This window comes from Zea mays, chromosome 9 (assembly GCF_902167145.1).
Source record: "Zea mays cultivar B73 chromosome 9, Zm-B73-REFERENCE-NAM-5.0, whole genome shotgun sequence".
Lineage (NCBI taxonomy): Eukaryota > Viridiplantae > Streptophyta > Magnoliopsida > Poales > Poaceae > Zea > Zea mays.
The window spans coordinates 134,188,750-134,260,838 of NC_050104.1; the positions used below are offsets into that span (position 1 = coordinate 134,188,750).

A 72,089-nucleotide genomic window follows, 5' to 3' on the forward strand; every position below is an offset into this window, starting at 1 on the left:
AAACGAGGATGAATGGTTCCATAGAAATGAAAATGAGTTTCTCTTGATCGTGTGAAGAGGATAAGTTTCTCTTTGAAATGTCAAGCCTATCAAAAGCTAAGATGGAAATTCATGATTATAATGGAGACCATGTGGCGTAGAACAAAGGTGTGTCACTCCATGAATTATTGTATTACATTTGTGTATCTAGGCTCTTACATGCTAGTGTATGCATGTATATGCAATATCTTAAGTCGCATCATAAGGTTGCACTTGTGGTGATGATTAAAGAATCTCTAGATACTTGATTAATACCTCTTGTGGTGATGTCATAAGTTAGTCTTAAGTCATCTTAGTGAGGTATGAGTCAAACATGCTAACTTCTCAAGAATCTTGGCTTAAAATATTGCATATCATGTCTATTAGTATACCTTTTGATTATGAGTAATTCCTTCAATTGGTGCAATTTCATATTTTCATACTTTATTTGTACCAAGGTTCAAATTGTAGAACTTAATCCCCTGGCCTCATAAGTCCAAGTGCATAAGCTAAACAAGTATTCATCACTTGTATGCACACATTTAGGGGGAGAATGGTCTATAATTTGAATCTTTGAGACTAACTTCATTTCCAAGTCTATTATGTGTGTAGTCTCAAATTAGAAAGGAATTTTCGGGCAAAGACAATCGCTTCCACTGCAAATTTGATGGGTATCAAAAATTCTTTGCTCCAATAAATGTATCTTTTATACATTTCATAAGGGAATGAGTTCTCTTTTATATGATACTCCAACATAATCTAAAATTGGTAAACATGTATCACATCCTTTTGGATTGCAAATGTCTAAAGTAGCATAGCTTATAAATTCTCCTTTCTAGAACTTAATTGATTAAATAGTGCACATGTTCCTTATGGTGTATAATTATATTCAATTGATACTCTTTTTATGCCAATGGTACTTTAAATTACAAATAAGTACTCTCAATAGGTATCAATTGAATACATATATATGTGTGCAATAAAACTTGATGAGAACTTAATGTAATATGAAATTAGTGATATGCTTATCTATCAAATTGTATCAATTGGTGTTTTTCAATTGATATTTTTCATGCATGATCACTAGTTGCATAATCCATACTTGTGCAATTTTCATGTTGCCTCTTGTTATGATAAGAAAATGCTAGGTGACATCTAGACTCCAGGTATCAAGCGTCACCTTCGATTTAGTATGACAATCTTCATTTAATATCTTGGACCTATGTCACAACTATACCAACAAGATCTTGCAAATGAATTGTAAATCCAACACAAGTTTGGAACTCCCCTTGAAAAGGTAAAAATGCAAAGGTACATCACTTCATGTCACTTCTCCATTACCTTTGTGCCATCTAAGGACCCTTTTCATAATAGTGTGTTCCCATCTTGCTTAATCATAATTTCTACCCTTTATATTATTTGTATCCTTTTTGGAGATTTATGACAAAGGGGGAGAAATTTTGCATTAAAGATTACCTTTAGTCTTATGTAACTAAGTGTTAGAAGACTTTTAAGAAGGGGAGATATAATTAACAAAAAGGGGGAATCATAAGAAAAACATAAGATGTAGAAAATTGATGAGTGCATACTATGTCATGAGCATCACATTTATTTTATGACACACTGCACCGCATGAATAGTATAATATAAGTTGTCTCCATACTTTGACCCAAATATGTGCTTTTGGCATTTGAGTACAAAAGTGTTATTTTCTGAAATGCACATATTTAGGGGGAGGAAACTGTATCATAGGATTCAAAATCTTATTTATCAAATCTTATGTAAGCTTTAAATGTGTTGTCATCAATCACCAAAAAGGGGGATATTGAAAGTGCATTCATCCCTTTTGTGAGTTCTGGTGATTTGGATAACAACACATTTAAAGGTCTAACGAGTTTGCTAAGTGTTGAACAGGAAATTCAGTATGATGAACATACTTGAATAGTGTATAATGATCAGTGAACAAAGGTTCAACACGAGGTTAAATAACCAATGAGACAATGCAAATGGATATAATATGTTCTCTATATTGGTTTGAATATATGGACAAGACATGAGAAATCACTACATACATATGACCAGAATAAAGGACAAAGTGATTCAGAGGATTGGTCAAGCCAAAGAGAATAAGATATGAGGAATCGTGAATTGACTTGACCATATTACTGTCAGTCCATATATGCTTCTATGAGAATCAAACTAGAGCTTGATTGATCTTGACAGTTATATCTAGAAGACATTCAAGCAAGGTTCACAATATTGAAGAAATGATTTTCTCAATGGATGCGCAATATGATGTGACTCAAGAATGGCTTGATAGGGTGAAGATAGCAAGGAAAGGGCTTCGAGGAACTAAGCGAAGGTGAAGGCCAAGCGACGGCTTGTAGACCGAGGTACCATGGCTAAGGTGAAGAAGAGAGAACTTGCACTAAGTCGATGAACTAATCAGCTATGAAAATTTATAACATGTTGATGCATCAGTAAGGTGACTTGAAGCCATGATTTGAACTCATATAAGGTGATATGGTACAAGTCACAGGGTTTGATTTAAGTTTGCTTCAAAAGGTGAGACAAAGATGTTTGTGATCCTTATGAAGCAATGCCATGGAGAAATCACACATGAGACACCAATGACTCAAGGAGTTTACTTCATTATATTTTATTTAACGTGAGTATAGGAATCGTCGTACTATAAAGGGGGATCCAAAAAGAAGGTTGGTGATTGCCAAAGCTCAAACCTCTCTATTCAAAAGCTATTTTTGAAAAGCAAAAATCTCTTTAACGTTCTATGGTTGATCGTGGTTAGGTTTGAGAAACCTAGAGTGTTCTTGTTGAAAAGCAGCTGAACTTCTTAAACTGCAGCTGAGCTGAGCTTCTTCAGCTGCAGCTGAGCTGAACTTCAGCTGAGTTGAGCTTTCTCAACTCCAGCTGAACTTCAACTTCAACCGGGGTCCAGAGAGGTTCAACCGGGGTCCAGGGCAAGTTCAACCGGGGTCCAGAGAGGTTCAACCGGTGTCCAGGGAAAGTTCAACCGGGGTATTTTCCCCGGACCTCACTGGTCAAAACCGGTTGAACCGGTCCTAGGGGAGGTTCAACTGGTGTCAGGGTCACCTGACCGGTCTGACCTCCTGACTGGCAGATTGACTGCCAGTGTGACCCCCAGGCGGTTGAACCGGCCCTAGGGGCGGTTCAACCGGTGTCAGGACCTGTTTTTGCAGTCTGACCTGCAGTCTGCCAGTCTGACTGGCAGACTGTCTGTCAGCCTGCCCCAGGCGGTTGAACCGGTCTTAGGGGCGGTTCAACCGGTCTTGGTCAACTTGACCAGTCTGCAGGTCAGTCTGTCAGTCAGTCTGACAGTCTGCCTGACCTGCCAGGGGCGGTTCAACCGCCCTAGGGGGCGGTTCAACCGGTCTCAGACAGAAAAATCTTCCCAACGACTAGTTTTGAGCTCCACCTATATATACTCACTCCTCCCTCTCTCCCCATACACAAGAGCACGACCCAAACTCCATTTCTAACTTGAAGAACACCTCCCACTCTCTCTCACACATCTCTTGCCTCTCCCATTTCAAATCTTTGAAGAGAAATCTTTGAGTGAGTTTGAGAGCTGTGGTTTTTGTGCTTCATCTCCAAATCTCTCTTGCTCTTCTTCATTCGAGCTTTGGTACTACATCGAGTTCTTTGTGGATTCATTACTCTTGGAGCTTCTAGCTCCTAGACGACTAGGTGTCTCTTGTGAGTCTCCAAATCTTGTGGAAGACCACAAGAAAGTTTGTATTACCCGCTCGTTTGAGCAAAGATTAATGTGTGAGCTTGACCTTTGTGGTCGGCAAAGAGATGATTAGGGTTGAAAGAGACCCGGCTCTTTGTGGGCGCCTCAACGAGGAAGTAGGGCACCTTGGTGGTGTGACCGAACATCGGGATAAATCTTGTGTATTTTGTGTTCTTGTTCATTGTGCTTATTCGTGTTCTTCCTTTTCTCACCATTGCGTGGAAGATTTGTTTATATATTTTTGGTGTGTGGATTTTGAGAAGTGTCCTTCTCAGATCTACTACTTTGAACCATGTGGATCAACTATAACATCTCATTTCCAAAGTTATCTGGGTGAATTTCGAGATCAATTCAGTTTTACCCAGTTTGCTTCTAGTTTTTGTTGAAAAAGTTTTAACTTGCCTATTCACCCCCCTCTAGGCAACTTTCAACTACAAATCCTGTCTTTCTCAAAATGACATTGGTTAGTCCTAAAATGTGCTCCCCTTTAGAAGCTTCTGAAGATTCTTCATTCCAACATGAGCAAATCAGCGATGCCATAGCCAGCCCATGTTAGTTTTAGCAATCAAGCAAGTGTCTAGTTCAGCATTGTTATCATTGAAATCAACTAAATATAGCTGGCCATCTAACACTCCCTTGAAAGCTATTGAATCATCACTTCTTCTAAAGATGGTAACACCAACATCAGTGAATAGACAATTGTAGCCCATTTTACATAATTGAGAAATAGAAAGCAAGTTGTAATCTAAAGAATCTACAAGAAAAACATTAGAAATAGAATGGTCAGGAGATATACCAGTTTTACCCAATCCTTTGACCAAACCTTGATTTCCATCATCGAATGTGATTGCTCTTTGTGGATCATCGTTTTTCTCATATGAGTAGAACATCCTTTTCTCTCTTGTCATGTGGTTTGTGCACCCGCTATCAATTATCCAACTTGTCCCGCCGGATGCATAAACCTACAAAACAAATTTATGCCTTGTTCTTAGGTACCCAAACGACCTTGGGTCCTTTCACATTAGAAACAAGCACCTTGGGTACCAAAACACAAGTCTTGGGACTCTTGTGTTTGCCCCCAACATATGTGGCAACTATCTTGCCTGATTTGTTAGTAAGCACAAAAGATGCATCAAAAGTTTTACATGGAATGCTATGTTCATTGGATGCATCAACAATCTTTTTCTTAGGCATTTTGATATGAGTTGTATGTCTAGAGCTAGAAGCCTCATTACTGTACATATAAGCATGATGAGAAACAGAATGAGATTTTCTAGCATGAATTCTTCTAATTTTGTGCTCATAATAGTTTTCAAGATATAAAATGTAGCCTTCCTTATCCAGAACCATGGGAGCCTTGTCCTTAACGAAGTTAGAAAGCTTGTTCTTAGGGGCATTAGTTTTGACGTTGCTTTGGCTTCCTTGTTGGAAACCAATGCTAGGGTGTCTCCCATTATAAATGTACTACGAGCAAATTTAAAATTTTCATTTTCTAGTTCATGCTCGGTAATTTTAGCATTTAATTTAGCTATGTGATCATTTTGTTCTTTAATCATAGCAAGGTGATCATTCATAGCATCAATATTAACATATTTACATCTAGTTCAAATAGTGACATGCTCAACAGTAGATGTAGAGGGTTTGCAAGCATTCAATTCTTCAATCTTAGCAATTATACTAACATTTTCAGTTCTAAGACAAGAAATTGAATCATTTCAAATACTAAGCTCTTTAGACAAGTTATCACATTTTTCTACTTCAAGAGCATAAGCATCTTTTAGCTTAACAAACTTTTTATTTTCCTTAACGAGCAAGTCCTCTTGGCATTCAAAGATATCATCCTTCTCGATAATGGTTTCTATCAATTCATTAATTTTCTTCTTTTGATCTTTGGTAAGGTTTGCAAAAAGAGAGGTCAAATTATCATCATTATCACTAGAGCTACCCTCATCGTCGAAAATAGTGTATTTGGGGGTATCTCTAGAATGTATCTTCTTCTTTTTGCTATCCTTAGCCATGAGGCACTTGTGGCTAACATTTGGGAAGAGAAGGCCTTTATTGACGGCGATGTTGGCGGCGTCCTCATCGGTGGAGCTCTCATCGGAGTCCCATTCCCGCGCCATGTGCGCCTCACCACCTTTCTTCTTGTTGTGGTATCTTTTCTTTTCAATCTTCTTCTTCCGTTTCTTGTCGTCGTCCCTATCACTATCACATGTATATGGACATTTAGCGATAAATGATTGGACTTACCACACTTGTAGCAAACCCTCTTTGAGCTGGGTTTGTAGTCCTTCCCCTTCCTTTGTTTGAGGATTTGCTGGAAGCTCTTGATGGTAAGAGCCATCTCCTCATTGTCGATCTTGGAGGCGTCGATTGAGAGTCTACTTGTCGGTGTAGACTCTTCCTTCTTTTCTTCCATTACTTTGAACGCAACGGGTTGCACCTCGGGTGTGGAGGTGGTGCCTTGCTCCAAGTTGACAATATGTTTGGAGTCTTTGATCATAGGTTCAAAGCTCACAAACTTGCCAATTACCTCCTCAGGCGACATCTGTTTATATCTAGGATCTCCACAGATTAGTTGCAGTTTAGTGGGAATACAAAAAAACAAGAGATCTTAGAATAACCTTGACCCTTGACCATTTCATGGTCATTCCTCTTGGTGCTCCAAAGGTTGCGGACTTGGTTGACCATCGTTTTGAGGTGGCTGTACATTGCTTGTGGCTCCTCTCCTTTGTTGAGGACGAATCGACCGAGTTTCCCCGCGATCATTTCGTGCTTGGTGATTTTGGTCACCTCGTCCCCTTCATGCGTTGTTTCGAAGACGTCCCAAATTTCTTTGGCACTCTTCAACCCTTGCATCTTGTTGTACTCCTCTCAACACAAGGAAGCGAGGAGTATAGATGTGGCTTGGGAGTTGAAGTGCCTTATTTGGGCGGCCTCATCCGAGTCGTAGTCCTTGTCACCTACTTGTGGTGCCTGTGCTCCAAACTCAATAATATCTCATATGCTTTCGTGGAGTGAGGTTAGATGGTGCCTAATTTTATCACTCCACATACAATAATCTTCACCATCAAAATATGGTGGTTTGTGAAAGGGAATTAGGCTTACACCTATTTCCCAAATAATTTTGGTGGTTGAATTGCCCAACACAAATAATTGGACTAACTAGTTTGCTCTAGTGTACAAGTTATACAGGTGCCAAAGGTTCACACTTAGCCAATAAAAAGACCAAGTGTGGGGTTCAACAAAGAGAGCAAGGGATAACCGAAGGCACCCCTGGTTTGGCGCACCGGACAGTGTCCGATGCACCACCGGACAGTGTCCGGTGCACCAGGGGACTTCACGCTGAACTCCTCACCTTCAGGAAAATCCAGAGGCGCTCCGCTATAATTCACCGGACTGTCCGGTGTACACCGGACAGTGTCCGGTGCCCCAGGGAAGAGCGGCTCTAGAACTCTCCAGCTTCGGGAATTTGCTCCGCTATAATTCACCGGACATGTCCAGTGTACACCGGACTGTCCGGTGAACCAGCAGAGCAATGGCTACTTCGCGCCAACGGTCACCTGCAGGCGCATTTAATGCGCGCCAGAAGCGCACGGAAGTCAGGCACGCGCGAGACGGTGCACCAGACAATCTACAATACTTGTCCGGTGTACACCGGACAGCCAGGCGGGCCCAGAAGTCAGAAGCTCCAACGGTCGGAACCCAACGGCCTGGTGACGTGGCTGGCGCACCGGACATGTCCGATGTGCACCGGACTGTCCGGTGCACCATACGACAGTCAGCCACCACCAAACGGCTAGTTTGGTGGTTGGGGCTATAAATACCCCCAACCACTCCACATTCAAGTCATCCAAGTTTTCCTATTTCAACTACTTACAAGAGCTCTAGCATTCAATTCTAGACACACCCAAGTGATCAAATCCTCTCCAAACTCTACACAACGCCCTAGTGATTAGTGAGAGAGATTTGCTTGTGTTCTTTCGAGCTCTTGCGCTTGGATTGCTTTCTTCTTTCTTTGATTCTTCATTGCGATCAAACTCACTTGTAATTGAGGCAAGAGACACCAATCTTGTGGTGATCCTTGTGGGAACTTTGTGTTCCAAGTGATTGAGAAGAGAAAGCTCACTCGGTCCGAGGGACCGTTTGAGAGAGGGAAAGGGTTGAAAGAGACCCGGTCTTTGTGACCACCTCAACGGGGAGTAGGTTTGCGAGAACCGAACCTCAGTAAAACAAATCCACGTGTCTCACTCCTTATTCGCTTGCGATTTGTTTTGCACCCTCTCTCGCGGACTCGATTATATTTCTAACGCTAACACGGCTTGTAGTTGTGATTATTTTTGAGAATTTCAGTTTCGCCCTATTCACCCCCCCCCCTCTAGGCGACTTTCAATTGGTATCAGAGCCCGGTGCTTCATTAGAGCCTAACCGCTCGAAGTGATGTCGAGAGAACTCGCCAAGAAGGAGATGGAGACCGCTACAAGCCACGGGAAGGCTTCATCGGAAGAATCCCGCAACAAGGAGAAGAAGACTTCTTCTCACAAATCGCATCGGAGTGGCGACAAAATAAAGAAGATGAGGAAGGTGGTCTACTACGAGACCGACACTTCATCACCTTCTACCTCCGGCTCCGACGCGCCCTCCATAACTTCTAAGCGCCATGAGCGCAAGAAGTTTAGTAAGATCCCCTTACATTATCCTCGTACTTCTAGACATACTCCATTACTTTCCATTCCATTAGGCAAACCGCCAACCTTTGACGGTGAAGATTATGCTAGGTGGAGTGATTTAATTAAATTTCATCTAACCTCACTCCACAAAAGTATATGGAATGTTGTTGAGTTTGGAGCATAGGTACCATCCGTAGGGGATGAGGATTATAATGAGGACGAGGTGGCCCAAATCGAGCACTTCAACTCCCAAGCCACAACCATACTCCTCGCCTCCCTAAGTAGAGAGGAGTACAACAAGGTGCAAGGACTAAAAAGCGCCAAGGAAGTTTGGGACGTGCTCAAGACGGCGCACGAGGGTGATGAACTCACCAAGATCACCAAGCGGGAAATGATCGAGGGGGAGCTCGGTCGCTTCCGTCTTCGCCAAGGAGAGGAGCCACAAGATATGTACAACCGACTCAAGACCTTGGTGAATCAAGTGCGCAACCTTGGGAGCAAAAAGTGGGATGACCATGAGGTGGTTAAGGTTATTCTAAGATCTCTTATTTTCCTTAACCCTACTCAAGTACAATTAATTCGTGGCAATCCAAGATATACACTAATGACTCCCGAGGAAGTAATCGGGAATTTTGTGAGCTTTGAATTTATGATTAAGGGCTCACGGAAGATCAACGAGCTTGACGGTCCCTCCACGTCCGAAGCTCAACCGGTTGCATTTAAGGCGACGGAGGAGAAGAAGGAGGAGTCTACACCAAGTAGACAACCAATCGACACCTCCAAGCTCGACAATGAGGAAATGGCGCTCGTCATCAAGAGCTTCCGCCAAATCCTCAAACAAAGGAGGGGGAAAGACTACAAACCTCGCTCCAAGAAAGTGTGTTACAAATGTGGTAAGCCCGGTCATTTTATTGCAAAATGTCCTATATATAGTGACAGTGACAGGGGCGACGACAAGAAGGGGAGAAGAAAGGAGAAGAAGAGATACTACAAGAAGAAGGGCGGTGATGCCCATGTTTGTCGGGAGTGGGACTCCGACGAAAGCTCTAGCGACTCCTCCGACGATGAGGACGCCGCCAACATCGTCGTCACTAAGGGACTTCTCTTCCCCAATGTCGGCCACAAGTGCCTCATGGCAAAGGACGGCAAAAAGAAGAAGGTTAAATCTAAATCCTCCACTAGATATGAGTCCTCTAGTGATGAAAATGCTAGTGATGAGGAAGATAATTTGCGTACTCTTTTTGCCAACTTAAACATGCAACAAAAAGAGAAATTAAACGAATTAATTAGTGCCATCCATGAGAAGGATGATCTCTTGGATTCCCAAGAGGACTTCCTAATCAAGGAAAACAAAAAGCATGTTAAAGTTAAAAATGCCTATTCTCTAGAAGTTGAAAATGTGAAAAATTATCTAGTGAACTAAACACTTGCCATGAGACAATCGACAACCTTAGAAATGAAAATGCTAATTTATTAGCTAAGGTTGATTCAAATGTTTGTGATATTTCAATTTCCAATCTTAAGAATGATAATGATGATTTGCTTGCTAAGATTGAAGAATTGAACATATCTCTTGCTAGCCTTAGGATTGAGAATGAAAAATTGCTTGCTAAGGCTAAGGATTTTGATGTTTGCAATGCTACTATTTCCGACCTTAGAACTAAAAATGATATATTGCATGCTAAGGTTGTAGAATTAAAATCTTGCAAAACCCTCTACATCTACCGTTGAGCACACTTCTATTTGTACTATATGTAGAGATGTTGATGTTAATGCTATTCATGATCACATGGCTTTAATTAAACAACAAAATGATCATATAGCAAAACTAGATGCTAAGATTGTCGAGCATGACTTAGAAAATGAAAAATTTAAATTTGCTAGAAGCATGCTCTATAGAGGGAGACGCCCTGGCATTAAGGATGGCATTGGCTTCCAACAGGGAGGCAATGTCAAAATTAATGCCCCTCCTAAGAAGTTGTCTAATTTTGTTAAGGGCAAGGCTCCCATGCCTCAGGATAACGAGGGATACATTTTGTACCCTGCCGGTTATCCTGAGAGCAAAATTAGGAGAATTCACTCTAGGAAGTCTCACTCTGGTCCTAATCATGCTTTTATGTATAAGAGTGAGACATCTAGTTCTAGGCAACAATCCCATGTTAAGTTGCCTAAGAAGAAAACTCCTAGTGCATCAAATGAACATGACTTTTCATTTAAAACTTTTGATGCATCTTATGTTTTAACTAACAAATCCGGCAAAGTAGTTGCCAAATATGTTGGGGGCAAGCACAAGGGGTCAAAGACTTGTGTTTGGGTACCCAAAGTTCTTGTATCTAATGCCAAATGATCCAAAACCATTTGGGTACCTAAAGTCAAGAACTAAACATGTTTTGTAGGTTTATGCATCCGGGGGCTCAAGCTGGGTAATCGACAGCGGGTGCACAAACCACATGACAGGGGAGAAGAAGATGTTCTCCTCCTACGAGAAAAACCAGGATCCCCAACGAGCTATCACATTCGGGGATGGAAACCAAGGTTTGGTCAAGGGTTTGGGTAAAATTGCTATATCTCCTGACCATTCTATTTCCAATGTTTTTCTTGTAGATTCATTAGATTACAATTTGCTTTCTGTATCTCATTTATGCAAAATGGGCTACAACCGTTTATTCACTGATGTAGGTGTCACTGTCTTTAGAAGAAGTGATGATTCAATAGCATTTAAGGGAGTGTTAGAGGGTCAGCTATACTTAGTGAATTTTGATAGAGCTGAACTCGACACTTGCTTAATTGCTAAGACTAACATGGGCTGGCTCTGGCATCGCCGACTAGCACATGTTGGGATGAAGAATCTTCATAAGCTTCTAAAGGGAGAGCACATTTTAGGACTAACCAATGTTCATTTTGAGAAAGACAGGGTTTGTAGCGCATGCCAAGCAGGAAAGCAAGTTGGTGCCCATCATCCACACAAGAACATCATGACGACCGACAGGCCACTGGAGCTCCTACACATGGACCTATTCGGCCCGATCGCTTACATAAGCATCGGCGGGAGTAAGTACTGTCTAGTTATTGTGGATGATTATTCTCGCGTCACTTGGGTGTTCTTTTTGCAGGAAAAATCTCACACCCAAGAGACCTTAAAGGGATTCTTAAGACGAGCTCAAAATGAGTTCGGCTTGAGGATCAAGAAAATTAGAAGCGACAATGGGACGGAGTTCAAGAACTCACAAATTGGAGGCTTCCTTGAGGAGGAGGGCATCAAGCATGAGTTCTCTTCTTCCTACACCCCACAACAAAATGGTGTAGTGGAGAGGAAGAATCAAACTCTATTGGACATGGCAAGAACCATGCTTGATGAGTATAAGACTTCAGATCGGTTTTGGGTCGAGGCGGTCAACACCGCCTGCTACGCCATCAACCGGTTATATCTACACCGAATCCTCAAGAAGACATCTTATGAACTCCTAACCGATAAAAAGCCCAATATTTCATATTTTAGAGTCTTTGGTAGCAAATGCTTTATTCTTGTTAAAAGAGGTAGAAAATCTAAATTTGCTCCTAAGACAGTAGAAGGCTTTTTACTAGGATATGATTCAAACACAAGGGCATATAGAGTCTTTAACAAGTCCTCCGGACAAGTTGAAGTTTCTTGTGACGTTGTGTTTGATGAGACTCACGGCTCTCAAGTAGAGCAAGTTGATCTTGATGAGATAGGTATTGAAGAGGCTCCGTGCATCGCGCTAAGGAACATGTCCATTGGGGATGTGTGTCCTAAGGAATCCGAAGAGCCTCCAAATGCACAAGATCAACCATCCTCCTCCACGCAAGCATCCCCACCAACTCAAAATGAGGATGAGGCTCAAATTGATGAAGGAGAAGATCAATCAAATGAGCCACCTCAAGATGACATCAATGATCAAGGGGGAGATGCAAATGATCAATACAAGGAGGATGAAGAACAAAGACCGCCACACCCAAGAGTCCACCAAGCAATCCAACGAGATCACCCCGTCGACACCATCCTCGGCGACATTCATAAGGGGGTAACCACTAGATCTCGTGTTGCACATTTTTGTGAACATTACTCGTTTGTTTCCTCTATTGAGCCACACAGGGTAGAGGAAGCACTTCAAGATTCGGATTGGGTGGTGGCAATGCAAGAGGAGCTCAACAACTTCACTAGGAATGAGGTATGGCATTTAGTTCCACGTCCTAATCAAAATGTTGTAGGAACCAAATGGGTCTTCCGCAACAAGCAAGATGAGCATGGTGTGGTGACAAGGAACAAAGCTCGACTTGTGGCCAAGGGATACTCCCAAGTCGAAGGTTTGGATTTCGGTGAAACCTATGCACCCGTAGCTAGGCTTGAGTCAATTCGAATATTATTAGCCTATGCTACTTACCATGGCTTTAAGCTTTACCAAATGGACGTGAAAAGTGCCTTCCTCAATGGACCAATCAAGGAAGAGGTCTATGTTGAGCAACCTCCCGGCTTTGAAGACAGTGAGTATCCTAACCATGTCTATAAGCTCTCTAAGGCGCTTTATGGGCTCAAGCAAGCCCCAAGAGCATGGTATGAATGCCTAAGACATTTTCTTATCACTAATGGCTTCAAAGTTGGAAAAGTCGATCCTACACTCTTCACTAAAACTCTTGAAAATGACTTGTTTGTATGCCAAATTTATGTTGATGATATTATATTTGGGTCTACTAACGAGTCTAAATGTGAAGAATTTAGTAGGATCATGACACAAAAATTCGAGATGTCTATGATGGGGGAGTTGAAGTATTTCTTAGGATTTCAAGTGAAGCAACTCCAAGAAGGCACCTTCCTAAGCCAAACGAAGTATACTCAAGATATTCTAAGCAAGTTTGGAATGAAGGATGCCAAACCCATCAAGACACCCATGGGAACCAATGGGCATCTCGACCTCGACGAAGGAGGTAAATCCGTCGAACAAAAGGTATACCGGTCGATGATAGGTTCTTTGCTATATTTATGTGCATCTCGACCGGATATTATGCTTTCCGTATGCATGTGTGCAAGATTCCAAGCCGACCCTAAGGAAGCTCACCTTACGTCCGTAAAACGAATCTTGAGATATTTAGTTTATACTCCTAAGTTTGGGCTTTGGTATCCTAGGGGATCCACTTTTGATTTGATTGGTTATTCGGATGCCGATTGGGCGGGTTGTAAAATTAATAGAAAGAGCACATCGGGGACTTGCCAGTTCTTGGGAAGATCCTTTGTGTCTTGGGCTTCAAAGAAGCAAAATTTCGTAGCTCTTTCAACCGCCGAAGCCGAGTACATTGCCGCAGGACATTGTTGCGCGCAACTACTTTGGATGAGGCAAACCCTTAGGGACTATGGTTACAAATTAACCAAAGTTCCTCTTCTATGTGATAATGAGAGTGCAATCAAAATGGCGGACAATCCCGTCGAGCATAGCCGCACTAAACACATAGCCATTCGGTATCACTTTTAAAGGGATCACCAACAAAAGGGAGATATCGAGATTTCATACAATAATACTAAAGATCAATTAGCCGATATCTTTACCAAGCCTCTTGATGAACAAACCTTTAACAAACTTAGGCATGAGCTAAATATTCTTGATTCTAGGAACTTCTTTTGTTGACTTGCACACATAGCTCCTTTATATATCTTTGATCATGTCTCTTTCATATGCTATGACTAATGTGTTTTCAAGTCTATTTTAAACCAAGTCATAGGTGTATTGAAAGGAAATTGGAGTCTTCGGCAAAGACAAAGGCTTCAACTCCGTAACTCATCCTTCGCCATCACTCCGAGCAACTCTCCATCTTTGGGGAGAAAAGGACTTCGTTCTTTGGTATAATCATCACTCATTTATTTATGACCAAAGGGGGAGAGAGTATTTTTAAATGGCTCTAATGACTCCGTTTTTGCGATTCATGCCAAAGGGGGAGAAAGTATTAGCCCAAAGCAAAAGGACCGCACCACCACCTAATTTTAAAAAGAGTTTTTCAATTAGTATGACTCTCAATTGATAAATTTAAAATTGGCATCTTATTGTGTTCAAAAGGGGAGAAAGTAGCTTTTCAAAAGTGATATATCAAAACCTTCTTGAACACTAAGAGGAGAATTTTATTTAGGGGGAGTTTTGTTTAGTCAAAGGAAAAGCATTTGAAACAGGGGGATAAAATTTCAAATCTTGAATATGCTTCGCAAAATCTTATTCATTTGCCTTTGACTATTTGTAAAAGAACTTTGAAAAGATTTACAAAAGAATTTGCAAAAACAAATCATGTGGTGCAAGCGTGGTCCAAAATGTCAAAAATTAAAGAAACAATCCATGCATATCTTATAATTATTTATATTGGCTCAATTCCAAGCAACCTTTGCACTTACATTATGCAAACTAGTTCAATTATGCACTTCTATATTTGCTTTGGTTTGTGTTGGCATCAATCACCAAAAAGAGGGAGATTGAAAGGGAATTAGGCTTACACCTATTTCCCAAATAATTTTGGTGGTTGAATTGCCCAACACAAATAATTGGACTAACTAGTTTGCTCTAGTGTACAAGTTATACAGGTGCCAAAGGTTCACACTTAGCCAATAAAAAGACCAAGTGTGGGGTTCAACAAAGAGAGCAAGGGATAACCGAAGGCACCCCTGGTTTGGCGCACCGGACTGTCTGGTGTGCCACCGGACAGTGTCCGGTGCACCAGAGGACTTCACGCTGAACTCCTCACCTTCGGGAAAATCCAGAGGCGCTCCGCTATAATTCACCGGACTGTCCGGTGTACACCGGACAGTGTCCGGTGCCCCAGATAAGAGCGGCTCTGGAACTCGCCAGCTTCGGGAATTTGCTCCGCTATAATTCACCGGACATGTCCGGTGTACACCGGACTGTCCGGTGAACCAGCAGAGCAACGACTACTTCGCGCCAACGGTCACCTGCAGGCACATTTAATGCGCGCCAGAAGCGCGCAGAAGTCAGGCACACGCGAGACGGTGCACCAGACAATCTATAGTACTTGTCCGGTGTACACCGGACAGCCAGGTGGGCCCAGAAGTCAGAAGCTTCAACGGTCGGAACCCAACGGCCTGGTGACGTGGCTGGCGCACCGGACATGTCCGGTGCACCATACGACAGTCAGCCACCACCAAACGGCTAGTTTGGTGGTTGGGGCTATAAATACCCCCAACCACCCCACATTCAAGTCATCCAAGTTTTCCTATTTCAACTACTTACAAGAGTTCTAGCATTCAATTCTAGACACACCCAAGTGATCAAATCCTCTCCAAACTCCACACAACGCCCTAGTGATTAGTGAGAGAGATTTGCTTGTGTTCTTTCGAGCTCTTGCGCTTGGATTGCTTTCTTCTTTCTTTGATTCTTCATCGCGATCAAACTCACTTGTAATTGAGGCAAGAGACACCAATCTTGTGGTGATCCTTGTGGGAACTTTGTGTTCCAAGTGATTGAGAAGAGAAAGCTCACTCGGTCCAAGGGACCGTTTGAGAGAGGGAAAGGGTTGAAAGAGACCCGGTCTTTGTGACCACCTCAACGGGGAGTAGGTTTGCGAGAACCGAACCTCGGTAAAACAAATCCACGTGTCTCACTCCTTATTCGCTTGCAATTTGTTTTGCACCCTCTCTTGCGGACTCGATTATATTTCTAACGCTAACCCGACTTGTAGTTGTGATTACTTTTGAGAATTTAAGTTTCGCCCTATTCACCCCCCTCTAGGCGACTTTCAGTTTGCCTAGGGGTACGGAAAGTAAAGGAACACATTTAGGAACGCGAGGATAACGAAGAGGTGTCTTACTATACTTCTTACGCTCTTGGCGCTTTGAAGATGTGGACTCGGCACCGGAGGTGAAAGGTGAGGAAGAATCGGTCTCGTAGTAGACCACCTTCTTCATTTTCCTTTTCTTCTTGTCACCCTTGCTATGTGACTTGATGGAGCCGGCAGATTCCTCCTTATGCTCCTTGTGCTTGTCACCGGCCTCCTTCGACGGAGTCCGCTCTTCATTCTTCTTTCCTGAAGATCCAGGCTTCTCCCCGGTGACTATCTCCCTTTTGGTGTGTTCTCCCGACATCACTTTGAGTTGTTAGACTCTAATGAAGTACCGAGCTTTGATACCAATTGAAAGTCGCCTAGAGGGGGGTGAGTAGGCGAAACCTGAAAATTATAAACTCTGAGCACGTACTTCACTTGGGGTTAGGGTTAGAAATAAATAATAGCGAATTAAGAGTGCAGAAGATAGTTCCTCTTGCTTTGAGTTGCTCAATCAATACGGATAACTTTGGGAGCAAACTCAAAACGATGTGAGTAAGAGAACTTTAGAGAGAGAGAGGACAGGGGAGAAACAAACCGAGTGGTGAAGATCAACACTAATGAACACAGTGATTTGTTTCCCGATGTTCGGTTCCAATGAACCTACTACCCGTTGAGGAGGCCACAAAGGCCGGGTCTATTTCAACCCTTTCCCTCTCTCAATCGGTCACTTAGACCGGTTGAGTGCTTCTCCTTAATCACTCGGGTTACTAAGACCCCGCAAGAATCACCACACAATTAGGTGCCTCTTGCTTGCTTTACAAAACACTTGAGAAGCTTAGAATGAAAAGAAGAAAGCAACCAAGCAACAAGAGCAACAAAAGAAATACAAATCACCCTCTCTCAAGTCACTAAGCACTTTTGATCACTTAACTTGATTTTGGAGCTTGGAGAGGATTTGATGTTTTGATTGTGTCTTTGGAGTATATTCTTTTGCTCTAGTATTGAATGAAGAAGTTGGAATGCTTGGATTGCTTGAATGGTGATGGTTGGGATATTTATAAACCCAACCACTATTCTAGCCGTTGGCTGACTTTCCTGTCGATGGGCACACCGGACAGTCCGGTGGTGCACCAGACACTCCACTGTTCACTGTCCAGTGAGTGCCACGTCAGCCGACCGTTGGGGTTTGGAGTGGTTGACCGTTGAAGTCTTCTATCCTTTTGCTGCACCGGACAGTCCGGTGTAGCCTGTCATTGCAGACTGACTTCTGACTTTTGCGCTGTTGACTGCCCCACGATCAGCGCAGTCGATCGTTGGGCGAATATGATCGTTGCTCTGTTGTCTCACCGGATAGTCTGGTGGTACACCATACAGTCCGATGATTTTTAGTGAACGAGTGCTGAGAAAACCCAAGAGCAGCTAGTTCACGGAGTGCTCCAGTCAGGGCACCAGACAGTGTCCGGTGCGCCACATGCTACTGCAATTCTATTTTCCTCCAATAGTGTAGAGTTCCCCCAAGGTCAATTTTTTGTATGTTTATGTGAACTTTATGCACCTGAGAAAAATATCAACTAGACAAACTAGTTAGTCCATATGATTTGTTATGGACGTCAAATACCAAAATCGATTATAGGAAATATTGAGGCCATTTCCCTTTCACCTTCTATCGCAAAAATTCTAATATGCTATACAACGTCTTGTGGCCCTCTTTAAAATCTAGGCACAACACATTTTTATAGTCCTCTAACATATACTCCGATTTTTTCTAACCTTTTCGTTCTCATAATTTTTTCTTCATCATGCAACATTTGTGATATAGCGTTGTTTTGTTTAGGCTCTTCGGTCTCACCCATTACAACAATCACATATGAAGTATACTAAGTATAGATCAGAATTGTGTTGTCATCCTCCTCTTCTTTGTCCTCTAGAACTTATGTTTCGTCGTGTTTGGTCCAGCAAGTATAGTTAGGCTTGAAACCACTTGGTAGCAAGTGAAGATAAATTGGTGGTGAAGAGTGTTTTTCTCGTTCTTACAAGTATGATTATGTGATATCTTTTGTTTGTTTGGATGGAATAGCAAAAACAAATAAAAAGGTGTCTACTGGTCACTTTGCCGAGTGTCAACGTCATAGCACTCAGCAAAAAAGATACACCTATGCACCGGTAAAGTCCCTTTGCCGAGTGTTGTGGCTTTGACACTCGGCAGAGAAGCAACCTTTACCGAGTGCCTCGTAGTACACTCGGCAAAGATACTGACAAAGTGGTATGCGGGCGATCTCTTCGCCGAGTGCTAGTTCGGCGGACACTCGGCAAAGAGGGAAACTATTTGCCGAGTGTCAGTACAGTAGACACTCGGCAAAGGAGAACTCTTTGCCGAGTATTACTCGGTGGGCACTCGACACCGGCTCCGTCGCCGTGATGACGACTTTTCTTTGCCGGATACCGGTTGACACTCGACAAAGTATTTGCCGAGTGCCTGATAAAAAGTACTCGACAAAGAAGTCGTTGCCGATGTACAGTTCACCGAGCTTTTTTTGCCGAGTGTTACATTCGACAAAGTCTTCATCGAGTGTTTTTCAGGCTTTGCCGAATGCTTCAGACACTCGGCAAAGAAACTATTTCCGGTAGTGTATGTGTGTGTATGTTTGTACAATGAGACGCACATCATGCATGGATACCTTGAGTTTGCTTTTCTATATTAACAACGACATGAGTGAGTAATTTAGAAGCACATGTAGAAATATTTTGGCTTACCTTTTGCAATAAAAATATAGGTTATTATTTACAATTAATCTAGTTATTTTAATTATAAAATATGACTAATTTAGATGAAACTTATAGGTTTGTTCCCTATATTAGTTTTTTCTTACCAATAATCATAGAAGCAAATAATTTAGAAGTATATATATATATAATTGTTTCAATATTTTTATAATAACTTGTGTATATAGTTTAGATTTGCAAGTTTTCAACCTCCATGCCCTCCCATCGGTTCTGCTTAGAGATGTCAATGGGGAATTCCTCACCGGGTTATAGCATCACGTACCCATCCCCATACCCATCCCTATACCCATCATGGGTACAAAACTCATCCCATACCCATCCCCATTCGGGTTTTGGGTCCCCAATGGGTCCTCATCCCCAATTAAGGGATAACTAGGTACTAACATGTAGCACAAACAATCTAGATTTCAGACATCACTATATCGGCAAACACTCATCCATGAACCATGATCCATTCATCCATCCATCAGAAAAGAAATAAGTACTTCGGGACCGATAGAAGAAATGGAGAAATAGAGTTTGCTCACCTTCCTTGCTCACCATCTGAGTACGTTGGCGCCTGAGAATCCATGGTCGTCACCGTCGTATGGGCATGGCGTAGCATATGGCTAGTTATTTTAGGGTTTTATTTTTTGCTAGTCTACTAGTTGCTTTGTCGTGTTGCCTTTGTTGGGCTAGGACCTGGGCCTGGTGCGCTGCCGTGCTGGGCTTGGTGTCCGGCTCGGCCTCAACTCATTCATACAGACACGACAGGTGTACACGTATGAAATACCCATGGGTAATCGGGTTCGGATTATTGCTTCCCAAACCCATACCCGTTTACCCAATGGTTGGAGATTTTGTCCCATATCCATACCCGTGGGGACAATTTTCGTCTCATACCCATACCCTAATAGGGGAATTCCCCACGGGTTGGCAGGTATCGGGTCCCCATTGACATCTTTAGTTCTGCTGCCTGCCTTACTCGATCTCGCTAGATGTGGGCAAGGTAACACTCTGCTAGTGTGTCAGAGTAAAATCAAATCTATGTGGCTTCAAAACTTAGGCTATGTTTGGTTTCAATTAGTCTTAGAACTAAACTTTAGTCCTAGGACTAAACTTTAGTCCCTACTTGTTTGGTTATAGTGACTAAATAGATTCTAAAGTCATTAAATACATTGTCCAAAGACTCAAATGCCCTTGGAATACACTCATGTGGGCTTTTAGTATCTTTTAGCACCTATATGAAGGACTAAAGACTAAATCATTTTAGTTCATATTTTAGTCCTAGTGTTTGGCAAAAAAGGGACTAAATGAGACTAAAAACTAGAGACTAATCTTTAGTCCCTCTAACCAAACACCCCTTATTCCCTTTTACTTGTTCATGGTTGGAACGAGGTCTTGTCAAAACAAGAATGTTCTTTTTTGTTCCATTTTAGTTAGAGTTTGGGGTTTTCAAATCGGGACCAGATTAGTTGGATTTAATAATATGGTTTCTGAAGTGCAATAGCCATAGGATCTCTCAACAAGGATAATCTCGCAACAACGACATTTGATCAAGAATTGGATGTTGGAAATTCTGATTTTGGCATGGTCCTGTTTGTTTCAGCTTTTTTCAGTTTTTGCCCACCAGAAGCTGCAACAGTCTGCCAAGCGCTTAGTTTTTCAACCGTCCAAAATCAACATAAACATAGAATCGGCTGAGTCGTTAAGATAATAGGAAACCATCACTTTTACATGCTAAACCAGGTTGACTCTTTTATTTTTCCTCCGCATGTAATCTCCACGGTACTTTATTCTCTCCACAACCAGATTCTCCCTACAATCAAATTATCGGATAAGCTCCTCAGAAAAAAGGTGAACCAAACATGCCCATTATTACTTCTTTTATTTTACTACCGTTTCATGTCCTAATATGAGACGATCGGTGTTGTAACCATGTAAATTTTCCTATGTTTTAGACATGACATACTATGCTGTAATATTTTAATTAGCAGCACACCACATATCTATACATATGCTATTATTGCACTATTTTTTAGTGCACGCGTGACGCGCAGCTTTAAAATCCCGCCCAATTCCCATTGCCCGGGAGTCGGGCCTCGCCGCTCCAAAACCCCGCTCAATCCCCATTCCTCCTCGGGAGTCGGGTTCGCCGCTTCGGCTTTCATTTCCCCTCCCGCCCACCTCTCCCTCTCTCCGCCGGACGATCGCCTTTCACGATGGCTCGCCGACGCCGCCGTGTCTTCCGCGGCAGGGTGCCCCCGGACCTCCACCGGGCCTACGGCGCACTTGCACGCACTCTCGGCCACGCCGTCCTCTCACTCATCCCGCCGCCGACGCAGGCGGGCACACCCTGCTCTGCCTGCCGCGGACGCGGAGGCGCCGGTTGCCTCGCGTGCCGCCGCTGGGAGTACCTCCTCCGCGATGGTGACCCGGTCGCGTACCGCAGCCTCATCACCCGCGCTGTCTGCGCCGTCGCGCCGTCCGGGTCTGCAACCCCGCCGCCGCTGTACACGCCGGGGAATGGCGGGCACTCACAGGCCAAGGTTCTGTACGATGGCGCTTTTCCACTTCCGTTCTTTCATTTCCTTTCTTGTTTTGTGCCTACACTGCATAGATCTTGTTTGTTGCCTACTCCGTATTTGAGATTCCCGCCCGGTTGTCTGCCTGCATGTTACTCGACGTTTAGCTCGTTGGGGTGGCGATCAAGTTGATGATGATGGATCGGGCGTGTACAACAACGAACGTCCTCTCCAGCGGTTGCCGTGCGGTATTAATTAATGGCTTCTAAATCGTACAGAATGACTGGCACAGTACTATTAATATCTACGTCTTCCATTCCCTTCTCCATATGTTTATCCATACACATAAATCCAAGTAAAAGTAAAGCATTTTCATAGTTTTTAGACAATACCGTATTTTGTAGGAATACCATTTCTCTACTAACTATTAAGCGCTCAACGTAGTATACCATAAGATGGTTGGTTTAATTCCTCAAAACTGTGTTTTCAAAACATTGGGGTATTTTTGTAGTGTTAGAAACTCCACTCTACCCAAAGTTTCATGGCATTACTAGTTTTTTGGGGTCTAAATACCATGTTTTACAGTGTTATCCAAACAATATCTAGTATTTTTGGAGCTAGCCAAAACTATGGTATTATCATAACAATTTCAAAGTATAATACTGTAAAACCATGGTTTTGAGAGACATTGCTATCAAACAGGCCTTACATAGCTTTGCATTTTTTCCTTACTAAATTAAGTATGTGAAGTGAAACCAAACCTGTCTCCTTGCCGAATATGGCCGAAATCTTAAAAGGGTGTCTTGGAGACAGCCTGTAAACCCTGTCAAACCATTAAATGCTAACTTACTGTCTGTATTGCTGTCTGTTGCTCCTTCTATTTACTTGAAATCCTTATTTGTATCAGGGTGGCCAAACTACTTGTGTTATTGAGCTTGTTTCTTCTTCATCTTGGGACATTCTCTTGCATAGGGTCAGTAAAGGTTTTTTTATGATGAATGATGTCTGTATTGCATTTTCTTGACATCAATTGTTGTTTTTAGATTGGGGATTTACTCATGTGCTATATTCTAAGGCATTCATCAATATTTTTGCCTGTTAAGAAGAATGTTTTTTTTCAAGTAACTGGCCTCCCGCTCAATGATTTCCTGCAAAAGCCTATGTTTGCGAGTGCGGCAAAGAATCAACAACCCCAATCCACGAAAGGAAAATACTTGGTAAGAAATTATGTTCAGCTGTTCTAAAGAGCACATTCAAATCTTTAGAACACTTTCAAAATAAATCTATGAATTTATGCCTCAATAGCTCTAACTTTGTTGTAGGAAATCCTATGTTTCTCTTGTGTAGTCCTTGGATTGTTATTGTTGTTTTAGCTGATTACTTGTCTTTGTGACCTCAGTGCTATCTGTGCCAGAACCCAGAGAGGTCACAAATCATTTATGGAGGCTATGCCAATAATTCCAAAGTTGCATGTTCAGAACTTCCTTTGACTAATGGACCAATAAAGTGTTCCAATTTAGACAATCAAAATTCTAGGAAAAGAAAAAGGCTGTACAAATGGCAACGCCTCAAAAAACAGAAGCAGATTTTTCCTAGTTCCGAGGACAAATCATTAACTAGTCAGAGTGAAATAAGCACCAATGGGTTTGGTGTCCATGATGTTTTATTGGAGGACTTATGTGCTACAGTGAAGGATAAATCACAGTTTTTGGAACCGACAGTAGATAATGATTCCTTAGCAATGAATATTAGAACTTCCCAGTGTAACAGTACATCAAGAATTCAATCTACATCCCCGCAAGTTGGACTTCCCAATTTCATGCATCTCAATGTCAGTACTTTCTCAATCATTTCATAAGTTATTATTTCATTCGACAATTAGATCTTTTACTATTGTTTCTATAACCTGGTTTGTTTATGTACAAATGACTGTTTTTAATACTAAGTATTAGCTTGATGCATCCTTGACTATATGTGGGAGTGAACAAGAGTATGCAAGAAACAGGCCCATGCCTTGTGACTAGCACATTTAAACCGTGTCCCAAAAACATATCTTGCTTAAGTTTTGAGTTACTCATCTGCAAATTGGGGATTCCTAATGTTATTTTTTCCTTTTTAGATGATTGGATCAGTTTATTTATACCTTTTACTCTAAACCTTAGGATATGGCAATACATTCTCGGAAACATTATATATTTGTTTCTGTTAGACTATGTGTGTGTGAGTGTGTGTGGGTCGGCACCACTGTTGGGCTGCCGGCCCATTAGGGTTAGGGTTTCCTGTGTCTCTATATATTGTAACCCCATCTATCATCAATACGACTTTACAATTTCACATGGTATCAGATTAGGGTTTCTTTCCTCACTCCCACCCAGCAGCCGCCGTCGGCTCTCCTCCCACGCACAGCCGCCACCCAGCCCTGGACCAGCCGCCGCCCCCCGGGAGGCTCATCCTTCCCTCCCGGGGGCGGCCTCCCTCCTCCCAGCCGCTGCAGCAGAGCCCCTCGCGCCGCCGGGCCTCGGCCAAGTCTTCTTCCACCTCTAACCTTCAAGCGGCGGCCGCTCGTCGCTCCCTGTCCGCAGCCGCCGAGCCGCCGGCGCCGCCGCGTCCCCAAGCGGGCTCGGGCGCTGCTCCTCCGGTCGGGGGCGGCCCTGGCGCGGGGCGCGTCCAGGCGGCCGTGCACGGGCGCGGCCGGCCCCGGCGGCTTGGGCTCGGGCAGCACCGGCGCGGAGGCACGGGCGCAGGCAGCCCCGACGCGGGCGCGCTGTGCCGGCTAGGCGCGGCTGCGGCCACGGCCCGCCGGCGAGCTCCTGCCCCCATGGACGCCGGCCACCTCTCCTACGCGACCGCCGCCGCCGCACCAAGGGGATCCGGAGCCGCCGCCGCCGGGGAGCGCTCCTTCTTCCACCGTCGGTCGCCGGAGCCGCCCACACCCTCCTTGGCTCGGCGCCCCCTGCTGCGCGGCCCCTGCCGCGACCCTCCCTGGCGCGGCGCCCCCAAGCCGCCGCCGTTGGTCCGCTGCCCTCTCCTTTCCCTCATGCCGGCCAGCCCCTCCCCTTTCGGCCAGCCCCTCCCCTTCCCTGGCTGCACGCATGCCGCCTCACTGGCCGTGGGCGCGGCCCTCCCCTTCCCCGGCCTCCCAAGCCGCCGCCATCGGATCCGCGCGCCCCTGTGTCTGCGTCGCTAGATTCGCGAGCCTGCCGGCGCGCGCCGGCATTCTCTCCCTAGTGTCGATCACCTCGACCAGCAGCACCAAGTAGCACCACCCTTCGAACTTCTCCCGTCGCCGGTGCTGCCAACACCCCTTGCCAGGTCCGGCGCAGGCCCCTGCCCGGCTGGACCCGCCCCGCCGCCCACCCCTTCATCACCCTCGTTGGATCCGTCGCTGCCGCGGCCTTCCCGGCCGGATCCACGTTGCTGCGACCTTTCCGGCTCGATCCGCCGTCCCTTTGGCTGGATCGCATCTTCCCGTTCGGATCCGTCGCTGCCGTGGCCTTCCCGACCGGATCCGACATTCCCCTTCTTTTCTGCCGCGGGCACGGACACCATGACCGGCGCAGACGCGTGCGCTGCCGTCGGCCTCCCTGGCGGGGCTCCTTGACGCCTGGACGATCGAAGAAGCAAGAAGGTCGACCTGCTGGTGCTCTTTTGTTGTGTCGCCCTGCCGATCGTTGACGCTCGAACGTCGACCCCTCCCGAAGATCAGGCTTTTGCTGCGCGTCTTCCGACCGCGACCACCTCGACTTCGGCTACCTCGGCATCTAGGGGCTATCGTCTTCTTGGAGCACACACCGGCCTCTACTCCAGCCGCAACATTCGCACCATCATGACGTTGCGACTGCGGGGGGATTTCAACCCGTCGGCTCCTACCTTCGGCCTCTACTCCAGTCTCATCGTGTGTGGTGCCCCCGTTGCGACTGCGGGGGGATGTTAGACTATGTGTGTGTGAGTGTGTGTGGGTCGGCACCACTGTTGGGCTGCCGGCCCATTAGGGTTAGGGTTTCCTGTGTCTCTATATATTGTAACCCCATCTATCATCAATACGACTTTACAATTTCACAGTTTCCTGGTTTTACTTCTAGCATTTACTTTACTTGAGGATATATCAGCATATTTTAGGAAGCATTACATATTTGTTTCCTGTTTTTCTGTAGCCATCTTCCTCAACACATGGTGGTTGCTACGTTTTTTTAGAATCCACAAATGAATAACCGTTACCTTTCATAACGTTAGATGTATATGTATTGTATTTTCCCTCTACTTTGATATTTTTATTTGCGTTTGTGTATACCTGTACATCTAGCCCTTTGGGCCTTGTAATACAGTTAGATTAGCCACATTCTAACACATACATTTTGGTATTTCAGTGGGTACCTTGCAGTTGAAGCGTACAAATCACCATTCAATTTTTTGGTGAATGTGATGTGTACAGTACTTATGCAACTAATTCTTTTTGCATATATTGATTGTTCATATAAGTTTTTTTTGCTGTTGCATCTTAGCTTTGAGTGTTCTTGAAATTAAGAGGTCTGAGCAATTTAATATCTTATTCATGATATCATGAATCAATAATACAATTAATGTTTGTGTTATGTCTTTGACTTACAGAATGGTCTCATCTGCTTCAATTGCTTAATGTTGAATTCCTCCAAACGTGTCTCAGTAGATTTGCTTATATCAAGACATACTATCTTCTACAATAGAAAGACTTCCTATAACGTCTTCCATGGCAACCGTATCCTTTTCTACTTTATGTGTTGGCTTACACATGTAGCGTATGTTGAATTGTTGATAGTGTCTCTTTGCTGGTAATCATTTGAATAGCTTTAAATGAAAAAAAGCCAAGTTACTCCTACCAAACGGCTGGGATGTTGGAGCACGAGGCAATGAGAATCTGTGATATGGTTCCACTACTTTCTAGGTTGCATTCTGTAATATCCCTGTTAACATTGGTGTTGTTGGCCCATGTGGGCCAGGTTGTGTACTTGTATTGGTGTCTGGTGGTTTAGTAGTTTAGTACCACCTTGGATTATAATCCTTGTAGCTCCAAACATAGTTACACATTTATTAGAGCTATTGCTTTGTACATAGACGAGACTTTCAGAAACTAGATTTTTGTGACCACATGACTATAACTTTGACCACATAGTTTTTTTATTCTGACATTCAGAGTGAAAGGCAGCTCAATAAACAGTGTAGCTTTGAATTCCTTTCCTGTTTAATATCTTTAATGCCTTCTCCACTGAAAAGAAGTCAATCCGGGTAATGGATTGAAAGAGCATTTTTTTTTGTAACTACACATATGATCAAACATCCTATAGCCAAATTTTAACGGTATCACAAACTACAAAAACTTGATGCATATCAGCAGAAGTATTTTAGTTATCACATTTTCTTGAATGCAAGCTTAATAATCAGACCCCACAATTCTAGTTTGAGCAAGCGCAAAGCACTCCTTGTCCCCTTCAATTGCTAGATAAAGAAAACACTCAAACAGTACATAGATCGAGAAAAAAAATAAAGTGACACTATTACACTAAGCACACAAGCACTCTTGCTGCAAAATAAATTTGGTGAAGGATAAAAAAATACATGGCTCATTTGCGCATTAGTCGCAACACTGCATGTAGTATTAGGACCTGTTTGAATCCATGGTGCTAAAGTTTAGCATTACACTTTTAACTAAACTTTAGTACATAGAGATCCAAACATGAACACTAAAATATGCTTAAAGTGAAGTGCTAAACTTTAACACCCAATAGCAGTTTAGCTCCTCAAGGTGTGCTAAACTTTAGCATGCTAAAGTTTATTTTTGTTGAAAAAATGGCAGGAGCTCTGCCTTTCAATTAAGATAGGGAAGAGGTTATGTACATGCTTAGAATTAAAAAGGAGCACGCTCCCAACAGGTAACCGGGCAGCACTAAGGTGCAAAAGAAACCAAGGAAAAACTCTACGGTGAGAGCTTTTTCCACTGCCATTGTCCATGCGAAAACCTTGCACTTGTTTTCAGCATGTGCTTTCTAGATTAGGCTGGACCGGAAAGGTCTGAAGGAGCCTCTAAACTGGACACGGTAAGCTGAGCGAGCGGAGTATGTTCCGTCTGCCGTCCATCTCCATAGAATGGAGTCCCTCAAGCCAGACGTAAGGTGGGTGTCCTAGGTTTTGACCCAAAGGGAGACGAACTCCTGCATCTGGGTTGCAGTGGTGATTCGTCCTCGCAGCGCGTTGATCCAGTGGTTATCCCGGAGCTCCATGAACACCGATCCGTTTTTCGTCCTGGATATCACAAATAGGCTAGGAGCTAAGTGGCATGGCGCTTCTCCATCAAGCCAAGCGTCATGCCAGAAACGACATCTATGGCCATCTCCAACGACGACCCTTGTTGAGGTAGTGAAAAGTGCTTGATCAGTGCCGTCCGTCGGGGTATCGATGCCAGCCCAAGGCTTGGTATCATCCACCCATTCCTGCCATAACCAACGTAGGTGTAAAGCCCTGCCGAATTTATCAAGGTCTGGTATCCCTAAACCGCCCAAGTCCTTCGGTCTTGTGACCGTTGCCCAATTCACTAGGCAGTGGCCCCCGTTGGCGTTTTCTTCTCCTTTCCAGAGGAAGGATCTTCTGATTCTGTCGATTCCCAAGTCCTTCGGTCTTGTGACCGTTGCCCAATTCACTAGGCAGTGGCCCCCGTTGGCGTTTTCTTCTCCTTTCCAGAGGAAGGATCTTCTGATTCTGTCGATTCTCTTACGGGCCCAGACTGCGAGCGGGAACACCGTCAGATGATAGGTTGGTATGGAAGAGAGGACCGATGAGACAAGAGTGAGACGACCGGCTCTATTCAGCCACTTCCCTTTCCAGCCAGGGAGTCTGTGAGCAATACGTTCGATGAGCGGCTGAACGTGCACTTTCTTTAGAGGGCGTGTATGGAGCTGCAGGCCAAGGTAGCGGCATGGGAAAGATTCTATGATCCCATTGAAGGGCTCAAGGACGTGGTCTAGCTCGATGTCTTCACAACGTATTGGATGAACAGAGCCTTTTTCTAGGTTTATGCGGAGACCAGAGAAATGCCCAAAAGCCTGGAGAATCTCCACGACCGCCTGCATGTCTTGTCTGACCGGGTTTAGGAGAATGGCAACATCATCTGCGTATAACAAGGTTCTCCATCTAGCCGTCTCTTCGGGCAACGAGGAAAGTGTGCCATGGTTGGTTGCAAGGTCAAGTATGCGTTGCAGAGGGTCCATAGCTAGGATGAATAGCAAAGGCGAGAGAGGGTCTCCCTGACGCACCCCCTGGCATGGAAAAGCTTTGGGCCCGGCTGGCCGTTAATGAGCTCAGGGGAGGTGGCCGTGTGCAAGAGAATGGACACCCATTCGCGCCACCGCTGACCAAAGTCCAGAACATGCAGTACTTCGATGAGGTAGCTCCAGTTGATTGTGTCAAAAGCCTTATGGATGTCGAGCTTCATGAAGAGTGCAGGCGTCTTATGTCTATGCATTTCCCTAATGGTGGATTGCACGTAGAGGAAATTATCATGGATGCTTCTCTTCTTGATGAAAGCACTTTGACAGTTGGAAACCATATCATTTAGGTGGGGGGGGGGGCGAGTTTGTTGGCCAGCAGCTTGGCGAAGATTTTAGCGATGCTGTGGCATGCTAAAGTTTAACACATGGGATCCAAACCGGCCCTTAGTTTAGATAGGTTTTAGCAACACATCAGAGTTAAATACGAAGTGGCACTCGTGATTCAATTTCAGGAAACAAGTGTTGAAACTTGTAACAACTTGGGCAGAAAATGTTAGGCAAATTCAGGAGCTAAGGTATGTGATCGCACCATAATGGTGTGAAGCTCCTGTACCTTACATATGGATTTGAATTCTTAGCTAACGTCCAATCTAAAGTAGCATCTAACAAAATTGTACACTTACCTCTAGCTGAGTTGGTTAGGTGGTCTGATTAGCACTCCTCAGGTCATGAGTTCGAATCTCAGTGGGAGCAAATTTCAGGTTGAGGTTAAAAAAGGTCACTCGTGGTTGTGTGCACATGAGATGGACTGACCTATGGAGGGCGGATCCTCGTGTAGGGGCTAGGAGGGCTCAAAGTACGAGTAAAGATCTGGCCTATAGGAGGCGGTCATGTTGCACGAGGGACAACTTTCGTGAACTTTCTCGGTTGGGGCTCCGATTGAGCTTCTTAGTATAATATCGCAGGGGTGGTCTTTCCCCTACCATCCGAGTTTTTTTTGATAATGGAACATTTGTAGCATTGTGATATTGGTTAAAAAAGTACAATTTTGTGATAATTTTGGTCTTGTAAGTGTAGTTCCCTTCGAATTTACTCAATCTTAAAGCTTGTAAAGGTAGAACATGAGTAATACAATGGTTGGACACCCAGTGGCCAGTTGTGGTGCCAGCCAGCCAGGTCACCTTGAGTTTTGCAGAAAAAGCATTGACTTTTATGAGCAAATGCTTTCATAGTTATATGTGATCATGTTGTGGGCTTTTGGCATTAGACACCTTCCTTTACTCTTAGTGTCAATGCTATGGGGATTGTTCTGCCAAGGTGTCATGGGCATCATAGGGAGCGGTCACTCATGTGGGGCCGCACCTATGCGCGCCAAAAGCGAGAGGCCGCAGGGGGCGCTGGCAGCAACGCGCGCAAGGAAGGCACGGGCGCTGGCAGCAGCGCGCGCAAGGAAGGCATGGCAAAGGAAAGTGACTGATTTGGTGGCTAAATTGATAGACCTAAATTGTAGGGGAGATAATTCCAATTAGTCACTTGCCTAATTAGTGGTTGCCTAGTTGGTCAACCGGTGGCCTATATATAGGCCTGTACGCCGGAGACAAAGAAATAATGAATATATTATCAAACCAATCTCTCTCTCTTGCAATGACTCTCAAGCGCCTAGGGCTGCTACCCTAGAACCAAGCCTGCGACAGAGGGTATAACCTCGTCGGAGAAGACAGCTATCCCCATGGACCGAACACCTGGTATCAGCTCCAGGTTATCCTCACCACCACCAGCCGCCCATCCCTCACCACCACCAGCCGCCGCAACGCCCTCCCACCCGCCCTCTCCATCTCCAGCTGCATTCACTCGGCTCGAAGAGAGTTTTGGCCGTTTCGCAGAGAAGTGGGATCAGTTCGTTGTGATGTTCCACCGCTACAAGGAGAAGACAGAGAAGGAACTCCAAGCAACGGAGCGGCTTCAGGCGGCAGCGCGAGGGTTCCTGGCACGCCGCCAGATACAGTCCCTTCGTGGGGAGAAGCACCTTGCTGTGGCCTCCAGGGCCACCCCATGGCCGTCATCACATGAGCAGGCCGTGGTGCGCCTGCAAGCCGCAGTGCGCGGCTTCCTTGTTAGGCGGGAGGTGCGGAAGCTGCACTTGCTGATCAGCTCATTGCTGCACCAACTCGCAGCCTGCGCACCCAACTACCAGGTCTCGTCTATACTTTTTGAACCCACTGCAGAAGTCGAGATCTGGTTATGCAGCCCCCCTGCACGGCCAAAGAGGGTCGTCTCCTTCATTCGGGCACCTGCCTTGGTGCTGGACAGACCCAACATAAGAACGAGCTGGTTCCTCCTCCACCTTTCATCCAACGTGAAGTCCTCAGTTCAGCTCTTTCTTTGGGATCCAGGAGGACAGGAGGACATAACTGCAGTTCAAATTTATATTTTAGTTCCACAATTATTTTGTATTTTCGTCTTAAATAATAAAGGTAAGCCGAGATGTAAAAGGCTTAACCTTAAGTCGTGTCAGGTAAGTCTATGGCAGCTCGAGGACGAGCTGGTCCTCAAGGGAGGGGGAGATGTCATGAGCATCATAGGGAGTGGTCACCACCATGCAGTCCGCACCCGCAGGAAAGGAAAGCAACAATCTGTGCCAAGGCTAGGAGGAAAGAGAGGATTAGTTGCTATCCAAGGTCAGGAGGAAAGATAGGATACCCCTTTTTATTGAATTGATTCAGTATTATCAGAATGCAAGTCCTCCCCTTGAATTTACAGGATACCCCTTTTTCCTCTCAATGGGATTACATCCCGAGTTATTGTGAAAAAAAGAGGTTATGGAAGTAAATATTCTCGCATTTATTGCTACAACATTGTTCATTCTAGTTCCTACTGCCTTTTTACTTATTATTTATGTAAAAACAGCCAGTCAAAATGATTAATTGGAATTCATTGAAGAAATGAAAAAGGGATTAAAGAAAATAAAAATCCAAGTCTTAAATGAAAGGGTCTGGTTGGAATCATAAAGTTGCTATTGTTAGTCCTTAATTCTAGGAGCCGATTAGCTCTAGTCATGCCGGCCAATGGCTATATATAGCCCCTGTACTCGGCAGTTGGAAGGGGGAAGGAATTATCAAACCAATCTCTCTCTCTCTCTCTCTCTCTTGCAATGACTCTCAAGCGCCTAGGGCTGCTACCCTAGAACCAAGCTTGCGGCAGAGGGGTATAACCTCGCCGGAGAAGACAACTATCCTCATGGACCGAAGGTCCATGACACAAGGATTGAGTTTTTTAAAGCATGTAAAGGGTATACAAATTTTTGTTTGTGTTTGTTCAGTATATGATTTTCTTCTGCCCAATGTGCTGATTCTGGCAATGTAGATTTAGGATTTGTGCAGTACCTCTAGGAGCATAGAAGTACTAAACATGTTACAATAATAATATTTTTTCTTCCACCAATTAACCCTTTTTGCCTTTTTGGCAATAACTGCTTTTATGATTTTCCATGCAGTATTCTATGCTAGTTTTCCTTAATGCTGTTAGACATATTAAACAAAAGGAAAATACCAGATGCATTATCACTTATAATACATATATTTGGATTCAAGGGATGCTGCGCAAAGTTATTGAAATGCAACTGCCATGTGTCTACTACAACAAATTCTAATTGCATGTGAGTCAAATATGTAACGGAGTATATTATTAGTAAGGTTTATGAAGTGATGCAGCTTTTTAAAATTTAAAATTAACCAGCTTTTTAAAATTTAACATTAACAAGCTTTAGACTAAACGTGGATATTTCGTCGTTAAGCAAAAGTCCGTTCAATGGAACATTTTCATGTGATTGGCAAAGGTGGGTCCAGTACATAGGTCCATAATGGAGTACACTCATCACCATATGCTGCTCTATGGACATATAATGTTGGTTTCGTACTGATCCAGATCATGAAAACTGATGATGTATGCAGGTTGCAGGGTAATGTTTGTTTCAGCTTTTTGTTTGCTATAGTCTCTTTTCTATCAAAAGCAGATATTACTTAAAATATCCTTTCTGTTGGAAATAATATGCCTCAACTGATATGTCTGTTGATTGAGATGAGCTACATATATATAGGAGAGAAGAGGGGAAGGGCGCAGCCCTGATGCAACCCATCAGATCACAACCGATCTGTTGGGGATTACTCTGCTAAACAGATAAGGCAACAACTCTATATCTATAACAGAATCCTAGCAGAACTGGACTCCTATAGATACCTCCCTTTCCTAACAGAATTGGACTCCTATAGACACCAGCCCTTGGGCGTGTACAGATAGGCACAAGTTGTCTAACAATTTCAAGGCAGTAATTTTTTTTTGCTGAACCTTCAGATCCTAATATACTTATGTGTAATTACTGCCAGGTGATTAAAACTTCACATTCTAGATGTTGATACAGCCATTGGTTGGAATGGACAAATCAATAGTTTTTTCCCACTAAGCTACTTGTGTTTACAGGCTATACATCCATGTTTACTTATCCTTTTCTCTTCCAATTAAAGATCATACGTTTACAGGCTACACGCCTATGTTTACTCATCATCCTTTAACGTTTTTTTTCTTATTGACTTCATTAATGTAAATTTCTAAGGTTTTTTGTTTTCAGGTGTCTTTCGCTGCCTAAACTAATGAATAAGCTCATCAGAAATTCTAAGCGCTGCCAGTATAGGAAACTATTTCTGAAGCATTGTCCTGTCAATTCCAAGGTACATATGAACATATTTAACTGTTTTCAATTATGTAAGACGCATTTGTTAGGCAGTAGGGTATGACCGACCTGTTGGGCTGCACATCCCAGCCTTCCTTGGGCCTGTGCCCGCACATGATTAGGATAAATATCATTGAGATATTATTTACAGGGATTATCATTGATTCCATAAGCCAAATCCTAGGCCTTCCTTGCTTATATATCAATATATGTGTAATTCATCATCCTCAATAACCAATCTACTATTCTCCTGTACTTGCGTAGTGTTTACGACACCCAACAGAGAAGTTCGTTGTTACTCTGTCTTTATAATTTGTTTTCGTTGCAACACTTACTATCCTAAAGTTCTGTCTTGTCAAAAATCTGGTATGTCATCTGAACTTTATTATAGGATTACAGATCGTGAAAGATAGAATACATTAGACTACATTGTAGGTTTTCTTATTTTTAGTGAAGAATGAGTGTATGATTCATTTCATTGAGTTTCATAAAATATGAAACACTCAAGTTTTTGTTGATTTATTTAGCTTCTGACAGAACTATACACGTTATTCAGATTCAAAATAGATTAATGCCACAACTGACTTGTTCAAACTACTGAAAAAACTCGACCTGCGGGGGTAAGACAACCCTCAAACATTATATAAATAAGATCTTTTCACGTAGATCGAGAAAACCCTTGAACCCCTACTCCACCCATACACAACATCACCGTAGCCCATGTGAGAACAACCGCGTCCGAGGACTTAGCCTTAGACAGTTAGACCTATGCTTTGGCGTGAGACAAACAAGAGGATTTTTATATCTCCAGCCTGAAATTCGCTCCCACGGGGATCAGAGAGTCAAACTCTGGACCTGAGGGATGCTACTCAGACCATCTAACCAACTCAACTAGAGACCCTTTAGCCTTGTTCAAACTACTGACTTGGGGATGTGTTGCTTAACATTGAGAAAATGTAGTGTATACATTTATAAATTTCTGACTTTTATAGAAAAATCATGGCTATCCAATAGAAATATGAAAGGGCATGTTGGTTGTTGTAGCATCGGATATTAGTTCTCAACTGTTATATTTGCTTAACAAACCAAATCAAATTGTTCAACATAGGCCCGTGTTCTGCCTTGAGTTGCTATAGTATTTGACATATGCATTATATGTGTTGTGTGCTGGCAAAAATGATAATGAGCATGTATAATGAAAACTAAATGATTGAAGTAATATTCTTAACAGTGTGCAGCTGATGTTGCCAAGAACCATAATAACAAGGCACACTTTTTAATTGGAGGAAAATCGGCATACTATGATCAGTCTTATGTTCAATTGGAGGCTTACAGTACACATCAACAAGTAGTTTCATTCATCTGGGCAGTGTTGACACGAATTATACCTGAGCCGTTGCTTGGAAACTCTAGCAGCAAGAGATCTTTAAGGATAAACATTTGGAAATTTATAAAGTTGCGTAGGTTTGAATCATTTTGCTTGAGCGATTGTATTGGTGAGCTGAAAGTATCACATTATTCTTGGTTATCAAATATTGGATTTTCTGATTGCTTTTGCTCTGCTCTAATGGAGAAAGAAATTTGGTCATCAAATGGTTCCGAGGAGGAGAAACTTCAAAATCTTCTGCGTTGTTGGATTAGTTGGATGTTTTCTGATATAGTGATACCATTAGTCCAGTCATATTTTTATGTTACAGAAAGGGAATCTAGGCGATATGATGTTTTATATTATCCAAAGACAGTTTGGAGAAACTTGACTAGTACAGCTATTGCTTCCCTAAACAGACAAAACTTCAGGATTTTGCGTGGTACATCCAGGAAAGAAGCAATCCAGTCATGCTATTTTTCAACAGTGAGGTTCATTCCAAAAGCAAAAGATATGAGACCATTAGTAAATCTCAGAGCTCAATCAAAAAATGCCCTCCTCAATAATTGTCACCTGATTATAAACAAAGTAAAGGATGAGAATCCAGACAAGTTTGGTTCTTCTGTTTTTGATTACAATAATGTGCATCAAAATATCTGGCATTTTATTTCTTCAGTAAGAAGTCACCTGAAGGAAAAAATAAAGATATATATAGTTGTTGCCGATGTATCGAAGGCATTCGATTGCATTACTCATGATATGTTACTGAAAGTTGTGGATGATGCATTGAAATGTGATGACTATGTTCTGAGGAAATGCAAAAAAGTAGTTTGCAACTGGTCTAAGAATGCCATCTACCGTTTCGATTCAAATGTTTCTATCAGCAACGGTGATAATGTATGTGATTTTTTGATTCAGTTATCATCAAGGGGTGGCATTTTAGTCGACCAGGTACTATATCATAACCCATTTCAAATTTCTGTGCACGATTTGCCTCTTGAACATACTGTGCTACATAGTACATATAGCTATTAACAAATCTTTATGTGAACTTTTAATAGGTAACTACTGAAATGGAAATATAATATTCATGCCCTTGGCGTTTCTGTTCATTCTTATAACTACTGAAATGGAATTATAATATTTATGCAACTACAGAAATGCAATTATAAAATTCATTCCCTTACTGTTTCTGTTCATCCTTATCTGAGTAGAATTCCAGAAATAATGAAGGTCATCATCACCGAAGCACAATGTATTAGAAGTGAAGGGAAAACATGATACTTTTTGGGCCCTAGGTTAGCTTTACTGGTTGCAAACAAGTTCACAAAAGATATGAATGGAAGACCTTCATGTAAAGCATTCTTATTTGCATTAATTAATTTTGTCCATGTAAACATGACCTTCATGCTACGATATTTACAAGGGACAAGATCCAACTGTTTACTTTATGCTTCTGATAGCCCCTTCAGCTTCATGCTTACTCTGATGCCACTTGCCACTTGGGTGAGTGATCCCAGATCCCATTGAACGTCGCTCTATTACAATTTATGGCATTCTTCTTGGACCCTCTCTTATTGCATGGAAATCTAAGCAAGTAGGCATATCTCGATCTAGTACGGAAGCGGAACTTTAAGCCCTTGCCACTACTACTGCTGAAATTATTTGGTTGTGGTGGCTCTTGGCTGATCTTTGTGTCTCATGTGACATTCCTACCTCTTTTATGTGCTCATGATCATGTGAAGCATGAACTTACTAAACACATTGGTGTTGATGCATCGTATACTCGGTCTCATTGTCATCAGAAGAATCTTTAATATGTGCCCTCGAAACCACAATTGGCTGATTTCTTCACAAAAGCACAAACTAGACCACAACATCACCACTTCCATTTGATCAAACTCAAAGTTTTAGTTCCTCCACTTTCACCTTGAGTTTGAGGTTGGGGGGGGGTGTTAAGGTCCATGAGACCCATACTACCTCTCTTGTCAATCCCAAGGTTAGTAACACTCCTGTGGCTCTCGGTAAAAAGGTGCTAGGACGACTTTACCTGTAAGTTGACTATATAGTGATCCTGTTACATCCTTCATGCTACAGTTGTGTTTTTGCTTGGCAATTTGTTTACTAACTCTAGTTCTATAATCAACTGTCAGTCAGCACAATATCAAATAACCTTTTCTCTATCGAAAATCAGGGAAAAAGTTGCAAGATACGGAAGAAAGAGATTCAATGTTTCCTTTCCAAGCAAGTGAAGTGCAACATTTTGAAGATTGGGCAAAACTTCTACTCACAACGAGTAGGCATCATTCAAGGAAACAAGTTATCTCCCAACCTTTGTTCCCTGTACTTTGGTCACCTTGAAAATTCTGAGCTATTGAAATCTCTTCATGATAACAAGATTGATTCAGAAAAGGATGTTTTAACACCTAGAAGTTTATTAATGAGGTTCATTGACGATTTCATATTCATATCTTTCTCCAAGGAGCAAGCTCTAAATTTCTTCAATAGGATGAGAAGAGGGTTTGTCAACTACAACTGCTACATGAATGACAGCAAATATGGTTTCAACTTCGAGGTTGCAAACAGTGAACATTGTAGTAATAGGATCTACAAGGGTGATGATGGATTCTCTTTCATACCATGGAGTGGCTTGCTTATAAATTGTGAAACTTTGGAAATTCAAGCTGATTATACAAGGTATGCCTATCGGTATTAGGTTTAGTTGGTGAATTCAATACATTAATAATGAGATATGGAGATGAACTTTACTGCTCCATCTAGTTTGTGTCAAGATACTCACTGGGTAGTTGTGGACTACTGTTTTTTTTTCTTTCTAATCAATATCAACTTAAAACAGTTTGGTTTTTGCCATATTTGGTGTTGAAATCTTGGCATTCCTTTATTGTGATTTTTTATGCTAGTAATCTATTTATTCATGGACAGAGGGAATAATTATATGTCTTACTACCTAATTTTGTTCCTGGCCATTTTTGCTCTCTTTGACAAAGTATCAGAGAACTTAGTTTTGTCTGCCAAAACAGTGTCGTGGAAGTAACGGGGTGCATTTTAAACAGGTATCTGGACATCCATATTTCCTCCACCATCACTGCTAAGATGCATTCTTCAGCGAAGTACCTTGAGAGCAAGCTGTGTCATTACATGCGTCCGAAGTGTCATCCCATTTTCTTTGATTCTGTGATCAACTCACCAGGCACAGTAAGACTGAACATATATCAAAATTTCCTCTTATGCGCAATGAAGTTTCACTGTTATTTCCGGAGCATGCCTGATCCCGGTATCATGAAACCGGAGCTACTGCATATAATTAAGAGAACGTTCAGGTACCAAATTATCTTCAGTTATTTATAGCGATGTGTAAATGGTGCTATATTTTCTTATTCACTGACTGTATTAGCTAACAAAGATTCAGTCAAAATGTATTGCCAGTTGTGACTTCCATATTTCTGGTGAAACAGATATATGCATAGCCTCGTCGCCAAACGGATGCACGAAGCGGAACTGCAATACGACGTGCGCCCAGTTCTGAAGCTTAGGCGAAAGGAAACCATGTGGCTTGGCCTGTCAGCGTACCTTCGAGTGCTTCAGAAAAAGCAATCACGTTACAGTGAATTGTTGGCGTCGCTGAGAGAAGAAATTGGGAGATGTGGTCATCTGGACCGTCACAACGATGCTTTGCGCTACGCTGTAGATGACTCTCACTCGTCAGTGTTCTGGAAGTTTAAGTTCTAGAAGGAAACTGGGAGAGTAGAAGATTGCTGGAGCTAGTGTCTTTTGTGAACAGGAACCTTTGGTGTCCAAGTGACAGACGAGTGGGGTCAAACATGGTCGAGACTTTTGTTTTGATATATACTCCCGCCATTTCGTAATGGGCATTCATGGCCTTGGATCTATCCGTTTCACAATGCTAGCTTCTACATACAGATGGGCACACTAATATGCGTCCTGCTGTACCTCACACGATATAGCTTCTACAGATGCAACTCTTTTTGTCGGGAATATGCCAGTTTGGTTCTCATACGATAGCTTCTACTACACAGATGGGCAACCCCAGCAGGTGGTCGCCGCTGATCAACCTGTTTGCCATGCTCGTTGGTCGCCAGTGGCCTCGCCAAGCATAGGCCATATGCTATACTTACATCTATTCTCGAATATTTTATTTGTCGTCCGTTAGTTATTTTTAAACTAAAACGTGATAAATAAAAAAGAACGAAACAAGTACTACACATTGCGCTAGAATTTTCTGGATCAGTCGGAATCCTAGATTAGTAGCCGTCGCTGATGAATCATATAATGACGTTTTCAAATAATTCTGGTGTTCTCTGGGATGTTTGTTGTCCCATTCATTCCAGTGGAGTTGTCGAGCTTCATTTTAGCGGCTACTCACTCCATCCCACAAAGGATGTCGTTTGACTTGTTTGACAACGCCAAACAAATTTGACCTGCTCATCTTATTTGAAATATTTATGAAAACATAGAAACATTCAGTTCATAGTTAAAGTAAATTATATAATAAACTAAATCAGAATGAAAATAAATGATAATTATGATTGTTTTGAATAAGATAAGTCAGTCAAACTTCATATAAAAAAAGTCAAACGAGATTCTTTGTGGGATAGAGGGAGTATTTGAGAAGAGGATGCAAGTATATCTTAGTGGTGTATTTGTTTTGATGATTAGTGACAACATAAGGTTGTTTTGACTATCATGTTGTTGTGACTACCATGCATTTTGTAGAGGTAAATTAAGGTAGGTCATATTGATGTATGAGTGCGGGCATAAATATGCTCGTTAAGTATTATGGATGCGTGCGCGACTTAATATATTGGATATCAATGAGTGAGTGTTTGCTCCACCCGCATTACATCCTACCTTTGCATCCCTACTATTTTGGCATTAGCATGATCACATTTTTCTGTTTTAAATATTAATATATTTTTGTTTTTAAATATCTTATTTATATTGTTTAAGTATTTGCACTTGTTGATCACCCAGTAGGTAAAAATCTATCCGTTAAGTATTATAGGTGTGAGTGTGACTTATGTTGGATATCAACATGAGTGGGTGTTTGCTCCATCCTCATTACAACCCCCCATTGTATCCCTACTATTTTTGCAGTAGCATGGTTACCGTTATTTTTTTGTGTTTAAATATTAAGATATTTTGGTTTTAATATATTGTTTGTATTATATGTGTATACATAGTGTATTTTTAAATATATAAAAAGTAACATACTTAAAATAGCCAAAATATCTTGGAACCCAGGGAGTAACTAACAAGACTTTTATCTCGCTATGGTTGATCTCTTCCTTCTCAACGAGTTGTGATGCAATAATTGCCCACTTTATTGCCATACCGCTTATGGACCATTCATGGTGGCGGTGGTGGTGGGCGGGGATGATTTTTTGGAACATTGAGATGATCATATGAGTTATAATATAATCTTATAGATTGTGTTAACGTTAGGATCCTAAGAAGAGAGAAGGGGTCGACGACGGCGTCGACGGCGCGAGGGGAGGGGTTGGTGGCGGGGACGTGGAGAATGATGATGAATGATTCAAATAATATTGTCTATTAGAATTGAGTGAGTAAGAAAGAGTGTGTTATGTGGCGATTTGATTTTGACGATGTGTTAGGTCTGGTGCAATTTGGTTGGCAGATTTTAACGAAGGAATGAGCGTGGGATAATTTGGTTGAGTAGGTTTTGCAAAGTTTAAACTGGTGATAATACAGTGAAAATAGACAAGTGCAAAAATGACTGAGTTAACGGATAATTATTTGATTTTTGAATTTGTAGGGCGTTCTACTTTTTTCAGGAACAGGAACGTGACAAAAAATATTTAAAAAGTATGTGTAATCTATATTCACGGTTCGAGTTTTTTCCCCGTTAGTTGTGACTTAAATCCTGTTGTGTTGGTGAGGGTAATCTAATTGCTACAATATTACAATGTTATATACCGATTTTTGATTTTCTTTGTTCTAAAATATAAAAGGGTTTGATTATTTTTTCTAGCTATATTATTTTACTGTGTATTAAAATATAATATGTATCTAAATTATATACATTGTAAAAAAATAAATTATTAAAAAAAGCATAAGTTAAAATGAATGGAGTAGTTTATGGTCGCGGAATGCAATCGGGGCCGCATACCGTACCTAACCTTTTTGAGGTCAAATCGGGTCTTTTGTTTATGTTCGGCACGAGAAAGAGATCAACCGCTCCGTGATGGCAGTGGCAGTGGCACACAGAGAGGTAGGTGCCACGGGCGGCCTGCGTTCCTCCCCGTCGCTCCTGGCTTTTGGCTGGCCCTCTCTCCATCACTGCCCCTCTTGTGTTCTATACATAGCAAAGTACTACTATTATGCAGAGTCCAACCACGCCTCGAAATATAACCCCCCGCCACACCGTACGAGACGAGGGCAGATATGGAAGCTGATGCTGCTGCTGCCAGTGGCGGCCTGGCCCTGCTGCCCGCCGTGCTGCTCCTCGTGGCGCTCTCCACCCTCGTCTTCTCCACATGGAGCAACCGCAACAGCAGGCTGCCCCCGAGCCCGATGGCCCTCCCGCTGATCGGACACCTGCACCTCATCCGCCCGCCGCCGCACAGGGCCTTCGACCGCATCCTGGCACGCTACGGGCCGCTCGTCTACCTCCGCCTCGGGCCCTCCACGCACTGCGTCGTCGCGGGCACCGCGGACGCCGCGCGGGACCTCCTCAAGCACGAGGCCAGCATCCCGGAGCGGCCGCTCACGGCCGTCACGCGCCACCTCGCCTACGACGACGCCGGCTTCGCCTTCGCGCCCTACGGCCCGCACTGGCGCTTCATGAAGCGCCTCTGCATGTCGGAGCTGCTGGGCCCGCGGACCGTGGACCAGCTGCGCCCCGTGCGGGAGGCCGAGCTGGCGGCCGTGCTGGAGGCGGCGCGCCAGGCGGCCGCCGCTCGGGAGCCCATCGACGTCAGCCGCCACCTCATCAGCATGTCCAACAACGCCATCATGCGCATGGTGGCCAGCGCGCTGCCGGGCCACATGACGGAGGCGGCCAGGGACTGCGCCAAGCACGTCGCCGAGCTCGTGGGGGCCTTCAACGTCGAGGACTACGTCGGCCTCTGCCGCGGCTGGGACCTGCAGGGGCTCACGCGGAGGACGCGCGAGGTGCGTGACAAGTTCGACGCGCTGCTGGAGATCATGATCACGGGCAAGGAGGAGAGTCGCCGTCGTCGCCACGCCACCACCGACACCGGCGGCGGCACCAAGGACCTGCTGGACATCCTCATGGACGCGGCGGAGGACGCCAACGCCGAGGTCAGGCTCACCAGGGAGAACATCAAGGCGTTCGTCCTCGACATCTTCACGGCCGGCTCCGACACCACCGCCACCAGCGTGGAGTGGATGCTGGCGCTGCTCATCAACCACCCGGCCTGCATGGACAAGCTGCGCGCGGAGCTGGACGCCGTGGTGGGCGCGTCGCGCCTGGTCGGGGAGCAGGACGTCCCGCGCCTTCCCTACCTGCAGGCCGTCTTCAAGGAGACGCTGCGGCTGCAGCCCCCCGCGGTGTTCGCTCAGCGGGAGACCATCGAGCCGGTCCACGTCCGCGGCTACGTCATCCCGCCCAAGACCTCCGTCTTCTTCAACATCTTCTCCATCGGCCGCGACCCGGGCTGCTGGGAGGACCCGCTCCAGTTCCGGCCCGAGCGCTTCATGCCCGGCGGCGCCGGCGCCGGCGTGGACCCCAAGGGGCAGCACATGCAGCTCATGCCGTTTGGAAGCGGCCGCCGCGCCTGCCCCGGCATGGGCCTAGCCATGCAGGCCGTGCCGGCCTTCCTCGCCGCGCTGGTGCAGTGCTTCCACTGGGAGGTGCCCATCCCGCCGGGCCAATCCACTGCGCCGCCCTTGGACATGGAGGAGGCAGCGGGGCTCGTCACCGCCCGGAAGAACCATCTCCTCCTCATCCCCACACCGCGCCTCAATCCGCTACCGGCAAGAGCGGCTACGTAGTTAGTACCTGCGAATCCAGTCTCAGTTCATCGGTCCATCCAAATTCAGACGTGTCCTCCATTATTGCAAGCCGCGCACTAAGATCATATTTCTGTTTGTTTATATTTCTCGGTCACACATACGTTTGCAATCACCTTCAGGAAAAGTGACCTTTGTACCCGTTCGATGTTGGTACATCCAGATCCGTGTGCTCAGGAATTACGTATTACTACTATATATATACTGGTCCGTTTGAGTCCTATCACATCGGATGATTAAGGACATGTTTGAAACCACCTAGTGTTTAACAAACTGATTATAAAAACTGAGGTGGTTCCAGAAATATCAGTCTCAGTTTATAGAAATTAGATTCACAGTTTTTTAAAAACCAAGAAGCTAGTCTCTCCTAGCTAAAAAACTAATTATACAGATAAGAACTAAATAACAAGACAAGTATTAAGTATAATTAGTCCATGATTCGCTTATGTGATGCTACAGTAAACATTTGCTAATCCAGGATTAATTAGGCTTAATAAATTTGTTCCGTCGTTTAGTCTTTATTTATATAACTAGTTTTGTAATTAGACTATATTTAATAGTTTTGTGACTAGACTATATTTAATACTCGTAATCGACACTAATATCTAATGTGACAAAGACTAAATTTTAGTTAGGTGTCCTACCCCGTAATGATCAAAGATAACATGGTTGTCACACTTTGGATGTTCATTATTCACCAGTTAGTGAAGGATGGTGTATTGAACTTCATGTTATGTGCAATGATCAAAGGTAGCATGGTTGGCTAATCGAATAAATAATCATTGTTCAACATTTGATGATCGAGGTTGATGCTTATATAGCCTCATCATTTGAGGAGATGAAACATAATTAAGGCAAAGATATAACTTGTAGGGCATTTCATTTCATCGTCAAAGGTTGTTTAGAGAAGTGTATGATCAGGTTTAGAATAGATTGTCCTACTATTAAGAGGGGCGAACTTGTTCGCATATCATACACATAGAGCCATTTGAGTGATCTAACTTTGTATACGCTGCTAGAATCGAGTGATAATTGAAAGTTGAGAGAAAAACCTTTGGAAAATGGTTTAAAAATACTAAGGCTAAAATTTGTTGATCATCCTATGTGAGATCATTTGGAGTCAACATGCTTTAGATTTTTTTTGGTATGCTCCTAATTAATAGTTGGACCTTTGGATTGGAATTCTAGGTTGATCCATTGCGTTTTAAATCAATGATTTAAGTGGGTTGTGTATCCTTTTGGCCTTTGAATAATATTTTAAAAAAAAATCAAGATTATTGAAGTTGGAGTTTGGACAAAAAAATATTGTCGTTTTATTGTCTTGCTTTGTCCATAAGGCCCCACACAAAACTAGATGTCCAACATCTTTAGCATTGAGTACATTTTTCAAAGGCTTTCACTTGCTTCTCACCATGCCACTTGATCCTAGTGCATATGCACTATTAGATTGCTCTCCAAGTGGTACTAGATAATCATATTAGCAACTAACTTGCGCAGGTTTAGAGTACGAATATCTATACTATCAACCTAGACATTTCACTTTTCTAATCACCACATAAGACATAAACAGTGAAATACAAAGTAGGCATAGCTAGGACTGAACTCCGAGATGTTAGAGCAAGAGCTCTGGGTAGTTAGAATAATTTGAAAATATTGGGCAATTTATTTTATAAATACTACCCAAACTTCTAACAAACAACTTGATGCAATGCACCAGAGCACTCTCAAACTAACTAGAATGCAATCCCTAGCAAAGTGTGCGAGTTAGAGAGGTTTGGAGGCTTGGATGTTTGTCATTAGAATGCCATCACTAAAAAACTTGGCACATGTTTGTCATTAACTACCAAAACACTAGCCTACATGCTTCACAGGAGCAGCGTAAAAGAGAGCTCAATGGAGAGTCGCGAGCATCAGCCAATTGTGCGCCTACACCCTGAAAAAAGTGTGTACCCTAAGGCGCTCTACACCGTGAAGGCCAAGAGAGTACAATGTCGCGCGGCGCAGCCATAGTTTTTTCATTTTTTACATTTAAAATGTTTAAAATGTCAAAACTATACCCTAAAACTTAAAAAGTGCAAAAAATAGTTAACTATCGTTCCACCAATAAACGATAGGACCTAAGTATAATATTTGCTGAACTTTCTTGTCCGAGATCCATAGAGGGACCTGATACCCAAGAGAGAGGTGATAGGCCCTCTGTCACCCGCTTAAGGTCTTGTTCGGGTATTGAGAGCACCTAGAGGGGGGGGGGTGAATAGGTGATCCTGTGAAACTTAAACTTATAGCCGTAAAAACTTGTTAAGTGTTAGCACAATAATCGCCAAGTGGCTAGAGAGGAGTCTCAACAAAACACAATACCACAAGAGATCAAACACAGAGATGACACAGTGGTTTATCCCGTGGTTCGGCCAAGACCAACGCTTGCCTACTCCACGTTGTGGCGTCCCAACGGACGAGGGTTGCAATCAACCCCTCTCAAGCGGTCCAAAGACCAACTTGAATACCACGGTGTTTTGCTTTGCCTTTCAATATCCCGTTTGCGAGGAATCTCCACAACTTGGAGCCTCTCGCCCTTACACTTGAGATTCACAAAGAAATACGGAGTAAGGGAGGAACTAGCAACGCACACAAGACTCAAAATCAGAGCAACAACACGCACACAAGTCGCAACAAGAGCTCGCAACACAACTCAATGAGTTCACAACTCAACAAGAGCTCTAGATGCTATCACAATGAACCAAATGCGCGTAATCGATGTCTTGGTGCTTAGGAATGTTGTAGGAATGCTTGATGTATTCCTCCATGCGCCTAGGGGTCCCTTTTATAGCCCCAAGGCAGCTAGGAGCCGTTGAGAGCAATTCTGGAAGGCTGATCTTGCCTTCTGTCGACTGGTGCACCGGACAGTCCGGTGCACACCGGACACTGTCCGGTGCCCGATTTCTTTCCTTAAACGGCGCAGTCCACCGTTGCAGATCTGGGAGCCGTTGGTGCACCGGACATGTCCGGTGCACACCGGACAGTCCGGTGCCCCCTTCTAGCGGACGTGTCCCGTTCAGATCGCGCGGCCGACCGTTGGCCCGGCCGACCGTTGGCTCACCGGACAGTCCGGTGCACACCAGACAGTCCGGTGAATTATAGCCGTACGTCGCCGGTAAATTCCCGAGAGCGGCCAGTTCGCCTGAGTCAGTCTGGCGCACCGGACACTGTCCGGTGCACCACCGGACAGTCCGGTGCTCCAGACCGAACAGCCTTTTGGCTGTACACAGCCAACTTTTCTCTGACTCGATTTCTCCTGTTTCAAGCACTTAGACACAATACATTAGTCTTCAAAACAATGTACTAAGGCTTAGAAACATACCTTTACTCTTGATTTGCACTTTGTCCATCCATGGGTATAGATTCACATTTAAGCACTTGTGTTGGCACTCAATCACCAAAATACTTAGAAATGGCCCAAGGGCACATTTCCCTTTCAATCTCCCCCTTTTTGGTGATTTATGCCAACACAACATAAAGCAACTAGAACAAGTGCAATATCACTTCAAATAAAACTCAAATTTATTTTGATTCAATTTTGGCATATATGGATCATCCTTTGCCACCACTTGGTTTGTTTTTGCAAATCAAAACTCAAATTTCTATCTCTAAGTCAAACACACATGTTAAGTCATAAAGAGAGTCATTTCAGGAGTATTTGATTCAGGATTCAAAAAACTCCCCCTTTTTCCCATAATCAACATTTCTCCCCACAAGAAGCCAACTTTTGACAAGAGAGACAATAAAAGAGTTTTGACAAAACAAAAAACTCTATTCTACTATTTTCAAAATCTCTCAAGTGGTAGCTGATCCATTTATCACTTTGGCCTTTATTTTCTCCCCCTTTGGCATCAAGCACCAAAACGGGATCAATCTTGGCCCTCGAACCCCATTGCCTCACCGAAATCTTCAATAAGAATACAAAGGCAATAAGAGTACATAAGATGAACTTGGAATAAGTTACCCTCTCATCGGAGTGCAGTGGAAGTCTTTCGTGGTCCAAGTCCACCTTTTCCCCTTTCAAACCTCCTTTGAGACTAAAACAAGCAAACTCAAGCACATGGTTAGTCTCAAAGGGTCAAGTTGTAACACATCTCCCCCTAAACATGTGCATCACTTTGCAACGAACTTGTGAGGTCCAGGGAGTGTTTGTACAACTTGAGCACCATTATTAAGCAACAAAATGCATAAGGAACATGATCAAAGGCATAAACACATGTATGCTATAAATCAATCCAAGTTCCGCGAATCTAGGACATTTAACTCACTACGCAACCTGCAAAAGGTCTTCTCATCTAGAGGCTTGGTAAAGATATCGGCTAGCTGGTTCTCGGTGCTAACATGAAACACTTCGATATCTCCCTTTTGCTGGTGGTCTCTCAAAAAGTGATGCCGGATGTCTATGTGCTTTGTGCGGCTGTGCTCAACGGGATTTTCCGCCATGCGGATAGCACTCTCATTATCACATAGGAGTGGGACTTTGCTCAGATTGTAGCCAAAGTCCCTGAGGGTTTGCCTCATCCAAAGTAGTTGCGCGCAACACTGTCCTGCGGCAACATACTCGGCCTCAGCGGTGGATAGGGCAACGGAAGTTTGTTTCTTAGAGTTCCATGACACCAGGGACCTTCCTAAGAATTGGCACGTCCCCGATGTACTCTTCCTATCGACCTTACATCCAGCATAGTCGGAATCTGAATATCCAATTAGGTCAAAGGTAGACCCCTTTGGATACCAGATCCCAAAGCAAGGTGTAGCAACTAAATATCTAAGGATTCGCTTCACTGCCACTAAGTGACACTCCTTAGGATCGGATTGAAATCTAGCACACATGCATACGCTAAGCATAATATCCGGTCTACTAGCACATAAGTAAAGTAATGACCCTATCATTGACCGGTATGCCTTTTGATCAACGGACTTACCTCCTTTGTTGTGATCAGTGTGTCCGTCGGTCCCCATTGGAGTCTTTGCGGGCTTGGCGTCCTTCATCCCAAACCGCTTCAGCAGGTCTTGCGTGTACTTCGTTTGAGAGATGAAGGTGCCGTCCTTGAGTTGCTTCACTTGGAACCCAAGGAAGTAGTTCAACTCGCCCATCATTGACATCTCAAATTTCTGCGTCATCACCCTGCTAAACTCTTCACAAGACTTTTTATTAGTAGAACCAAATATTATGTCATCGACATAAATTTGGCACACAAACAAATCACCATCACAAGTCTTGGTGAAAAGAGTTGGATCGGCTTTTCCAACCTTGAAAGCATTAGCAATTAAGGAGTCTCTAAGGCATTCATACCATGCTCTTGGGGCTTGCTTAAGTCCATAGAGCGCCTTAGAGAGCTTACATACGTGGTCGGGGTACCGTTCATCCTCGAAGCCAGGGGGTTGCTCCACGTACACCTCCTCCTTGATTGGCCCATTGAGGAAAGCGCTCTTCACATCCATTTGGTACAACCTGAAAGAATGGTGAGCGGCATATGCTAGCAAGATACGAATTGATTCTAGCCTAGCCACAGGAGCAAACGTCTCCTCAAAGTCCAAACCTGCGACTTGGGCATAACCTTTTGCCACAAGTCGAGCCCTGTTCCTCGTCACCACCCCGTGCTCGTCCTGTTTGTTGCGGAACACCCACTTGGTTCCCACAACATTTTGCTTGGGACGAGGCACCAGTGTCCAAACTTCATTGCGCTTGAAGTTGTTGAGTTCCTCCTGCATGGCCAATACCCAATCCGGATCTAGCAAGGCCTCCTCTACCCTGAAAGGCTCAATAGAAGAGACAAAAGAGTAATGCTCACAAAAATTAACTAATCGAGACCGAGTAGTTACTCCCTTGTTTATGTCACCCAAAATCTGATCGACGGGATGATCCCTTTGAATCATCGCTCGAACTTGGGTTGGAGGTGCCGGTTGCGCTTCTTCCTCCATCACGTGATCATCTTGTGCTCCCCCTTGATCACACGCCTCCTTTTGATGAACCTGTTCATCGTCTTGAGTTGGGGGATGCACCGTTGTTGAGGAAGAGGGTTGATCTCGTTCATCTTGTTCCTGTGACCGCACTTCTCCAATCGCCATGGTTCGTATAGCGGCCGTCGGAACATCTTCTTCATCTATATCATTACAATCAACAACTTGCTCTCTTGGAGAGCCATTAGTCTCATCAAATACAACGTCGCTAGAGACTTCAACCAAACCCGATGATTTGTTGAAGACTCTATACGCCTTTGTATTTGAGTCATAACCTAACAAAAACCCTTCTACAGCTTTGGGAGCAAATTTAGAATTTCTACCCTTCTTCACTAGAATGTAGCACCTGCTCCCAAATACACGAAAGTAAGATACATTGGGTTTGTTACCGGTTAGTAGCTCATACGAAGTCTTCTTGAGGAGGCGATGAAGGTAGACCCTGTTGATGGCGTGGCAAGCCGTGTTCACGGCTTCCGACCAAAAACGCTCGGGGGTCTTGAATTCTCCAAGCATCGTCCTCGCCATATCGATTAGCGTCCTGTTCTTCCTCTCTACCACACCATTTTGCTGTGGTGTGTAGGGAGCGGAGAACTCGTGCTTGATCCCTTCCTCCTCAAGGAACTCCTCCACTTGAAGGTTCTTGAACTCGGACCCGTTGTCGCTCCTTATCTTCTTCACCTTGAGCTCAAACTCATTTTGAGCTCTCCTGAGGAAGCGCTTGAGGGTCCCTTGGGTTTCAGACTTATCCTGCAAAAAGAATACCCAAGTGAAGCGGGAAAAGTCATCAACAATAACTAGACCATACTTACTTCCTCCTATGCTCAGATAGGCGACGGGTCCGAAGAGGTCCATATGCAGCAGCTCCAGAGGTCTTGAAGTGGTCATCACATTCTTGCTGTGATGTGCTCCTCCCACTTGTTTACCTGCTTGACAAGCTGCACAAGGTCTATCTTTTTCGAATTGCACGTTAGTCAAACCTATCACGTGTTCTCCCTTTAGAAGCTTGTGAAGGTTCTTCATCCCCACATGAGCTAAGCGGCGATGCCACAGCCAGCCCATGCTAGTCTTAGCGATTAAGCATGCATCTAGACCGGCCTCCTCTTTTGCAAAATCAACTAAATAAAGTTTGCCGTCTAGTACACCCTTAAATGCTAGTGAACCATCACTCCTTCTAAAGACAGACACATCTACATTTGTAAATAGACAATTATATCCCATATTGCATAGTTGACTAACAGATAGCAAATTGTAACCAAGAGACTCAACTAAAAACACATTGGAGATAGAGTGCTCATTAGAAATTGCAATTTTACCTAACCCTTTTACCTTGCCATGATTCTCATCACCGAATATAATTGAATCTTGGGAATCCTTATTCTTGACGTAGGAGGTGAACATCTTCTTCTCCCCCGTCATATGGTTTGTGCATCCGCTGTCGATAATCCAGCTTGAACCCCCGGATGCATAAACCTGCAAGACAAATTTAGGCTTGGGTCTTAGGTACCCAACTCATGTTGGGTCCTACAAGGTTAGTGCAAATATCCTTAGGGACCCAAATGCAAGTTTTGTCTCCCTTGCATTTTGCCCCTAACTTCCTAGCAACTATTTTCTTATCCTTTCTACAAATAGCAAAGGAAGCATTTAAAGCATGATAAATTGTAGAGGGTTCATTCATTACTTTCCTAGGAACATTAACAACATTTCTCCTAGGCATATTATGAACAACATTTCTCCTACCAACATTTCTATCATGCACATAAGAAGAACTAGCCGCAAACATGTCATGGGAATCAAAAGCATCATATGCGTTACATCTCCTATACGCATTTCTAGATTGTCTCCTATCATGGTACATAAAGGCATGGTTCTTTTGCACACTACTAGCCATAGGGGCCTTCCCTTTCTCCTTGGCGGAGATGGGAGCCTTATGGCTTGTCAAGTTCTTGGCTTCCTTCTTGTAGCCAAGTCCATCCTTAATTGAGGGGTGTCTACCAATTGTGTAGGCATCCCTTGCAAATTTTAGCTTATCAAAATTACTCTTGCTAGTCTTAAGTTGAGCATTAAGACTAGCCAATTCATCATTAAGTTTGGAAATTGAAACTAGGTGTTCACTACAAGCATCAATGTCAAAATCTTTACACCTATTGCAAGTTTCAACAATTTCTACACAAGATGTTGATTTACTAGCTATTTCTAACTTAGCATTCAAATCATCATTAACACTTTTTAATTTAGAGATGGATTCATGACAAGTAGATAATTCACTAGAGAGCATTTCATTCCTTTTAATTTCTAGAGCAAGAGAATTTTGTGCACTAACAAATTTATCATGCTCCTCATATAAAAGATCCTCTTGTTTTTCTAGTAATCTATTCTTGTCATTCAAAGCATCAATCAACTCATTAATCTTATTAATTTTAGATCTATCTAATCCCTTGAATAAGCATGAGTAATCTATCTCATCATCATCACTAGACTCATCCTCACTTGAAGAAGCATAAGTACTAGTATCATGAGTGCTTACTTTCTTCTCCCTTGCCATGAGGCAAGTGTGACGCTCGTTTGGGAAGAGGGATGACTTGTTGAAGGCGGTGGCGGCGAGTCCTTCATTGTCGGAGTCGGAGGAGGAGCAATCCGAATCCCACTCCTTTCCGATATGTGCCTCGCCCTTGGCCTTCTTGTAATGCTTCTTCTTCTCCCTTTTGTTCCCCTTTTCCTGGTCACTTTCATTATCGGGACAGTTAGCAATGAAATGACCAATCTTACCACATTTGAAGCACGAGCGCTTCTCCTTTGTCTTGGTCTTGCTTGGCTGTCCCTTGCGACCTTTAAGCGCCGTCTTGAAGCGCTTAATGATGAGGGCCATCTCCTCATTATTTAGCCCGGCCGCCTCAACTTGCGCCACCTTGCTCGGTAGCGCCTCCTTGCTCCTCGTTGCCTTGAGAGCAATGGGTTGAGGCTCATGAATAGGACCGTTCAACGCGTCGTCCACATATCTTGCCTCCTTGATCATCATTCGCCCACTTACGAACTTCCCCAGAACTTCTTCGGGCGACATCTTGGTGTACCTAGGATTTTCACGAATATTGTTCACCAAATGAGGATCAAGAACGGTAAAGGACCTTAGCATTAGGCGGACGACGTCGTGATCCGTCCATCGCGTGCTTCCGTAGCTCCTTATTTTGTTGATAAGGGTCTTGAGCCGGTTGTATGTTTGAGTTGGCTCCTCGCCCCTTATCATTGCGAACCGTCCAAGCTCGCCCTCCACCAACTCCATCTTGGTGAGCAGGGTGACATCATTCCCCTCATGAGAGATCTTGAGGGTGTCCTAGATCTGCTTGGCATTGTCCAAGCCGCTCACCTTATGGTACTCGTCCCTGCACAAAGAGGCTAGCAACACAGTAGTAGCTTGTGCATTTTTATGAATCTGTTCATTAATAAACATGGGACTATCCGTACTATCAAAGTGCATTCCACTTTCTACAATCTCCCATATGCTAGGATGGAGAGAGAACAAGTGACTACGCATTTTGTGACTCCAAAATCCGTAGTCCTCTCCATCAAAATGAGGAGGTTTACCAAGTGGAATAGATAATAAATGAGCATTAGTACTTTGAGGAATACGAGAGTAATCAAAAGAAAAGTTCGAATTGACCGGTTTCTTTCTCTCGTATTCGTTGTGGTCGTCGTCCTTTTGGGAGGAAGTAGACTCATCGCTGTCGTAGTAGACGATCTCCTTGATGCGTCTTGTCTTCTTCTTCTTCCCATCTTTGCGTCTGTGGCCCGAGCCCGAGTCGTTGGACTTGTCATCCCTTGGCTCGTTGACGAAGGACTCCTTCTCCTTATCGTTGATCACGATTCCCTTCCCTTTAGGATCCATCTCTTCGGGCGGTTAGTCCCTTGTGAAGAGAACGGCTCCGATACCAATTGAGAGCACCTAGAGGGGGGGGGTGAATAGGTGATCCTGTGAAACTTAAACTTATAGCCGTAAAAACTTGTTAAGTGTTAGCACAATAATCGCCAAGTGGCTAGAGAGGAGTCTCAACAAAACACAATACCACAAGAGATCAAACACAGAGATGACACAGTGGTTTATCCCGTGGTTCGGCCAAGACCAACGCTTGCCTACTCCACGTTGTGGCGTCCCAACGGACGAGGGTTGCAATCAACCCCTCTCAAGCAGTCCAAAGACCAACTTGAATACCACGGTGTTTTGCTTTGCCTTTCAATATCCCGTTTGCGAGGAATCTCCACAACTTGGAGCCTCTCGCCCTTACACTTGAGATTCACAAAGAAATGCGGAGTAAGGGAGGAACTAGCAACGCACACAAGACTCAAAATCAGAGCAACAACACGCACACAAGTCGCAACAAGAGCTCACAACACAACTCAATGAGTTCACAACTCAACAAGAGCTCTAGATGCTATCACAATGAACCAAATGCGCGGAATCGATGTCTTGGTGCTTAGGAATGTTGTAGGAATGCTTGATGTATTCCTCCATGCGCCTAGGGGTCCCTTTTATAGCCCCAAGGCAGCTAGGAGCCGTTGAGAGCAATTCTGGAAGGCTGATCTTGCCTTCTGTCGACTGGTGCACCGGACAGTCCGGTGCACACCGGACACTGTCCGGTGCCCGATTTCTTTCCTTAAACGGCGCAGTCCACCGTTGCAGATCTGGGAGCCGTTGGTGCACCGGACATGTCCGGTGCACACCGGACAGTCCGGTGCCCCCTTCTAGCCGTTGGCTCGGCCACGTGTCCCGCGCAGATCGCGCGGCCGACCGTTGGCCCGGCCGACCGTTGGCTCACCGGACAGTCCGGTGCACACCGGACAGTCCGGTGAATTATAGCCGTACGTCGCCGGTAAATTCCCGAGAGCGGCCAGTTCGCCCGAGTCAGTCTGGCGCACCGGACACTGTCCGGTGCACCACCGGACAGTCCGGTGCTCCAGACCGAACAACCTTTTGGCTGTACACAGCCAACTTTTCTCTGACTCGATTTCTCCTGTTTCAAGCACTTAGACACAATACATTAGTCTTCAAAACAATGTACTAAGGCTTAGAAACATACCTTTACTCTTGATTTGCACTTTGTCCATCCATGGGTATAGATTCACATTTAAGCACTTGTGTTGGCACTCAATCACCAAAATACTTAGAAATGGCCCAAGGGCACATTTCCCTTTCAGGTATTCCATTCCACGTGGATTGGATGAGATTGTAAAAATCTAAGAATGTTTTTGACTTGTTTATAATTTAAACCTATCTAATCTTGTCCAACCACTTGGATTGATATCTAACCAAACAGGTCTGTCTTGGAGTAAGAGGGTTAGAGAGGATTGAAGGGGCCAAAATAACTTTACTATTCAAAATTGCTCCTAAACGCAGCAGACCCCTCTCCGGTAACAAGTGTAGCGAAACATGTGCTGATCCATTCGACGCCATTTTTAAGCATAGCGTAGCGAGGCTAGACGAGATCAATCGCTACGAGTACATACTTGTCGGGGACCATAATTAGGGGTACCCCCAAGACTCCTAATCTCAGCTGGTAACCCCCATCAGCACAAAGCTGCAAAGGCCTGATGGGTGCGATTAAGTCAAGGCTCGATCCACTCAAGGGACACGACCTCGCCTCGCCCGAGCCCAGTCTCGGGCAAGGGCAGCCGACCCCGGAGGATTCATGTCTCGCCCGAGGGCCCCCTCAAGCAACGGACACACATTCGGCTCGCCCGAGGCCCAGTCTTCGCCGAGAAGCAACCTTGGCCAGATCGCCACGCCGACCGACCGTATCACAGGAGCATTTAATGCAAGGATCGCCTGACACCTTATCCTGACGCGCGCTCCAGTCGACAGAGCCGAAGTGACCGCAGTCACTCCGTCGCTCCACTGACCGACCTGACAAGAAGACAGCGCTGCCTGCGTCGCTCCGACTGCTGTGCCACTCGACAGAGTGAGGCTGACAGCAGCCAAGTCCGGCCTCGGGCGCCATAGGAAGCTCCGCCTTGCCCGACCCCAGGGCTCGGCCCCCGTCTCGGCCTCGGACGATGGACTCCACCTCGCCCGACCCCAGGGCTCAGGCTCAGCCTCGGCTCCGGAAGACGACGAACTCCGCCGCGCCCGACCCCAGGGCTCGGACTCAGCCTCGGCTCCGGAAGATGACGAACTCCGCCTCGCCCAACCCCAGGGCTCGGACTCAGCCTCGGCTCCGGAAGACGACGAACTCCGCCTCGCCCGAGCCAGGGCTCGGACTCGGCCTTGACCTCGGACGACGGTCTCCGCCTCGCCCGACCTGGGGCTCGGACTCGACCCCGACCTCGGAAGACAGACTCGACCTTGACCTCGGAGGAGCCTCCGCCTCGCCCGACCCAGGGCTCGGACCGACCACGTCACAGGGGGGCCATCATTACCCTACCCCTAGCTAGCTCAGGCTACGGGGAACAAGACCGGTGTCCCATCTGGCTCGCCCCGGTAAACAAATAATGATGGCGCTGAAAGCATCTAGGCCCCTGGTTGGTTTTAGTGATTAATGACAACGTAATATTATATGTGACTAACGTGTGTTTTGCAGAGACAAATGGTAAGTTAGGTCGCATGACAGGTAGAAGTACTACAACGGTGAAAACAATCCCGGAAATAAGAACTCGAAGCGACGGCTAAAACGACGGAACAAAAGGTGAAGGTCTACGGAGTCAGAGTGTCAAGGAGATGTGGACACTCGCGATTTAGTTAGGTCTTTTATTCTCTTTTAGCCGTACTATAAAGAGGGGTTGTCGATGAGTAGTTTGACCAAGAGAGTTCTAGTGTAGTGTTGGTGCACAATCACACTCATATACAGTGCTAGGTGTCACTCTAGAACACACACACAAGTTAGAACGAAAACCGATTTGAAAATCAGCTGAAAAACTAGAGTTAGAGTTTCTGGCTTTGGGGCACCGGACTGTCCGGTGCACCCTCTGCCAGGTGGGGCCAGGCTGGTCCACGGCAGAGACTCTCCCCTTCGCAGAAACCCAAGAGCGCAGTGTTCTGAGTTGAATTTTAGTGGCACACCGGACACCGCACCGGACTGTCCGGTGTGCACCGGACAGTGGACTGTTCACTGTCCGGTGCGCCATGAGTCCAACGGCTCTCTCTCAGAACTAGCCGTTGGAAGTGACCGTTGGCGCACCGGTGGCACACCGGACTGTCCGGTGCGCCATCGCGCAGTAAGTTGCCTGTAACGGCTAGTTGGTGGGTGAGGGCTATTTATACCCCCTCCACCCACCATATTCAATGTCTTGCACTCCACATTTATTCCAGCACATTGGTAGAGCATTGCAAGCACCAAAAGCCTAGTGAGGAGATTAGAGAATCATAATCCGCGTTTGTTCCTCATTAGCGCTAGTGAGAGCCACCTAGAGCACACACCACTTGCATTAGGCTTCTCTTGGTCAAGCGAAAGTCTACGACTTGTTACTCTTGGTGATCGACATCACCTAGACGGCTTGGTGGCGTTGGGAGCTCGGTGATCACCGTGAAGATCTTGTTGGTGACCCGACTCAAGTTTGTAAGCGGTCTCGAGGGATCCACCGCGCCGGAGTGGCAAAGGATCATCTCGTAGTGAGCACTTGGTTCTTGCGAGGACCAAGGGGGAGCGATACCCTTGCGCGGGTGCTCCAACGAGGACTAGTGGAGAGTGCCGACTCTTCGATACCTCGGGAAAAATTGGAGGAGTCTTCTAAACTTTGCTTTACATTCCGCACTTAATTCAAGAACTTTACATTGTGTATTTGTTTAGCAAGTATTTGAAGTATTATCTTAGCTTTGTTACATTTCTAGTATTATATTCTTAGTGCTAGTTGTTGGGGTGAAGTTGGGCTCTTGTTTAGCTCTTGCTTAGGTTTTAATTAGTGTTGATTTTTAGAAAAGCCCAATTCACCCCCCTCTTGGGCATCGTGATCCTTTCAATTGGTATCAAAGCCTTGTTGCTCATAGATTAGCTTTACCGCTAGAGTTACGATGTCCGGTGGGGATGGACCTCCTCCCGTTTTTGATGGTGACGATTTTCCTTATTGGAAAATTCGTATGGAAGCATACTTAGAGGCTATAGACATTGGTGTCTATAAAGCCGCCACTCAAGGGTTCCCCGAACCTAGAGATCCCACAAATCTTGTAGGTGATGAGTTCAATTATGAGAAATGGAATGCTAAGGCCAAAAACACCCTTTTTAGAGGCCTTTGCAAAGATGTGTTCAATAGAGTAAGGAATCATAAAAATGCTCATGATTTGTGGATGGACATTTGTGCTCTACACGAAGGAACTAGAAGTGAACGTGAGGAAAGATATCACATAGCCATGCGAAAGTTAAATTCTTTTGAAATGCTTACTAATGAAAATGCAAATGCTATGTACTCACGACTTAATATTCTTGTAGAGGAAGTCAATGGATTGGGGCTTACTCAAATCTCACAACCGGATGTTGTGAGGAAGATTCTCAGTGTCCTCCCAATAGACAAATATGGACACATTGTCACTGTGCTACATCAAATGGATCTTTCAGTTACCACACCCACACAAATTTTGGGAAAGATCAATGCCCATGAAATGTACATGCACATCAACGACAAAGAAGAATCATCTTCCAAAAGAAAAGATTTGGCTCTCAAAGCAAATCATGAAAGAAAAGGAAAAGCAAAAATACAAGTTGAGGAAGAATCCTCAAGTGATGATGACCTTGATGCAAACATTGCCTTGATGGTAAGGAAGACCACCAAGATGTTGAAGAAGCTAAATAGAGAAGGCATCAAATTTGATTCAAGAAAGAAGAAGTTCTTTTCCAACAAAAGAAAGCCCATTTCTGAGATGGACTGCTACAACTGTGGTGAGCTTGGTCATCTTGCTCATCAATGCAACAAGCCCAAGAAGAACAAGTTCAAGGGCAAGAAAGAAGATGACAGCGATGATGAAAAGAAGGAAAAGAAATTCTTCAAGAGGAAGGATGGAAAGCAAAAGAGGTTTCACAAGAAGAAGAATGGAAAGGCATATATTGTTGGCGACTGGCTAACCGACATCGAATCATCAAGTGGATCTTCTTCAAGTGAAGAAGAGAATGATGAAAAAGTTGCTGCCATCGCCGGGGACTTCTCTTCACCACCACCATCGCCATCATCCACTTCTCACCTATGCCTCATGGCTAGGGGTGAACGGAAGGTACAAAATGATATTAATATTGATGATGATAGTGATAGTGACAGTGATGAAGAATTTGCTTCACCTTCATATGATGAGTTAGCTGACTTACTTAAAGAATATACTCAAATCATTAGAAAGTCAAAAGCTAAATGTGATAGGTTGAAAAATGAAAATGAATCTTTAAATGCCAAGTATGACATAGTTATAAAGGCTAGTGATGAAATAAGAGAAGAAAATAAAACTATGTCATCAACTGTAAATGAGCTCACAAACTCCCTAAAAGATGCTAAGGAAAAATATGACAAATTAAATGAAGCTAATAGGGAGTTGCAAAATAGACTAGTAAAGATCAAGGAAGACTATACTCAAATTAAATTTGATCATGACAATCTTCTTGTTGAAAATGAACTTTTATCTTGCAAAACACATGAGGCTATTAACCCTGTTGTTAAGCTTGATGTAGCAACCTCATGTGATGATTTGATTCAAGAAGAGCAATCTAGTCTACATGCTGAATTGACTGAAAAAGTTGAAGTCCTGACTTTAGACAACCAAAAATTGAAGAATTACTTGACTGATGCAACTACTAGAGGAAAAGTTGCTATTGAGAACAATGATTTCAACAATGAGTTGGCAGTGGATAATCAAAGGCTTAAGAATGAGGTCAAGAAACTAAAAAGTGAAAATGAACATCTTGCAACAAGTGTGCAAAAGTTCAACAAGGGTCAATACCTCCAAAATGAGCTGCTTATGAACACTGTTATGAAAAATAACAAGAGTGGTATTGGATACAATGCTTTTGTGCAAAAGAAAGCTATCACTCAATACAAGCCAAAGCAGACTCACAAGCCTATCAAATGCTTTGAGTGTGGAAAAGAAGGTCATTTTGCCCACAACTGCAAAGCTAAACCACCAACTCCCTTGCCTAAGCACTCAAGACCATTTGCTTTCAATGCTCACTATGTTCTAAGAAAGGTTGCAAATGGAAAGATTAAGGTTACATTCCTAGGTCCACCAAATAAGAGTAGACCTAGACAAATCTGGGTGGCAAAGTCCTTAATTGAGAAAGTCACTGGTCCTATGCAATATAGGGCCCTCAAAACTCAAGCTTGAATTGTCTGTGAATGTAGGTGAACTACAAGACCGGTGGGAGCCATTGGGTTATTGACAGTGGATGCACACAACATATGACAGGCAACCCACGGATGTTCACCTCACTAGATGAGAATGTTGATGGTCAAGATAAAATCACATTTGGAGACAACTCAAAAGGAAAAGTGCAAGGACTTGGCAAGGTGGCAATCTCAAATGATTTATCAATATCAAATGTTCTCTTAGTTGCACCCTTGAGCTTCAATTTATTATCAGTGGGACAACTCTGTGATCTTGGACTTCAATGTTTATTCACTCCATCAGAGGTTATTGTAACAAAAATGGATGATGAATCAATGGTATTCAAGGGATTTAGATACAACAACCTTTACTTAGTGGATTTCACTTCAGAAGATGCAGACTTAAGAACTTGCCTCTTCACCAAAGCTTCTCTTGGATGGCTTTGGCATAGGAGGCTTGCACATGTTGGAATGAGCACACTCAAGAAGGTATTAAAGAAAGATATGGTTAGAGGATTAAAGGATGTGGTGTTTGAAAAAGACAAGCCATGCAGTGCATGTCAAGCTGGAAAGCAAGTTGCTAATACACATCCTACTAAAGCTTTCATGTCAACATCAAGGCCACTGGAACTACTTCACATGGATTTATTTGGACCTACAAATTATGTCAGTGCCGGTGGCAACCTCTACTGTCTAGTGATTGTTGATGACTTCTCAAGATACACTTGGGTGTTCTTTCTCCATGACAAATCTGAAGTTGCATCTATATTCAAGAAGTTTGCCAAGAAAGCACAAAATGAATTTGATTGCAAGATTAAGAAGATTAGAAGTGACAATGGCAAAGAATTTGACAACACCAACATTCATGAGTACTGTGATGAGATTGGGATCAAGCATGAAGTATCTGCCACATATACACCTCAACAAAATGGAGTTGTTGAAAGGAAAAATAGGACCTTGATCACCCTTGCAAGAACAATGATTGATGAGTATAACACACCGGAGAGGTTTTGGGCCGAAGCTGTCAACACTGCTTGTTATGCATCAAACAGGCTATTTTCTCACCGGCTACTTGCGAAGACTCCTTATGAACTACTAAATGGGAAAAAACCAGACGTCTCTTTCTTCCGGGTATTTGGGTGCAAATGCTACATCTACAAGAAACACCATCACCTAGGGAAGTTTCAAAGACGTTGTGATATTGGTTTTCTTTTGGGTTATTCATTAAAGTCCAAAGCATATCGAGTATTCAATCATGCCACTGGCGTGGTAGAAGAAACATATGATGTGGAATTTGATGAGACTAATGGCTCCCAATGAGCACTTGAAAATCTTGATGATGTAGGTGATGAGCCACTTAGGGAAGCAATGAAGAACATGCCTATTGGAGCTATCAAACCAAAAGAAGATGAAGAAGAGGTGCAAATCATTGACAGGCCTTTTTCATCAAATGTACCACAAGATGATGAAAAAGATGAGAGGAATGCAAATGAAGATACATTTGTCTCTCATGAACAAGCAAGGGTACAAGCCGAAGATGTTGATGCTCCAGGATCTTCTTCCCAAGTGGTTGACAGGAGAAACTCATCACTACTTCAAGCTCATCCTCAAAACCAAATCATCGGGAGTCCTTCACAAGGGGTTATTACTCGATCACATAGACATGCTAATTTTATTGAACATCACTCTTTTGTTTCTTGTGTTGAGCCTACTTGTATAGATGAGGCGCTACAGGATCCGGACTGGGTGAATGTCATGCATGAAGAACTTAACAACTTCACCCGTAACGAAGTTTGGACCCTGGAGAAGCCCCCACAAGATGCAAGAATCATTGGAACAAAGTGGGTGTTCAGAAACAAACAAGATGATCAAGGTGTGATTGTAAGAAACAAGGCAAGACTTGTCGCAAAGGGATTCTCTCAAGTTGAAGGCTTAGATTTTGGAGAGACCTTTGCACCGGTTGCTCGACTGGAAGCCATCCGTATCCTACTTGCATATGCATCATGCTATGATATAAAACTTTATCAAATGGATGTAAAAAGTGCATTTTTAAATGGCTTCATAAATGAACTTGTATATGTTGAGCAACCGCCTGGATTTGAAGACCCTAGATATCCTAACCATGGTTACAGGTTGTCCAAGGCGCTTTATGGGCTAAAGCAAGCTCCAAGGGCTTGGTATGAGCGTCTTCGCGACTTCCTCATCGAAAAGGGCTTCAAAATCGGGACCGTCGACACAACTCTCTTCACAAAGAAGCATAACGGTGATATTTTCATTTGTCAAGTATATGTTGATGATATAATCTTTGGCTCGACAAATGACTATCATTGCAAGGAATTTGGTGAGTTGATGTCGAAGGAGTTCGAGATGTCAATGATTGGTGAGCTAACATACTTCCTCGGCTTTCAAGTCAAGCAAATGAAAGATGGTAACTTTCTCTCACAAGAGAAGTATACCAAAGACTTGTTGAAAAGGTTCAACATGGAGAAGTGCAAACCAATCAAGACCCCCCATGCCTACAAATGGACATCTCGACTTAGATGAGGGAGGTAACCCGGTTAATCAAACTCTCTACCGTTCTATGATTGGTAGTTTATTATACCTTACCGCATCTAGGCCCGATATTATGTTTAGTGTCTGCATGTGTGCTAGATTTCAATCTAATCCTAAGAAAGCTCATCTTCGCGCTGTTAAGAGAATTCTTAGGTATCTCAAGCACACCACAAGCGTTGGTCTGTGGTATCCCAAAGGAGCTACTTTTGATTTAATTGGCTATTCCGATTCGGATTATGCCGGCTGCAAAATTGATAGGAAAAGTACTTCTGGGGGATGCCATCTGCTTGGTAGATCACTAGTTTCATGGACATCCAAAAAGCAAAATAGTGTTGCCTTGTCAACTGCCGAAGCGGAATACATTGCCGCAGGTGCTTGTTGCACACAGATTTTATATATGAAACAAACTCTTCTAGACTATGGCGTAGTTCTAGAAAAAGTACCTTTGTTGTGTGATAATGAGAGTGCTGTTAAAATTGCTAATAATCCTGTACAACACTCTCGCACCAAGCACATTGATATCCGTCATCACTTCCTTAGAGATCATGTTGCTAAAGGAGATATCATTTTAGAAGGAGTGAGGTCGGAAGATCAATTAGCGGATATTTTCACTAAGCCACTTGATAAGACCCGCTTTTGCATGTTGAGAAATGAACTAAATATCCTTGATCTCAGAAACTTTATGTGAAATGTCAAATGGTGTTGTCACTTGCATTGCATATTTAAATTCTTTGTATTGCATCTAGGACTTGTCTAACCTAGTTGAGATAACCGCCAACAAAGCGAGTGAAAAAGCTTAACTCGGGTCAAACCTGACAAGTCTTAATTTTTAAGCTTTTAGCACTTAAATTCTTACTTTTCATGCAATTATTGGTTCTTGAAATATGCATGAGGTACTGCACTTAGGGGGAGTATTCAAAACTCAAATCACTCTTGAAAACCCCTAGTGCAAACCAAAATGTAAATTTCACCATTTGCCTATTTTCTCTAAAAATTATCTAGCCTATGGCAAAATATTTTGAAAAGTATATGAGGGTGCCAATACCTGTCCCAACAAGTGTTATTTTGTGTGATTATAAGTTGGGATTTGGTTTGGTTGGGAGTTAGATAGAAAAATACAAATTTTTCCAAACTCTCCTCTGTCTGGGCTCACCGGACAGTCCGGTGTGCACCGGACACTGCACTGTGCAATGTCCGGTGCACCGGCAGCCGCGCGCTAAAATTCATTTTTCCTGTGCGCTGTCCGGTGGTTCACCGGACAGCTACTGTGCGCTGTTCGGTGTGCACCGGACAGGCACTGTAGACTGTCCGGTGCGCCCATATCGCGTTTTTAAAAGGCCTCCAGCCCGCAGAGCCGAGCCAGAGGCTCTGTTATTTCTCCCAGCCACCCGTTACTCTCTGTCTGTGGCGTTTTCCCCCCCGCCGGCGATCTCCACCGGCGTCCACCGTCTCCGGCCGTGCTCCGGCGATCTCCTGCGGCTTGGGCTCGTCCTCTCCCTCTCTCTCGGTCAGCTTCTCTCCCTCTGTCATCTCTATCTCTCTTTTCTCTGACAGTGAGGCTGTGCACCACCCCTGTGTACCAATTTCAAATTTCTGTGAAATCCCATGCATCCAATTGGTGAAATGTGTTCCTTGGTCCCTATTACATATCCCTGCAGGTCTTTGGCTCCTTCGGGAGGGTTTTTCCACCCCAAATACGCTTTTCCCTAAAACCCTAATTCCTCGCCCTTCACGTGTTCGGTGAAATGCCCAAACCAGCCAAACTTGCTCCAATTGAACCCAAATTTTTCAGGCACCTTCACCTCACTTCCAGTAACCTACTTGCCAAATTTCACACCAATCCGAGATCCCAAGCTTAAATTTTACCAAATTTCCCGATTTGAGCGATCGTTTCCAAGCCGAGTGCCCAAATTACTTTTTCTTCGCCTAAATTCAAACCAAGCACACACTTCACCAATATTCACCTATATAAACCTATTCGTGAAGTCTCGGCTCAATTCCATATCATTTCGTGCCTCATTTCGAATTCCAAACCTCCTATGTCACTATTTATCTATCAAATGTGGTTTTCACATCTTTTGACTTCTTGATCGTCCCGTCTCGTGCCATATCTCTCTGTGTATGTATTTATTCACATTTCATATGCTTATGACTATGTGACTAATACGTGCTCACCTCTTCTGTCATTTCAGTGACCTTGTGTGACCGTGTGCCGTCTCCCGTCCTGCCTGGATCGTCACCTCTCGTGTGAGCTTTCCAGGTAGACATCTCACTCTTTGCTAAATATATCGATCACTTTTGCTCTGTGCTTAGTCTCTCTATCTCATTTGCAGACATTAGTTCAGGATGCCGCGCACGAAGAATGCGTCGGCGTCAGGGGGTGGCGATGATGAGAACCCTCGTCGCCCCTTCAGGCAGGTGAAGGGCAAGACTGTCTATTTGGAGCAGCAGGAAGGCCGCAAGAAGCGGCGTACGGACAGAGAGGCTCGTGCAGCGGCAGCAGCTGCAGCAGCCGCTGCGCAGGCCGCACTTGGAGATCAGCCGCATGTTCCATCCGATCAGATTGCATTCCGTGCTCGTCGTCTCGCCTCCCGGTCTCGCTCCTCCACTCACACCTCCGCTTCCACTTCGCCACCCACCCTGCCTGCTCCCGTCACTCCTATTGCTCCATCCACCTCCACAGCCATACCCACTACCAGCACTACGCCAGCTTCCACTGCTACCCCTGCTCCCGCTCCCGCTTCAGCTCCTCCTGTTCCTCCACCTCGATTCCGGGAGCGTGATGAGACTGAGGTCCGTCCTCTGGTTTCGGATCCTCGTCTGTTTGATCTTCAGCGTGCTACTGCTGCACGGGTACGTCGGTTCAGGTACGTACCCGTGGAGTCTTGGCTACCAGCTCAGAGAGACCCAGCAGCAGGTGTTCTTTTCAGCACACGGATTCAGGAGTCATTCTTCAGGGCTCAGATGTCTGCTCAGATAGCGCTGCGAGTGCACCGCCTTTTGGATCTTCCAGCTTTTCTGCTTGCAGCCGGTGCTGAGTCTGAGGCGCATCTCACCTATCTGCCTGGTCTCCTGTCCCTTCTGACTATCAGCGGCAGATATGTTGAGGAGTGGGTCCGCGTCTTCTACGCCTCCGTTTGGATTGACCCGGATCATCACTGGATGAGGTTCCGCTTTGAGCGCGAGGATGTCACGATCACTGCCAGTCAGATCCGACAGCTATTTGGATTCCCTGAGTCGACGACTCGCCTTCACAGCCTCTGCTACGATACTTCTGATCCTCCACGTCGCCCTCACGGCGGTGTGGCTCCAGGGACAGCTCACGTCGCGGCTCTGTTCCGCCCACCTTTCACAGATGGGTCGCGACGTTCTCCAGCAGACTTCACTACAGCAGCGAAGTTCTTATATGAGCTCATCAGACGGACACTCCTACCGAGGATGGGATACAGGGAGGCTACCACCCATATTCAGCTTTGGCTCCTTGGTGCCCTGGTATCCCACTCTCAGTTTGATGTTGTGGACTTCCTGATTTGTGAGATTGAGGACACCGTTCTGGATGGGATTCGTGCTCGTCGGCAGCTACCTTATGCTCACTACTTATGCCACATCTTTGCGCAGCTGATCCAGCCACCTCGATTTCAGAGCATCCTTGAGGCCTCACTCCTTGTATTTGGATCTTACCGTCCTGCTCCTGAGATTCCAGTGCCAGCTTCTGCTTCTGTGTTTGACACTCAGGCCGAGGATGCAGCTCTTCGACAGTTTGACACTCAGGGTACAGCCGCTGATGATGATGATGATGATGATGATGATGATGATTTTGGGGTTCCCCCTCCGCCTCCGCCTCCTATGCCTCCACGCTCACATGATCATGAGGCTGGGAGTTCTCGTGCTGCCCCTGCTCCTCCTCCGGCTATGGACCCTGCTCTTGCGGCGATTCTGGCCAAGCTGGCAGCCGAGCAGGCCCGGTTATCTGAGACGATGCTCTCGATGTTTCAGAGCATGCAGGATAGGCAGGATGCACTTCAGCAGCAACTTATTCAGGATAGGGCAGAGAATAGGGCATTCATGGCTCTCATGCTTCAGCATTCTGGTATCTCAGCACCTTCGGTTCAGTCTGCTCCGCCTCCTCCGCTTCACGCTCCAGTGGTGCCTTCGATCTTGTCTGGACCCCCTGCTGGTACCTCTCCGCTCTGGCCGGTCACTTTGGCGTTCACCTCTCCGGCTCTCAGCTCTGTCTGTCCGCAGCCGCCAGTGCCACCAGCATCTGCTATTACCACTACCGCTGTGGCAGTATCTGTGACCGCTTCTGTTCCGGTAGCTCCTGCAGCGCGGCCTCCGTCCGAGTCAGTACCAGCTCCAGCTTCTACCGCAGATCCTGGATCCGAGACTGACTCTGACCCTCCGCCGGCGTTCGCTCTGCTACCTCGACCTCGACCGGATGCGCCCCCGCCGCCTCCTCCTGCTTCAGGTGTTTAGGTTCAGGTCCCTTTTGGTGTTTGCCGCCAAAGGGGGAGAGATATGAGTTGTGAGAGCTAGGGGGAGTTAGAGAGTTAGTAGAGAGTCAGAGTCATTTTGATGTAATATATGTGCTTGCTACTCTCTGTACTAGCTTGATGTTTTTGGCTCACAAACTCGTCATATACTCTCGTTGCGTATGATTGACTGTGTGTATTATGTTTTCACCTTATATTTTATCACCAGTCCTCTAGCTCTTGTTTCATTAATTTAACTTCACTTTTATATGAACAAGAATCTTATGATGTGTATGCGCTCACTCTTATTATTATGGTACACATTCTTTCTGTCAAAGATTACTGAGTATAACTAACCATTCTTTCTATTGACAGAATCTTCAAAACAAACTACTCTCACAAAACTTGTAGGGTTGTCATCAATCACCAAAAAGGGGGAGATTGAAAGCATCTAGGCCCCTGGTTGGTTTTAGTGATTAATGACAACGTAATATTATATGTGACTAACGTGTGTTTTGCAGAGACAAATGGTAAGTTAGGTCGCATGACAGGTAGAAGTACTACAACGGTGAAAACAATCCCGGAAATAAGAACTCGAAGCGACGGCTAAAACGACGGAGCAAAAGGTGAAGGTCTACGGAGTCCGAGTGTCAAGGAGATGTGGACACTCGCGATTTAGTTAGGTCTTTTATTCTCTTTTAGCCGTACTATAAAGAGGGGTTGTCGATGAGTAGTTTGACCAAGAGAGTTCTAGTGTAGTGTTGGTGCACAATCACACTCATATACAGTGCTAGGTGTCACTCTAGAACACACACACAAGTTAGAACGAAAACCGATTTGAAAATCAGCTGAAAAACTAGAGTTAGAGTTTCTGGCTTTGGGGCACCGGACTGTCCGGTGTGCACCGGACTGTCCAGTGCACCCTCTGCCAGGTGGGGCCAGGCTGGTCCACGGCAGAGACTCTCCCCTTCGCAGAAACCCGAGAGCGCAGTGTTCTGAGTTGAATTTTAGTGGCACACCGGACACCGCACCGGACTGTCCGGTGTGCACCGGACAGTGGACTGTTCACTGTCCGGTGCGCCATGAGTCCAACGGCTCTCTGTCAGAACTAGCCGTTGGAAGTGACCGTTGGCGCACCGTTGGCGCACCGGTGGCGCACCGGACTGTCCGGTGCGCTATCGCGCAGTAAGTTGCCTGTAACGGCTAGTTGGTGGGTGAGGGCTATTTATACCCCCTCCACCCACCATATTCAATGTCTTGCACTCCACATTTATTCCAGCACATTGGTAGAGCATTGCAAGCACCAAAAGCCTAGTGAGGAGATTAGAGAATCATAATCCGCGTTTGTTCCTCATTAGCGCTAGTGAGAGCCACCTAGAGCACACACCACTTGCATTAGGCTTCTCTTGGTCAAGCGAAAGTCTACGGCTTGTTACTCTTGGTGATCGGCATCACCTAGACGGCTTGGTGGCGTTGGGAGCTCGGTGATCACCGTGAAGATCTTGTTGGTGACCCGACTCAAGTTTGTAAGCGGTCTCGAGGGATCCACCGCGCCGGAGTGGCAAAGGATCATCTCGTAGTGAGCACTTGGTTCTTGCGAGGACCAAGGGGGAGCGATACCCTTGCGCGGGTGCTCCAACGAGGACTAGTGGAGAGTGCCGACTCTTCGATACCTCGGGAAAAATTGGAGGAGTCTTCTAAACTTTGCTTTACATTCCGCACTTAATTCAAGCACTTTACATTGTGTATTTGTTTAGCAAGTATTTGAAGTATTATCTTAGCTTTGTTACATTTCTAGTATTATATTCTTAGTGCTAGTTGTTGGGGTGAAGTTGGGCTCTTGTTTAGCTCTTGCTTAGGTTTTAATTAGTGTTGATTTTTAGAAAAGCCCAATTCACCCCCCCTCTTGGGCATCGTGATCCTTTCAGGCGCCCCGCGTGCTCCATGACGACGACGGCTCTCAGCCCCTTACGGAAGCAAGGAGACGTCAGCAAGGACTCGACAGCCCCGACAGCTGTCCTTCTGCAAGGCTCCAGCGCTCCTCCGACGACCACGACATCACATGAACAGGGTGCCAAAACCTCTCCGGCTGCCACAACGGCATGTACTTAGGGCTCTAGCTCCTCTCTGCTAGACACGTTAGCACACTGCTACATCCCCCATTGTACACCTGGGCCCTCTCCTTACGCCTATAAAAGGAAGGACCAGGGCTCTCGTACGAGAAGGTTGGCCGTGCGGGAGGATGGGCCGACGCGTAAAGTCTCTCGCTCTCTCCCACGCGAACACTTGTAACCCCCTACTGCAAGCGCACCCGACCTGGGCGCAGGGCAACACGAAGGCCGTGGGATTCCCCTTTTGCCTGTCTCGTTTTTCCCCCCTTCGTGCTCCGTCTCGCGCCGACCCATCTGGGCTGGGACACGCGACGACAATTTACTCGTCGGTCCAGGGACCCCCCGGGGTCGAAACGTCGACAGTTGGCGCGCCAGGTAGGGGCCTGCTGCGTGTTGACGAACAACTTCCCATCAAGCTCCAGATGGGTAGTCTCCAGCAACCTTTCCAACCCGGGATGATTCTCCGTTTCGGGAGTCTTGAGTTCATGTCCCTCGACGGCGGCTACGACATGATACTCCTTCCTCCGCCGCGCGATAGCGACAATGGCGGCCGACAGCCTGCCCGCCGGCGGCGGAATCAACGACGTCTTCCCCACGTGGCGGAAGAACAACATTCGGGTTTGTCCCGTCGCCTCCCCCGCCAACGTAGGAGGAGGCGGGGCAACCATGGCCAAGCAGGAGGCGGCACCTCGTCGGCTGTCGAGCGAGTCGACGGCGCCGGCGCCCCAACGGGGGACACGTCGGGCGTCGACCTCGCGTCTGAGACGAAGACAAGCGCCATTTCCCCGCAACACGCCAGCTCCAAGCAGACAGACGACGCCAGCACACTCGCGAGGGACTTGTTGGGCGTCACCCTCGTACCTAAGACGACGGTGCAGTCCGCCCCTAACGCGACTTCGTCACCGCCCGTCGACCAAGAGGTACCGACCGATTCCCATCTCGTGCCTTTTGGATCCAGCTGCGACCCACCGAGCGACCCCGCTTTGGTGGACGCTTTTATAAAGGCATGTTCAAACCCTCCGGGGTATCATATGCGGTCACCCTGGGACCGGCTGACGACCGTCTCGACCTATGGACCCTCGGGTTCCGAGGAAGATGACGAGCCCGACTTTTGTTGGGATTTCTCCGGGCTCGGTAACCCCAGTGCCATGCGGGACTTCATGACCGCATGTGACTACTGCCTCTCCGATTGTTCCGACGGTAGCCGCAGCTTCGGCGACGAGGACTGCGGCCCAAGTTGTGAATGTTTCCACGTCGATCTAGGGGGTCTCGGCGAAGGCAACCATCTTGGTATGCCGGAAAACGGTGATCCCCCTAGGCCTGCGCCTCGCGTTGACATCCTTCGGGAGCTAGTTGTGGTCCCAGTCCCTGCGGGGGGTCAGGACGCATAGCTCGAGCAAATCCGCGAGATGCAGGCCAGGCTCGACAAGGGAGCAGGAACACTTGAGCCGTTCCGGCGGAACATCGGGCAGGAATGGGCAGACCGAGCTCCGGCCGGAGAAGCGCGTCATCTGCCCCAGGTCATCCAGCTCCGCATTGCCGACGACGTCAGGGCAAGGCCGCCACCGGCTTCCAGTGGGGTCGGCCAGAACCTGGCTGTGACAGCAATACTACTTCGCGCAATGCCGGAACCATCGACCACCAAAGGGCGGCATATCCAGGGAGAGCTCAAGAATCTCCTGGAGGATGCCGCGGTCCGACGGGCCGAAAGCTCTGCCTCCCGAAGGCAGGGGTACCCCTCAGAGCATCGTGTCGCGACTTCCCGATTCATGCGGAAAGCCTCGGTCCACACCAGGCGCACGCGCAACACGGCGCCTGCGGCCCCGGGTCGCCTCGGCAACGAGCACCACCACCGCAACCGTCGAGCCCACCTCGACGAGAGGGTGCGCCGAGGCTACCACCCCAGGCGTGGGGGACGCTATGACAGTGGGGAGGATCAGAGTCCCTCGCCCGAACCACCGGGTCCGCAGGCTTTTAGCCGGGCCATCCGACTGGCGCCGTTCCCGACCCGGTTTCGAACCCCGACTACCATCACAAAGTACTTGGGGGAGACGAGGCCGAAACTGTGGCTCGCGGACTACCGACTGGCCTGCCAGCTGGGTGGAATGGACGATGACAACCTCATCATCCGCAACCTCCCCCTGTTCCTCTCCGACACCGCTCGAGCCTGGCTGGAGCATCTGCCTCCGGGGCAGATCTCCAACTGGGACGACCTGGTCCAAGCCTTCGCCGGCAACTTCCAGGGCACGTACGTGCGCCCTGGGAACTCCTGGGATCTCCGAAGCTGCCGCCAGCAGCCGGGAGAGTCTCTCCGGGACTACATCCGACGATTCTCGAAGCAGCGCACCGAGCTGCCCAACGTCACCGACTCGGATGTCATCGGCGCGTTCCTCGCCGGCACCACCTACCGCGACCTGGTGAGCAAGCTGGGTCGCAATACCCCCACCAGGGCAAGCGAGCTGATGGACATCGCCACCAAGTTCGCCTTTGGCCAGGAGGCGGTTGAGGCCATCTTCCGGAAGGACAAGCAGCCCCAGGGACGTCAGCCGGAAGATGTCCCCGAGGCGTCCACTCAGCGCGGCACCAAGAAGAAAGGCAAGAAGAAGTCGCAAGCGAAACGCGACGCCGCCGACGCGGACCTTGTCGCCGCCGCTGAGTACAAGAACCCTCGGAAACCCCCCGGAGGTGCCAATCTCTTCGACAAGATGCTCAAGGAGCCGTGCCCCTATCATCAGGGGCCCGTCAAGCACACCCTTGAGAAGTGCGTCATGCTTCGGCGCCACTTTCACAAGGCCGGGCCACCTGCGGAAGGTGGCAGGGCCCACAACAACGACAAGAAGGAGGATCACAAGGCAGAGGAGTTCCTCGAGGTCCACGACTGCTTCATGATCTACGGTGGGCAAGTGGCAAACGCCTCGGCTCGGCACCGCAAGCAAGAGCGTCGGGAGGTCTACTCGGTAAAGGTGGCGGCGCCAGTCTACCTAGACTGGTCCGACAATCCCATCACCTTCGACCAAGGCAACCACCCTGACCGCGTGCCGAGCCCGGGGAAGTATTCGCTCGTTGTCGACCCCGTCATCGGCAACGTCAGTCTCACCAAGGTCCTCATGGATGGAGGCAGCAGCCTCAACATCATCTACGTCGAGACCCTCGGGCTCCTGTAGATCGATCTGTCCTCGATTCGGGCGGGCGCGGCGCCTTTTCACGGGATCATCCCCGGGAAACGCGTCCAACCCCTCGGGCAACTCGATCTACCCGTCTGCTTCGAGACTCCCTCCAACTTCCGAAGGGAAACTCTCACGTTCGAGGTGGTCGGGTTCCGAGGAACCTACCACGCAGTACTGGGGAGGCCATGCTACGCCAAGTTCATGGTCGTCCCCAACTACACCTACCTCAAGCTCAAGATGTTGGGCCCCAACAGGGTCATCACCGTCGAACCCACGTACCGACACACGTACGAATGCGACGTGGAGTGCGTGGAGTACGCTGAGGCCCTCGCCGAATCCGAGGCCCTCCTCGCCGACCTGGAGAGCCTCTCCAAGGAGGCGCCAGACGTGAAGCGCCATGCCGGCAACTTCGAGCCAGCAGAGACGGTTAAGTCCGTCCCTCTCGACCCCAGCAACGATGCCTCCAAGCAGATCCAGATCGGCTCCAAGCTCGACCCCAAATAGGAAGCTGTGCTCGTCGACTTTCTCCGTGCAAACGCCGAAGTTTTCGCGTGGAGTCCCTCGGACATGCCTGGCATACCGAGGGATGTCGCCGAGCACTCGCTGGATATCCGAGCTGGAGCCCG

The 72,089-nt window shown here is 45.5% G+C and overlaps 2 protein-coding genes across 3 annotated transcripts; both read left to right on the forward strand.

Moving 5' to 3' along the window:
• Positions 1-21,099: 21,099 nt before the first annotated feature.
• Positions 21,100-38,875, forward strand: LOC732781 (telomerase reverse transcriptase catalytic subunit). Of its 2 annotated transcripts, NM_001112400.1 has the most exon segments (12): positions 21,200-21,545; positions 21,689-21,769; positions 22,429-22,494; positions 22,565-22,738; positions 22,921-23,352; positions 26,130-26,256; positions 32,285-32,414; positions 33,384-33,483; positions 34,717-35,802; positions 37,046-37,548; positions 37,926-38,192; positions 38,328-38,601. In NM_001112400.1, coding segments are annotated over 12 exon segments (3,567 nt in total). In that variant the 5' UTR covers positions 21,200-21,218.
• A 2,224-nt stretch (positions 38,876-41,099) lies between these two features.
• Positions 41,100-43,111, forward strand: LOC103639121 (cytochrome P450 93G2). Its single transcript, XM_008661918.2, has one exon. The coding sequence runs from the start codon at positions 41,296-41,298 to the stop codon at positions 42,865-42,867; it is 1,572 nt and encodes a 523-aa protein (XP_008660140.1). The 5' UTR covers positions 41,100-41,295; the 3' UTR covers positions 42,868-43,111.
• The last annotated feature ends 28,978 nt before the right edge of the window (positions 43,112-72,089 follow it).

Excerpts from the sequence above, each read along its gene's own strand:
- LOC732781 (XM_020543860.2), top strand. The coding sequence starts at position 21,219 with ATGGCTCGCCGACGCCGCCGTGTCTTCCGCGGCAGGGTGCCCCCGGAC. Across the intron at positions 23,353-26,129 it reads CCAATTTCATGCATCTCAAT|AATGGTCTCATCTGCTTCAA; the intron begins GTCAGTACTTTC and ends TTTGACTTACAG. Across the intron at positions 26,257-32,284 it reads TAACGTCTTCCATGGCAACC|ACATATTAAACAAAAGGAAA; the intron begins GTATCCTTTTCT and ends TAATGCTGTTAG.
- LOC103639121 (XM_008661918.2), top strand. The coding sequence starts at position 41,296 with ATGGAAGCTGATGCTGCTGCTGCCAGTGGCGGCCTGGCCCTGCTGCCC.